Here is a 72089-nt window from a genome sequence, read left to right on the forward strand (position 1 = left end):
TGTGATAGATGTCTACCTCTAGAACAAGTCCCATTGACTCACCTAATAATAATGAAGAGTCAAATGTAAATTGGAATGATTCGTGGACTGATTCACAAGTTCCCGAAGAGGAACCGGAAGAAGAGTCGGAACCGGAAGAAGAATCGGAACCGGAAGAAGAATCGGAACCGGAAGAAGAAATAGAACCGGTGGGGGAAATAATAAAACGGTTAAGTAAAAGAGAATCCTCAACCAACCGACCAAGGTTAATTATGGTCAATGGTGTTTCCGCCAAGGAAGCAAAATATTGGGAGGATTACCAATTCTCCGATGAATCGGATTCCGACGAGAATTCCGATGATGTTATAGAAATTACCCCAACTGAATTTAAAAAGGCAAAAGAAAATAATAAGGGAAAGGGCATAAAAATAGAGAAATCTAATTCCAACCCCGATGAACTTTATATGTATCGTCAACCCCCGAAGTCCTTAAGTTGTAACAATGACCCGGGAACCTCTAAACCACCTGGTTTTTCTAAACCAATGTGGATAACGACGGCTCGTATTAGGGGAACATCATATATCCCTAGAAACTTGGCAAAACGAACCAAAACCGAAGAAGAAGAAACGAGCGAGTCGGAATAAGATAGTTGTATTCGTGTGGTGTAATATATGTAATATAGTGTGCTTATGCTTTATGATATATGTAAAAATTGTTGTATTAATAAGTATTTTTTTTATGAATCTAACTCTTGTCTATTTTACAGTTTAAAAACACAAAATGGATAGACAACCCAATATTTTAAGAGACCTACCCGGAGACATGATTGATGAAATCTTGTCTAGAGTCGGTCAGAATTCCTCGGCACAACTATTTAAGGCGAGATCAGGTTGTAAGACATTCGAAGAACGTTCCAAGAATGTCTTGGTTTATAAGAGACTTTCGTTTGAAAGATGGGGGATATCACATTGGGAAACCCATAAGTTACGATGTGTTTACTTTGGCGTATATATTGCGGGGAACCCAAATGCTATTTTACGCAACGGGTTAAGAAATTATTTTGACTCAATATATCCGAATATTGGACTTCGTGATTTAGAAAAAGCGGCTAACATGCAACATAAAGAAGCATGTTATGCTTACGGATTAGTAATGTTCGCTTCTCACCAAAGTGAGAACAAGAACATCGGGCTACAACTATTAAACAAAACGTTTCCACAAGTGACGGAGTCGGTAATTGGGGTAAGAAATGAGGTTTTTAGATTGTTACGGGACTGTTGGACATTACGTAACCCTCGTCCCTTTGACGACGCTACAACACGCTGTCTTATCAACGGCCATAACGGTTATGTTCCACAAGACCAAGGATGGGAAGTAGTCCTAGTAAAACCAGAATGCATGACTTGTTTCTGGACGTATGAATTACGTGTCTTTATTGCCTTTGCTGAACGACTTGTGTACTAGCTAGAATTATCTTCACAACTATCTTGTATCAAAGTTATTGTGTGCTATATTTCATGCTTTATGTAAAATAAGCGGTATTGTAAGTTTGTAAAATATTGTATAAAAGTTTGAACGCGAAATATTATTATAATCAGTTTTTCATATAAAATTGTAGTAGTTGAATTGTATATTAGCTACTAAGTATGAACTTAACGGGTAGGTACTACCCGAATTTAAACTTATAAAACGCTAATATGAAGAAAAAGCTTTTATAAATGAGTTCATATTATGCTACGAAATACTATTAACTACTCTTAATATTCTGTATGATTAACTTGTTCCATTGGACTATTTTGAAGGAAATGGCACCGACTACTCGACACACCGTGAATATGAATGAAGAGGAATTCCGTACTTTTCTAGCTTCAAACATAGCCGCAGTACAGGCTGCGCTACATACCAACAATAACCTTGGATCTAGCAGTACAGGAAATCGTGTAGGATGCACCTACAAAGAATTCACTGCCTGCAAACCTTTGGAATTTGATGGAACCGAAGGACCGATCGGATTGAAACGGTGGACCGAGAAGGTCGAATCGGTGTTTGCCATAAGTAAGTGTACTGAAGAGGACAAAGTGAAGTACGCTACGCATACCTTCACAGGTTCTGCGTTAACATGGTGGAATACCTATCTAGAGCAAGTGGGACAAGACGATGCGTACGCACTACCGTGGTCAGTATTCAAGCACTTGATGAACGAGAAGTACCGTCCCAGAACCGAGGTCAATAAGCTCAAGACAGAACTTAGAGGGTTACGAACCCAAGGATTTGATATTACCACGTACGAAAGACGATTCACAGAATTGTGCCTATTGTGTCCGGGAGCATTCGAAGATGAGGAAGAGAAGATCGACGCGTTTGTGAAAGGATTACCGGAAAGAATCCAAGAAGATATAAGTTCACACGAGCCCGCCTCCATACAACAGGCATGTAGAATGGCTCACAAACTAGTGAACCAGATTGAAGAAAGAATTAAAGAACAGACTGCTGAAGAGGCTAATGTGAAGCAAGTCAAAAGAAAGTGGGAGGAAAATGGTGATAAGAATCACCAATACAACAACAACAGCAATTACAACAATAATCGCAACAATTATCCCAACAATCGCAACATCAATCGCAACTACAATAAACGGCCCAACAGCAACAACAACAACAATAACAACAGCAACTACAACAATCATCCCAACAACAATAATAACCGCAACAACAACAACAATCAGAAGCAGCTATGCCAAAGGTGTGAAAAGTATCACTCGGGGTTCTGCACCAAATTTTGCAACAAGTGTAAAAGAAACGGCCATAGCGCGGTGAAGTGTGAGGTCTATGGACCAGGGGTTAATAGAACGAAAGGAACAAATGGTGTCGGAACGAGTAATGGCGGAGCAAGTAGTGTCGGAGCAAGTTATGCCAATGTAGTTTGTTATAAATGTGGAAAACCAGGCCACATTATTAGAAATTGCCCGAACCAGGAGAACACGAATGGACAAGGCCGCGGAAGAGTTTTCAATATTAATGCGGCAGAGGCACAGGAAGACCCGGAGCTTGTTACGGGTACGTTTCTTATTGACAATAAATCTGCTTACGTTTTATTTGATTCGGGTGCGGATAGAAGCTATATGAGTAGAGATTTTTGTGCTAAATTAAGTTGTCCATTGACGCCTTTGGATAGTAAATTTTTACTCGAATTAGCAAATGGTAAATTAATTTCAGCAGATAATATATGTCGGAATCGAGAAATTAAACTGGTTAGCGAAACATTTAAGATTGACTTGATACCAGTAGAGTTAGGGAGTTTTGATGTGATAATCGGTATGGACTGGTTGAAAGAAGTGAAAGCAGAGATCGTTTGTTACAAAAATGCAATTCGCATTATACGAGAAAAAGGAAAACCCTTAATGGTGTACGGAGAAAAGGGCAACACGAAGCTACATCTTATTAGTAATTTGAAGGCACAAAAACTAATAAGAAAAGGTTGCTATGCTGTTCTAGCACACGTCGAGAAAGTACAAACTGAAGAAAAGAGCATCAATGATGTTCCCATTGCAAAAGAATTTCCCGATGTATTTCCGAAAGAATTACCGGGATTACCCCCACATCGATCCGTTGAATTTCAAAAAGATCTTGTACTAGGAGCTGCACCAATAGCTCGTGCTCCTTACAGACTCGCACCCAGCGAGATGAAAGAACTGCAAAGCCAATTACAAGAACTTTTAGAGCGTGGTTTCATTCGACCAAGCACATCACCGTGGGGAGCTCCTGTTTTGTTTGTCAAGAAGAAAGATGGTGCATTCAGGTTGTGTATCGACTACCGAGAGTTGAACAAACTTACCATCAAGAACCGCTACCCACTACCAAGAATTGACGACTTATTTGATCAACTACAAGGCTCGTCTGTTTATTCAAAGATTGACTTACGTTCCGGGTATCATCAAATGCGGGTGAAAGAAGATGATATTCCAAAGACTGCTTTCAGAACACGTTACGGTCATTACGAGTTTATGGTCATGCCGTTTGGTTTAACTAATGCACCAGCTGTGTTCATGGACCTTATGAACCGAGTGTGTGGACCATACCTTGACAAGTTTGTCATTGTTTTCATTGATGACATACTTATTTACTCAAAGAATGACCAAGAACACGGTGAACATTTGAGAAAGGTGTTAGAAGTATTGAGGAAGGAAGAATTGTACGCTAAGTTTTCAAAGTGTGCATTTTGGTTGGAAGAAGTTCAATTCCTCGGTCACATAGTGAACAAAGAAGGTATTAAGGTGGATCCGGCAAAGATAGAAACTGTTGAAAAGTGGGAAACCCCGAAAACTCCGAAACACATACGCCAGTTTTTAGGACTAGCTGGTTACTACAGAAGGTTCATCCAAGACTTTTCCAGAATAGCAAAACCCTTGACTGCATTAACGTATAAAGGGAAGAAATTTGAATGGAAGGATGAACAAGAGAAAGCGTTTCAGTTATTGAAGAAAAAGCTAACTACGGCACCTATATTGTCATTGCCTGAAGGGAATGATGATTTTGTGATTTATTGTGACGCATCAAAGCAAGGTCTCGGTTGTGTATTAATGCAACGAACGAAGGTGATTGCTTATGCCTCTAGACAATTGAAGATTCACGAGCAAAATTATACGACGCATGAATTGGAATTAGGCACGGTTATTTTTGCATTAAAGACTTGGAGGCACTACTTATATGGGGTTAAAAGTATTATATATACCGACCACAAAAGTCTTCAACACATATTTAATCAGAAACAACTGAATATGAGGCAGCGTAGGTGGATTGAATTATTGAATGATTACGACTTTGAGATTCGTTACCACCCGGGGAAGGCAAATGTGGTAGCCGATGCCTTGAGCAGGAAGGACAGAGAACCCATTCGAGTAAAATCTATGAATATAATGATTCATAATAACCTTACTACTCAAATAAAGGAGGCGCAACAAGGAGTTTTAAAAGAGGGAAATTTAAAGGATGAAATACCCAAAGGATCGGAGAAGCATCTTAATATTCGGGAAGACGGAACCCGGTATAGGGCTGAAAGGATTTGGGTACCAAAATTTGGAGATACGAGAGAAATGGTACTTAGAGAAGCTCATAAAACCAGATACTCAATACATCCTGGAACGGGGAAGATGTACAAGGATCTCAAGAAACATTTTTGGTGGCCGGGTATGAAAGCCGATGTTGCTAAATATGTGGGAGAATGTTTGACATGTTCTAAGGTCAAAGCTGAGCATCAGAAACCATCAGGTCTACTTCAACAACCCGAAATCCCGGAATGGAAATGGGAAAACATTACCATGGATTTTATCACTAAATTGCCAAGGACTGCAAGTGGTTTTGATACTATTTGGGTAATAGTTGATCGTCTCACCAAATCAGCACACTTCCTGCCAATAAGAGAAGATGACAAGATGGAGAAGTTAGCACGACTGTATTTGAAGGAAGTCGTCTCCAGACATGGAATACCAATCTCTATTATCTCTGATAGGGATGGCAGATTTATTTCAAGATTCTGGCAGACATTACAGCAAGCATTAGGAACTCGTCTAGACATGAGTACTGCCTATCATCCACAAACTGATGGGCAGAGTGAAAGGACGATACAAACGCTTGAAGACATGCTACGAGCATGTGTTATTGATTTCGGAAACAGTTGGGATCGACATCTACCATTAGCAGAATTTTCCTACAACAACAGCTACCATTCAAGCATTGAGATGGCGCAGTTTGAAGCACTTTATGGTAGAAAGTGCAGGTCTCCGATTTGTTGGAGTGAAGTGGGGGATAGACAGATTACGGGTCCGGAGATTATACAAGAAACTACCGAGAAGATCATCCAAATTCAACGACGGTTGAAAACCGCCCAAAGTCGACAAAAGAGCTACGCTGACATTAAAAGAAAAGATATAGAATTTGAAATTGGAGAGATGGTCATGCTTAAAGGTGCACCTTGGAAAGGCGTTGTTCGATTTGGTAAACGAGGGAAATTAAATCCAAGGTATATTGGACCATTCAAGATTATTGATCGTGTCGGACCAGTAGCTTACCGACTTGAGTTACCTCAACAACTCGCGGCTGTACATAACACTTTCCACGTCTCGAATTTGAAGAAATGTTTTGCTAAAGAAGATCTCACTATTCCGTTAGATGAAATCCAAATCAACGAAAAACTCCAATTCATCGAAGAACCCGTCGAAATAATGGATCGTGAGGTTAAAAGACTTAAGCAAAACAAGATACCAATTGTTAAGGTTCGATGGAATGCTCGTAGAGGACCCGAGTTCACCTGGGAGCGTGAAGATCAGATGAAGAAGAAATACCCGCATCTATTTCCAGAAGATTCGTCAACACCTTCAACAGCTTAAAATTTCGGGACGAAATTTATTTAACGGGTAGGTACTGTAGTGACCCGAACTTTTCCATGTTTATATATATTAATTGAGATTGATATTTACATGATTAAATGTTTCCAACATGTTAAGCAATCAAACTTGTTAAGACTTGATTAATTGAAATAGGTTTCATATAGACAATTGACCACCCAAGTTGACCGGTGATTCACGAACGTTAAAACTTGTAAAAACTATATGATGACATATATATGGTTATATATATAGTTAACATTATATTATGATAATTAAACATATCATTAAGTATATTAACAATGAACTACATATGTAAAAACAAGACTACTAACTTAATAATTTTGAAACGAGACATATATGTAACGATTATCGTTGTAACGACATTTAATGTATATATATCATATTAAGAGATATTCGTACATCATAATATCATGATAATATAATAATTTAAAATCTCTTTTGATATTATAAACATTGGGTTAACAACATTTAACAAGATCGTTAACCTAAAGGTTTCAAAACAACATTTACATGTAACGACTAACGATGACTTAACGACTCAGTTAAAATGTATATACATGTAGTGTTTTAATATGTATTTATACACTTTTGAAAGACTTCAATACACTTATCAAAATACTTCTACTTAACAAAAATGCTTACAATTACATCCTCGTTCAGTTTCATCAACAATTCTACTCGTATGCACCCGTATTCGTACTCGTACAATACACAGCTTTTAGATGTATGTACTATTGGTATATACACTCCAATGATCAGCTCTTAGCAGCCCATGTGAGTCACCTAACACATGTGGGAACCATCATTTGGCAACTAGCATGAAATATCTAATAAAATTACAAAAATATGAGTAATCATTCATGACTTATTTACATGAAAACAAAATTACATATCCTTTATATCTAATCCATACACCAACGACCAAAAACACCTACAAACACTTTCATTCTTCAATTTTCTTCATCTAATTGATCTCTCTCAAGTTCTATCTTCAAGTTCTAAGTGTTCTTCATAAATTCCAAAAGTTCTAGTTTCATAAAATCAAGAATACTTTCAAGTTTGCTAGCTCACTTCCAATCTTGTAAGGTGATCATCCAACCTCAAGAAATCTTTGTTTCTTACAGTAGGTTATCATTCTAATACAAGGTAATAATCATATTCAAACTTTGGTTCAATTTCTATAACTATAACAATCTTATTTCAAGTGATGATCTTACTTGAACTTATTTTCGTGTCATGATTCTGCTTCAAGAACTTCGAGCCATCCAAGGATCCATTGAAGCTAGATCCATTTTTCTCTTTTCCAGTAGGTTTATCCAAGGAAATTAAGGTAGTAATGATGTTCATAACATCATTCGATTCATACATATAAAGCTATCTTATTCGAAGGTTTAAACTTGTAATCACTAGAACATAGTTTAGTTAATTCTAAACTTGTTCGCAAACAAAAGTTAATCCTTCTAACTTGACTTTTAAAATCAACTAAACACATGTTCTATATCTATATGATATGCTAACTTAATGATTTAAAAACTGGAAAGACGAAAAACACCGTAAAACCGGATTTACGCCGTCGTAGTAACACCGCGGGCTGTTTTGGGTTAGTTAATTAAAAACTATGATAAACTTTGATTTAAAAGTTGTTATTCTGAGAAAATGATTTTTATTATGAACATGAAACTATATCCAAAAATTATGGTTAAACTCAAAGTGGAAGTATGTTTTCTAAAATGGTCATCTAGACGTCGTTCTTTCGACTGAAATGACTACCTTTACAAAAACGACTTGTAACTTATTTTTCCGACTATAAAACTATACTTTTTCTGTTTAGATTCATAAAATAGAGTTCAATATGAAACCATAGCAATTTGATTCACTCAAAACGGATTTAAAATGAAGAAGTTATGGGTAAAACAAGATTGGATAATTTTTCTCATTTTAGCTACGTGAAAATTGGTAACAAATCTATTCCAACCATAACTTAATCAACTTGTATTGTATATTATGTAATCTTGAGATACCATAGACACGTATACAATGTTTCGACCTATCATGTCGACACATCTATATATATTTCGGAACAACCATAGACACTCTATATGTGAATGTTGGAGTTAGCTATACAGGGTTGAGGTTGATTCCAAAATATATATAGTTTGAGTTGTGATCAATACTGAGATACGTATACACTGGGTCGTGGATTGATTCAAGATAATATTTATCGATTTATTTCTGTACATCTAACTGTGGACAACTAGTTGTAGGTTACTAACAAGGACAGCTGACTTAATAAACTTAAAACATCAAAATATATTAAAAGTGTTGTAAATATATTTTGAACATACTTTGATATATATGTATATATTGTTATAGGTTCGTGAATCAACCAGTGGCCAAGTCTTACTTCCCGACGAAGTAAAAATCTGTGAAAGTGAGTTATAGTCCCACTTTTAAAATCTAAATGATTTTTGGGATGAGAATACATGCAGGTTTTATAAATGATTTACAAAATAGACACAAGTATGTGAAACTACATTCTATGGTTGAATTATCGAAATCGAATATGCCCCTTTTTATTAAGTCTGGTAATCTAAGAATTAGGGAACAGACACCCTAATTGACGCGAATCCTAAAGATAGATCAATTGGGCTTAACAAACCCCATCCAAAGTACCGGATGCTTTAGTACTTCGAAATTTATATCATATCCGAAGGGTGTCCCGGAATGATGGGGATATTCTTATATATGCATCTTGTTAATGTCGGTTACCAGGTGTTCACCATATGAATGATTTTTATCTCTATGTATGGGATGTGTATTGAAATATGAAATCTTGTGGTCTATTGTTACGATTTGATATATATAGGTTAAACCTATAACTCACCAACATTTTTGTTGACGTTTTAAGCATGTTTATTCTCAGGTAATTATTAAGAGCTTCCACTATCGCATACTTAAATAAGGACGAGATTTGGAGTCCATGCTTGTATGATATTGTGTAAAAACTGCATTCAAGAAACTTATTTTGTTGTAACATATTTGTATTGTAAACCATTATGTAATGGTCGTGTGTAAACAGGATATTTTAGATTATCATTATTTGATAATCTACGTAAAGCTTTTTAAACCTTTATTGATGAAATAAAGGTTATGGTTTGTTTTAAAATGAATGCAGTCTTTGAAAAACGTCTCATATAGAGGTCAAAACCTCGCAACGAAATCAATTAATATGGAACGTTTTTAATCAATAAGAACGGGACATTTCACATAAAAGGATGAAAATAATGAAGAAAACAATATTTACTGCAAAGCATCCTTAAATACTCAGGGGTGATGGTTCCATTCATATCCTGTACACTTGTTCTATTGGCCATGGTAGGGATATAAACTAAAACAACTATTGATTAACCATGGACGCTATAGAAGAATTGAACGACGGTCGATGTAACATCCCGCATTTTTCCGTTAATTTATTTTAACGCCGTCTTTTTTTTTTAGATAATAACTTCGTTATCTAAATTCATATCTTCCGTTGACTAGTGTTTTAATACTTTTCCGTTATTTAATTGTAACATCTCTCGTTACCCTAGCGTATTTAAAATATTTCGTTTGGTTAATTCACGCACCCGCTTTAAACTTGAGGGACCGAAGTTGCCAAGTGGGCAAACTAGTTGACTAGGTCAACTAGTCAACCCACTCTTTCCACCATTCATTCGATTTTCACCTCCTCATCTTCTTTTCTCTCTAGTCAGCAAGAACACAATTTTACCATCTTCAAAGATTCATCATCCATTTCAAATCTAGCAATCAAACATCAAAACAAATTACATATTTGTGATCCTTGCATCATCCTCTTCATTTTGGTACCAACTTCATCTCGTTTGGGTAATATTTCTAAAGCTCTAGATTTCTCAAATTTATTTTATAGACTTGAAATGGTGTTAGTTAGTGTCTATGGCTCGAGTCTAACATGAATATGTGATTTATTTGCTCGATCTTGTTATTTTGTATAAACTAGCATGAACTTGAAATGGGTTTGTTAAATCCTTGGTTTTGGTTGATTAAATGTTGTTTAAATGTTAAAGTTCATGTATTAATTGTGTTACTAGCATCATTAGCTTCAATTTGATGTGTAGGTTGACTTGGAAAGACTTCATTAACATGATTGTTGATTTTGTGAATTTTAGTTAGGGTTTGATAGACTTAAAAATGAACTTTTGATACTTTGAATGCCATGAAATGTTGTTAGTAAGTGTTTAGTTGCAATGTATGTTTAATTACCTTCGAAACAGCATATCATATGTGTAACTTGGATTCCCGAATCACCATTTGCATTTTTGGAGCTTGAAACGTTAAATAATGATCATTCGACGAGGTTTTCTTTTTGTTAATGATGAATTTGATTGATGACATGTGTTTGGTTGTATTCCTCATTAAATTACCTTTCCAACTATATAAGATACGTGTTTTAAATGTTTACGGTTCATTAGTTATGGTTGTTTGAAGTTGGATTCGTGCATTAATCAAAACTGCCCAGATTTGCTGAACAGACACCCTGAGCGACGCTCCAGGGGCCCTGAGCGGCGCTACGATATCGGCTGTCCAAAATTTCACTTTTTCGTTTAATTTTAACTATGCTACGCACCTCCAATTAACATGAAACTTGGCCAACATGCTTATATATGATTAAAAATCTCAGAAAAATAGTTCGAGACCTGACCCGAACGTGTTAACTTTTTCGTTGACTTTGACTTGGACCAAAAGTTGACTTTTATTCGAACTTAACCAATACTTTGTTTAATTGTTATAACCTTTCGTTACACTTATATCTTGACAACGTGATTCACATGCTACATAATCGAGTCGTAACGAGCCATAGGACTAATTGAACACATTTCGCTCGACCTTGTGTCGTTACCGGTTAATTGATACAACTTACTTGTTTAGGTCAAGACTAAGCAACTTTCATGCACACGTTTACTTTGTGAAGTACCTTTATACTCGTGCACCCGAGGTGAGATCATAGTCCCACCTTTTCGATAACTTTTATACTTTTAAATCGTGGGCTGAGAAACATATACATTTTATACATTTTATACTTTCATACTTTTATACTTTGAACACAAATACGAAAGCAAAGATACATACGAGTTAGAACAAAAATCCTCAAGTCCAATTATCATTAGTTACACTTGTAGGGTGTAAGCGAGAACTTATGTTGTGTGGCCATACGGGTTTGACGAACCCTCATTCGGATGAATGAAACGTATTTTTGGGATATAGTGTAGGTTCTAACACTATTATGCAGAGGTAAGATTCAGTTAAGCTTTGGTAATTGGGTGCTTGTGATACAAACAACATCTTTTGAGATGTATACGCTTGATAATCGATTTATACTAAATCTTGTGGTTCAAAACATACTTTATACATACACCTATGATTTCACCAACGTTTTTCGTTGACAGTTTTCTATATGTTTCTCAGGTTCATACTTGGCTACTTGATACATGCTTCCGCATACTTTGATTACTTACTTGGGGTCAAGCATACATGCATACGCTAGTGATAGCACCTTTGGATTCAAACTTAAAGCATACATACTTACGCTATTTATAGCAATCGTGATTTTTCAACTTATATTATGTCGCAAGTTATTTCATTTATACTTTATAACTTTTGTAAACTTACATGTTGTCGAACCGTTTGGTTTACTTAAAACTTTGCAAGTCATATACGTTTCAAATGAATGCGACATAATTTTGGTTAAACGCGTCTCATTTAGGGACTATGACCACGTAACGGGAACTAAGTTAACGGCGCCGTCAATGAAGATTTTGGCGGATCGTTACAGATGGTATCAGAGCATTGGTTGTAGGGATCTAGGATGTGCATTAGTGTGTCTGATAGAGTCGTTAGGACGCATTAGTGAATCTAGACTACAACCGGATAGTTAGCCATTGCATTCTGACATACATTTGCTATAGATAGCACTTACTTGACTACTTGTGCATATATACTTGAATCTTCTTAGGTGAACTCCTTAATAGTACTAAATTTTCGTCATGCGAACTCGTACTCTGTCACTTTCTGGTAACACACGTAAATTCGAGATTCATACGCGTAAAGATGACGACGACTTCACCAGTTACACTAGATCGGGGACTTTGTCTCCCGGGTTGTTATTCACCACCGTCCCAGCTTACTATCCACGAGTACTATAAAGTTCCACCACTATGGCAAACATTAGCCACTACCGATGTTACACCGGTGTTCTTCACTATCTACCACTTCTTGTTACTACCACCATTACTCTAGGTGGGTATCGTCATCACTACTTATCACTACGGTTGCATACTACTCGTTATCATAATTCATTACTCTTTTCGTGCCTAAAGACATTATTGTTAGACTTGAACCGCATTGACGTGAACAATCATTTATACAGTTCCCTCGGGAAACGCTTCTTCAGAGTTGCACTAATTCTTTCGACTTAATACGAGTCACGTTAGAGATGCCATTCACGATTACACGAACTTGATACTATAGAGTGATATGGGAATGGAAGTATGAGTTAGCATAATATAATGACACTCGATCAACGTAGTTATATTATGGTAACTCATACCAAAGTTCTAATGACTCGTGATGGTGATTGGACTCGATCAACCTAATCACCATCATGTGCCATGTACATGACTTTATTTTTCCTTGTTGCCATCCAAAAACTTCGAGAATATTGATAACAACCATACCAGGGACACATCTTGATATTTTCAAATCCTATTTATGCTCTTGAACGAATGACCAATTCTTTCAACTTCAAAACATATGTTACACTTGTATACTATCTCGTCTTTGCACACTTTTATCGACGAACTACGAAATGCTTGATACGCTCACATAGAGGCGGAAACTTCCCTCGCATTACGCTCGTACTTCCGTGTAAGGAAATCCTTTATCTAAATTCTCAATGGAGAGAGAGAGACTCTTCACGTAATACTAGTATTCGCCACGAGGGTGAATAGTCCTAACAAATGTTTTTCGGAAACCAATAAGAAACTTGTTCTAATAAACGCCTTTCAAAAATCGACAAGATGGGGAAAGACTTGTATGACTATACGTTATAGGAAATTCTATCTCGAAACGGTGTGCCATTTTCATTTATTTCAGATTGAGATACTCGTTTCACTTCTAAATTTCGGAGTGCCTTACAAGAAGCCTTGCGAACACGTTTAAATATGAGTACCGCGTATCATCCACAAACCGACAGTAAATGTACGATTCAAATCTTGGAAAAACATATCACGAACTTGTATTGTTGCCTTTAATTGATTCCTCTAACAACGATAGTTATTGATGTGTTCTAGAGGGTGTGTATGAAATGGCTATCAGTTTTATATTTATTTACTACAGGAAATCACCTAAATTAAACTAAAACACAAAAGGCAAGTATACATATCGTGTAATAATATAGCTAAGGTAAAGTCCGGGAGGTCGATCCGTGGACACTATTATTGGGTGTCTTACTAGGTCAAATTAGTTAATTAAGTAGTTAAACTAGATTTAGTAATATATAGTAATTATAGGTAACTTTGGGGGGATTTACCGTTTAATGACCGGTTTGTCGATTTTATATTTTTAAGCGTAAAGATAAATGACAATAATTAAAGTGCGTAAAATAAATAAATGACGATAAATAAAATAACAATAAATAAAATTGCGATAGAATATGAAATAAAAGGATTATGCTTATTTAAACTTCCGTAATCATGATGTTTGACGTTTGATTTTAATTAATTGTTACCCCGGGTTAATTGTCCTTTGTCCTGATTTATTTGATACCTATCTGGTTTTTGTCCATAATAGTCCATCGGTCATAAATATAAAGTGCGAGTGTCCTCGTCAAATTACCCTTATACCCGAAGTCAAATATTCCCACTAATTAAGGATTTAAACTGTGACACGGTTATCACTTCTATCAACAATTACACCAGTTATCACTGTATGTAAACCACCCCTGTTTTGATTAGATATGAATATTAATTTACCCACTTGATCAGTTTGAATAATCAATTACCCAACCCGAATAATTAATTAAATGATTATAATAGATTCCATATGAACGTCACTAAATAGGACAACCATAATCATTATTAATTATTAGGTTAATTAATTTGAAGATAGGTTCGACAGACTCCAATGAGTTGTCACTCAATTAGACAATACCCCCCATCTATTAATAGTCAATAGTCCAATTTCCACAAGTGTCGGTCTTTTGTCAAACCTTAATTATGGTCCAAAGTTCAATAACCCCGTCTTAATATTTAGTCAAACATCACGATTACTTCGACTTAAATAAGCATAATAATAACTTAGTTACGAGACATTAATTTAAAAAGGAAGAACATAACTTACAATGATTATTTATAGCGTAGCGTTACACGGACAGAGTTTCGATTTAAAACCCGTAAAACATTCTTACAATAACCCAATTATTATTAAACTTAAATTATAATTATAATTATAAAATATATATATATATATATATATATATATATATATATATATATATATATATATATATATATATATATATATATATCGTATATGATATGAGAAAGGAAAAGAAAAAGGTGTCATTTCTTCATTACTCTGTGCCTTGCTTTTATAGGCAAATGATTGATACTGTTGTAGGTGGAATGTTAGCTGGCTACCATTCAAAGTTGAATCAATAATATCTCGTTGCGAATTATTGATTTGAATTTTTCACTTATGACCCTTTAACTATGCTCAATTAACAACTTTTTATTATTTATTATTATTCTTATTATGAATTATTTAAATATTATATTATATTCTTGTGCATAGTTAACTTGTACTTTCAGCTCCGTTGCATCGATCGTTAAAAGTTGGTTCATGTCTCGGTTCCGGATTTTCGAACGCCTTTTCGTATAATTTAATATCTTGTACTTTGCGTTTTGCTGCTTGTACTTTTGTAATTTTTAGACGTTTCTCATCAATAATTTAAACCACTTGGATTGTATCTTGTACATTTGAGCTTTTTGGTCATTTGCGTCTTCAAATCTTCGTATTCGCCTTTTGTCTTCGCACTTATTTATTTAAACGAATATTACTTGAAAATAGAACAATTGCAACTGAAAACTTTACATATTGGAAAGATATTGCGCCTGAATATATGTTCATTTGTAGCACTATCAAATATCCCCACACTTGAACGTTGCTTGTCCTCAAGCAATATGGAACTTGAAATAAAATCACACTAGAATCACTTCTTTATTCTTCACACTTTATACATAAGTGATTTTGATATGGCGGTATAAACAATGATAGTAACGATGTAGTTTACAGTCCCACATGACTTATAAAAATTTAGATCCTTTAAGGAAATAGGATCTTTATAAAAACATTTGATCTTTTGAAAATTCCATCTAGCTTTTACCCTAGATAAGTTTTCAGGAATAACCCTTCACCGGTGTTTGCAAATTGTTTTTGTGGGTGTGGTGGGTTTCGGATTTGAAAATTTTAGCTCAAAACTTATGGTTTTGCGTCACCCACTTGCTAACCTTGTATTGGGAAAGCAACACGTCCAGTTTACTTGCTCCGTATATTACATTTCGGTAAACTACCGTCCGGTTGTAAAGGAAAGCGTTGAACAAGCAACTGTTGAGGCAATGTCTCGTGACATGCTTTTAATTATGGTCTATATCGTGTCGGATGCAATTAGTATCCTTGGGTAGGAGCAATAGTAAAGATCATCCTATAGTTTTTCGGTCTGGCACAAGGTCCTGTCTTTGACCATGCTATACAACCACCGTTCTTATGGTTGACACCCAATTTGGTTCAGGTGACCTAATGAATTCTCAGGATTTTACGTTCAATGGTAATGAACGCATTGAAAATAGGTTTTCAGAAAACAAATCGGTTTATAATTTTATCAAAATATTTTCTCGTACAACCTCGAGTTTAGATATCATCGAATTCCATGAGTTTATAATTCTCAATCTTTAAGGTCAATCTCAAGGATTGAGTAATATCAGGCTTAAAAGCTGATTTTTAATCTTTTAGGAGATTATCCTTTTTGGGGGTCTGATTCATTAGTCTTATTAAGCTAATTTGCACGGCGCCCTCCCCATTTTACAAGACAGATCCTCTCATGGTTAGGATAAGTCTGACCACATGGCGACCCTGTTTGATGCTGAGGTCCGTGGATTTCCTGCTGATTTTAGAGATGACTTTTCTAGATTTTTCGTCAACCTACAGCTGGTCTGGACGATAACTTCTTGACCTAAATCAAGAAGCGCGTGTCTTTTTTGGAAGACTTTACTTCCTTTTAATGATGGAATTGATTCATCGTGTAGATCCATCTTTTCTTCCATTTATATTACAATTTACCGGGTAAAATAGTTAATTTAGTCCAAAACAAAAGCACCTGCAATAACTTTACAGAAACATGTGATATACAGTTTTTAATTGAATAACTTGGTATATTCTCCCCACACTTGGCTTTTATTTATTTATTTTTTCTTTGCCTTTTTATTTTCCTCTATTCCATTTTAAATGAATTCTAACATTTTGGGTTGTTTCTCCATTTATGTTCTCTCCGAGGTAACAATAATTTCGGCATTAACACCTAGTTTTACCGTTCATAAATATGTATAAACATGATTTTGAATTCATTTAGTTGAAAATTTTTCAAATTTTCACAAAATTTGGCAATTAAACTAAGTGTAAACCCGAGAGAATTTATAACCCTTCCCCACACTTGAGATCATGCAATGCCCTCATTTGCATGAAATCAGACTATAATTATAAATTCATGAGGGTGATTAGTGTAGAAAAGTAATTAAAAACACTGAGTTTGCAAGCATATTATTTTACATCACATTTGATATTTTGCGTCTTGTCGTCAAAATTAGTAGCTTTTCTTGAACTTAATGTCAGTCTTTGAAAATACGTTGTTTTACCCTGTTTTGTACATAAGATAAACTACAAACATATATATAATATATATGTATTTTTTTTAATAAAAACCTTTATTTATTAAAACAATTTGAATAATTTTATTTTTAAAAAATTTTGTTTCCTTTTACTTTAGGTAGTTTCGGTATGTTTACCTAGTCCGTCCCTCGACAAAATTTAAAATTTTTCATTTTTAAAGTGATTGTTTTAAAAGCAAAGATTTTTGGGTTTTTTAATTTTTTTGGTATACTTTAGATCAATAAAATTAAAAAGAATGATAACAAAATTTTTCGCCCCGCCCTCGGGTAAAGCAATTTCGGTTCCATGACCTAGTCTTCAACTTACGATGAATTTTAGAAATCATTTTTTAAACTTAATGAAATAAAGTAAATTTTGTCTTTAAATTCACACAAAACTTAAATTTAAAAAAGCATATTAATTTTCTACAAAACAAAAATTCAGAATGAGGGGAGAAAACTAGTTCTTTAGTGTCTGCTAGTGGAAAAGACCAATCAGATTCCATTCTCGAAACTACACGAGAATAGAACAACTAACCCTAGACAGCATTATTTCTTAGAACATTTGAATCTCCCCACACTTAGGTAGCTGTGGTGTCGAATTTGTGATTAACTTCATTGTCAATTTCTCTTAGACCATAATCAACTTGCATATCTATGACTTTTGCTTTAAGCCATTGGTCGGATTCCTGTGTAATATCCTCAAATTCAACTAGTTTCGCCTTTTCTTTAGGCGAAAGATTGGATACTAATTGGTTACATAACTTAAAGTTCCCCTTGGTTTTAGCATCGCGAATCCGTTTAATAAGTTTCTTCATTGAACTATTAATAACGGGATCATTTAATTTCGTATCAACAACGGGGTTCTTTGTTATCAGGTCATCATTAGGTGTTACTTCATTTTCCCCACATTTAGGTGTTTTATTATTGCTAAGCACTACCGTTGGAGTTGGTAAAACAACATGGTTCTTACCAATCATTTTTGCTGGTTCAACAGTATTGGTTGGTGAAGATTTAGACTTTCGAATCACAAAGGTGATCGATTTTTCATCATTACTAAGTGTCATTCTACCCTTTCTTACATCAAATAACGCCCCGGTGGACGCTAAGAATGGTCGACCTAAAATTAGAGGAATGTTTGGGTCCTCTTCTATGTCAATGACAATAATTTCGACTAGAAAGGTTAAATTACCCACTTGAACGGGTAGGTTGTCAGCAATTCCAACTGGGTGCCTAATGGTTTGATCAAAGAGTCGAACACTCATTTTCATTGGACTTAACTCACCTACTCCTAATCTCTTATATAATGAAAGAGGCATAATACTCACTCTTACACCTAAATCTGCTAGTGCATCATACATGACACAATCACTAAGTAGACAAGGAACAATAAATTCACCCGGATCACCCAACCTGGGTGGAGGTTTTGGTGGAACTGTCTTCACCGGGTTTATCTTTAAGGTTTTTGTTTCTTGTACCTTCTTATTCTTCTTCTTCTTTCCAGAGGTATCACAAACTTTATTACCTATTACTTGCTCATACTCAACTCCTTTTCTTGGAAACCGGATGGGTGGTCTGTATGGTGCCACCACTGGCTTTACATACTCGGGTGGTGGTGGTGTTGTAACTTCTTCATTGTAACTCACATCTAAAACCTTCCCATCTTCTGATGCTGGTTTTTTAGAATTCGTTGACACCATATTAACATTCTCATTCCGAGGATTTACTTCTGTATTACTCGGTAGCTTTCCTTGTTCCCTCTCACTCATCATGCTAGCAAGAGTTCCTACATGTTTTTCTAGATTCAAAATGGAAGCTTGTTAAGTTCTTAATGACTGATCAAACCTCTCATTCGTTTGGGTTTGAGATGTAATAAATTGTGTTTGAGATTCCATTAACTTTGCCATCATTTCTTCTAGATTTGGCTTTTTCTCTTCGGTTTGTTGTGGTGGTTTATACAAGCTAGGTCTTTGTTGATTGAAAGTGTTGTTTTGAGATGGTTGGTTATTCGGACCTTGTTGGTTATACGAGTTATTGTTTGGCCCATTTGGATTGTAAAGAATGTTTTGATTTCGATTGAAGTTTGACCTTGGCGGTTGATAATTATTCTGATAATTATTTCCCGGCCTTTGGTTCATGTAGGAAACATTCTCTCGTTGTTCCATCGTTTGCTCAATGTGACAATCTTTCGTTAAGTGTGGTCCACCGCATTGCTCACAACTGATTCGTATTGCGTGAATATCTTTATTCATCTTTTCCATTCGTCTCTTGAAAGCATCTATTTTTGCGGAAACGGAATCAAAGTCATGGCTAAAATCGGCTCGAGCCGCTTTAGATGAACGAAAGATATCTTTTTCTTGGTGCCACTCATGTGAATAGGAGGCTGTGTTATCAATGATTTTGTGAGCTTTGGTTGCGGTTTTTTTCATAATGGAACCACCAGCTGTTATGTCGATGTCTTTTCGTGTAGCAATATCGCATCCTTGGTAGAATATTTGTACTATTTGATAAGTATCTAAACCGTGATGAGGACATCCTCTCAACAACTTTCCAAATCTTGTCCACACCTCATATAGAGTTTCATTTGGCTTTTGTGTGAACGTAACAATTTCTCCTTGAAGTCTCACGGCTTTAGATGCCGGAAAGAATTGTTTAAGAAAATTTTCAACTAAGACATCCCATGTGTCAATCGCCCATTTAGGTAACGATTCTAACCAATCTTTGGCTTCTCCCTTTAAAGTCCAGGGAAATAACATGAGATGGATCTGTTCATCCTCAACTTGTCTGATTTTGAATAGAGTACATATCCTATTAAAGGTTCGAAGATGTTCGTTTGGATCTTCTTTTGGCGTACCACTATATTGACATTGATTAGTTACCATGTGTAGGATTTGTCCTTTGATTTCATAATCTGGCGCATTAACATCTGGCTTAATAATGGCGTGACCTTGGCCCGTGCGTGTGGCTCTCATTCGGTCTTTCATACTTAGAGGTTCTGTTACTTCCATAATTGAATTTGTTGAATCTGAATCACTAGAGGATTCTGATTTAATGGTTTCTCCTCGACAATCTCTGGTTGTATGATTTGTGATTCAGGAGGAATGATTAGTGAATCAGGATCTTGGAATTTTCCCTCCGGATTCTCAAATGTGAGATTGGGTTCAAAAATTAGATTATCGGAAATTTGAATTGGAGTACTTGGTCGACTAGATGACGATTCTAAAGAAAAATCAACGGCGTCAATATTGGATAGATGTCTTGATCGAGTTACAGGTGGTGAACGTATGAAAGGTGGTGAACGTTTTGCTCGGTGCATTTACTGAATATCCTATTAGTTATAAAAGATAAAAATTATATAAGTTATCAAATTAAAAGACTTTTCTGATTTTGCCCACGTTTCGAATAGCCAATAGATGCAGCAGGTAGCCAGGACCCTTTAAATCGGAAGCCCACAACTCGCTACTAACAAATCCAACTATTACTACGATCAGAAAATTTGGATGTCTATCAATTCAATCGCTTAAAATAATTTTTCGTCGAAATTTTGAAATAAAAATCTATGTCCTAAAAACTAGAGCGTCGAGAAATAAGAAAGAAAAAGAACGCGTCGAAAAATGTCGAAAAATGTCGAAAAATAAAAGGTCGAAAAATAAGAAAATTGTAGCGCGTCGAAAATTTAAAAGGGATTCTAAACGAAAAACGGGAATTACTTAAAAGGATACTAAAATTTTAACACGGCGTCGCAAAATTTTAAGGCACCTAAATCTTAGTCTAAAGAAAAAGCACTTAAGGGATTTTACGGCAAAGCCTAAAAATCTAAAAGTATAAAAATAACTATGGCAAAACTAAACTTAATACTAAAAGTTGTGACTAGAGTCTAAAAATTTAAAGGTAATAAAACTTAATTTTTTTTTTTAATTTTATAGACAAAATCTTAAAAATATATTTTTTTAAATAAATTTTTTTTAATTTTTTTTACGAAATTAATAATTTTTTTATTTTTTTAAATTATTATTTTATTTTTATTTTTCTTGTTTTATTTTTTTTTTAAATTTTTTTTAAAATTTTTTTTATTTTATTTTTATTTTGTTAAAAAACGAGATTTTTTTTCTTATAATTTTTTTTAAATTTTATTTTATTTTATTTTATTTTTATTTTTCGATTTTTTTTATTTTTTTAATTTTTTTTAACTTAAAAAAAAGTCCAAAAGCAAAAACTATTTAATTATTTTTTTAATTCATTTACTATTCATTGAATAGTAAATGAAACGAAATTAATTAATTTACTATTCACATGAAAGCGACATGATAGAAATTATTAATTATAAGTTACATAATATACCCCTGAAATATTTAATAAATACGACTTTTTAAAATTTACGATTCAAATTTGATTCAAAATTATTATTATATTATTATATTTTATTTCAATATTATTATATTATTATATTTATTAAATTATTATATTTAAATTAATATATCTTTAATCAGTCAAAAACTAAAAAAAAAAAACTTAAATACCCCGTGAAGACACAAAAAGTGTCCCCGGCAGCGGCGCCAAAAACTTGATGTGTTCTAGAGGGTGTGTATGAAACGGCTATCAGTTTTATATTTATTTACTACAGGAAATCACCTAAATTAAACTAAAACACAAAAGGCAAGTATACTTATCGTGTAATAATATAGCTAAGGTAAAGTCCGGGAGGTCGATCCGTGGACACTATTATTGGGTGTCTTACTAGGTCAAATTAGTTAATTAAGTAGTTAAACTAGATTTAGTAATATATAGTAATTATAGGGAACTTTGGGGGGATTTACCTTTTAATGACTGGTTTGTCGATTTTATATTTTAAGCGTAAAGATAAATGACAATAATTAAAGTGCTTAAAATAAATAAATGACGATAAATAAAATAACAATAAATAAAATTGCGATAGAATATGAAATAAAAGGATTATGCTTATTTAAACTTCCGTAATCATGATGTTTGACGTTTGATTTTAATTAATTGTTACCCAGGTTAATTGTCCTTTGTCCTGGTTTATTTGATACCTATATGGTTTTTATCCATAATAGTCCATCGGTCATAAATATAAAGTGCGAGTGTCCTCGTCAAATTACCCTTATACCCGAAGTCAAATATTCCCACTAATTAAGGATTTAAACTGTGACGCACTTATCACTTCTGTCAACAATTACACCAGTTATCACTGTATGTAATCCACCCCTGTTTTGATTAGATATGAATATTAATTTACCCATTTGATCAGTTTGAATAATCAATTACCCAACCCGAATAATTAATTAAATGATTATAATAGATTCCATATGAACGTCACTAAATAGGACAACCATAATCATTATTAATTATTAGGTTAATTAATTTGAAGATAGGTTCGACAGACTCCAATGAGTTGTCACTCAATTAGACAATACCCCCCATCTATTAATAGTCAATAGTCCAATTTCCACAGGTGTCGATCTTTTGCCCAAACCTTAATTATGGTCCAAAGTTCAATAACTCCGTCTTAATATTTAGTCAAACATCACGATTACTTCGACTTAAATAAGCATAATAATAACTTAGTTACGAGACATTAATTTAAAAAGGAAGAACATAACTTACAATGATTATTTATAGCGTAGCGTTACACGGACAGAGTTTCGATTTAAAACATTCTTACAATAACCCAGTTATTATTAAACTTAAATTAAAATTATAATTATAATTATAAAATATAATATATATATATATATATATATATATATATATATATATATATATATATATATATATATATATATATATATATATATATATATATATATATATATATATATATATATATCGTATATGATATGAGAAAGGAAAAGAAAAAGGTGTCATTTCTTCATTACTCCGTGCCTTGCTTTTATAGGCAAATGATTGATACTGTTGTAGGTGGAATGTTAGCTGGCTACCATTCAAAGTTGAATCAATAATATCTCGTTGCGAATTATTGATTTGAAATTTTCACTTATGACCCTTTAACTATGCTCAATTAACAACTTTTTATTATTTATTATTATTCTTATTATGAATTATTTAAATATTATATTATATTCTTGTGCATAGTTGACTTGTACTTTCAGCTCCGTTGCGTCGAGCGTTGAAAGTTGGTTCATGTCTCGGTTCCGGATTTTCGAACGCCTTTTCGTATAATTTAATATCTTGTACTTTGCGTTTTGCGGCTTGTACTTTTGTAATTTTTAGACGTTTGTCATCAATAATTTGAACCACTTGGATTGTATCTTGTACATTTGAGCTTTTTGGTCATTTGCGTCTTCAAATCTTCGTTTTCGCCTTTTGTCTTCGCACTTATTTATTTAAACGAATATTACTTGAAAATAGAACAATTGCAACTAAAAACTTTACATATTGGAAAGATATTGCGCCTGAATATATGTTCATTTATAGCACTATCAGTTATTATTCGAGTATTAACGCCGCACCTTTTCGAAACTTCATGTGGCCGCAAATGTCGTTCTCTTAAATTGTTGGGCCGAAGTAAGCGACAATCAAACCACCGGACCCGAACTCATTCATGAAATAACCTTTAAGATCGTTCAAACCCAAGAAAGGCTCAAGACGGCCTGTAGTCGCCAAAGGAGCTATGCCAATGTTAGATGTAAACCTTTTAAATTCCAAGTGAGTAGCCGCATAACGTTAAAAGTTACACCTTGAAAAGGTGTAATCCGTTTTGAGAAACGTAGAAAGCTAAATCCGCAATATTTTGATCCTTTGAAAATCTTGGAGCGTATGGGACCCGTTGCTTACCGTTTCGAACTCCCAACTCGATCGAATTCAGTTCATCCTACATTTCACGTATCAAACTAAGAGAAGCATCTTGTGAGACAACAACTTGTTATCCTTTTCGATGAGCTTACTATCGATGACAAACTCCACTTCCTAGGAGGACCAGTTGAAATTATGGATCGTGAAATCAAACTTTAAAACAACGTAAAATTCCGACGGTCAAAGTTCGTTGAAATACCCAAGGGAGTACCCTCACTCGTTCGTAGAATTTGCAACGCAAGGTCTCGAGGAAGAATCAACAACTACTACTTTCAACTAAATTTCGAGACGAAATTTCTTTTAAGGTGTAGGTAATGTAACATCCCGCATTTTTCCGTTAATTTATTTTAATGCCTTCTTTTTTTTAGATAATACCTTCGTTATCTAAATTCGTATCTTCCGTTGACTAGCGTTTTAATACTTTTTCGTTATTTAATTGTAACATCTCTCATTACCCTAACGTATTTAAAATATTTTGTTTGGTTAATTCACGCACCCGCTTTAAACTTGAGGGACTGAAGTTGCCAAGTGGGCAAACTAGTTAACTAGGTCAACTAGTCAACCCACTCTTTCCACCATTCATTCCATTTTCACCTCCTCATCTTCTTTTCTCTCTAGTCACCAAGAACACACTTTTAGCATCTTCAAAGATTCATCATCCATTTCAAATCTAGCAATCAAACATCAAAATAAATTACATATTTGTGATCCTTGCATTATCCTCTTCATTTTGGTACCAACTTCATCTCATTTGGGTAACATTTCTAAAACTCTAGATTTCTCAAATTTATTTTATAGACTTGAAATGGTGTTAGTTAGTGTCTATGACTCGAGTCTAACATGAATATGTGATTTATTTGCTCTATCTTGTTATTTTGCATAAACTAGCATGAACTTTAAATGGGTTTGTTAAATCCTTGATTTTGGTTGATTAAATGTTGTTTAAATGTTAAAGTTCATGTATTAATTGTGTTACAAGCATCATTAGCTTCAATTTGATGTGTAGGTTGACTTGGAAAGACTTCATTAACATGATTGTTGATTTTGTTGATTTTGTGAATTTTGGTTAGTGTTTGATAGACTTAAAAATGAACTTTTGATGCTTTGAATGCCATGAAATGTTGTTAGTAAGTGTTTAGTTGCAATGTATGTTTAATTACCTTCGAAACGGCATATCATATATGTAAATTGGATTCCCGAATCACCATTTGCATTTTTGGAGCTTGAAACGTTAAATAATGATCATTCGATGAGGTTTTCTTTTTGTTAATGATGAATTTGATTGATGACATGTGTTTGGTTGTATTCCTCATTAAATTACCTTTCCAACGATATAAGATACGTGTTTTAAATGTTTACGGTTCATTAGTTATGGTTGTTTGAAGTTGGATTCGTGCATTAATCAAAACTGCCCAGATGAAATGTCCCGTTCTTATTGATTAAAAACGTTTCATATTAATTGATTTCGTTGCGAGGTTTTGACCTCTATATGATCACAACTCAAACTATATATATTTTGGAATCAACCTCAACCCTGTATAGGTAAATCCAACATTAACATATAGAGTGTCTATGGTTGTTCCGAAATATATATAGATTTGTCGACATGATAGGTCGAAAAATTGTATACGTGTCTATGGTATCTCAAGATGACATAATATACAATACAAGTTGATTAATTTATGATTGGAATAGATTTGTTACCAATTTTCACGTAGCTAAAATGAGAAAAATTATCCAATCTTGTTTTACCCATAACTTCTTCATTTTAAATCCGTTTTGAGTGAATCAAATTGCTATGGTTTCATATTGAACTCTATTTTATGAATCTAAAGAGAAAAAGTATAGGTTTATAGTCAGAAAAATAAGTTACAAGTCGTTTTTGTAAAGGTAGTCATTTCAGTCGAAAGAACGACGTCTAGATGACCATTTTAGAAAACATACTTCCACTTTGAGTTTAACCATAAGTTTTGGATATAGTTTCATGTTCATAATAAAAATAAATTTCTCAGAATAACAACTTTTAAATCAAAGTTTATCATAGTTTTTAATTAACTAACCCAAAACAGCCCGCGGTGTTACTACGACGGCGTAAATCCGGTTTTACGGTGTTTTTCGTGTTTCCAGGTTTTAAATCATTAAGTTAGCATATCATATAGATATAGAATATGTGTTTAGTTGATTTTAAAAGTCAAGTTAAAAGGATTAACTTTTGTTTGCGAACAAGTTTAGAATTAACTAAACTATGTTCTAGTGATTACAAGTTTAAACCTTCGAATAAGATAGCTTTATATGTATGAATCGAATGATGTTATGAACATCATTACTACCTTAAGTTCCTTGGATAAACCTACTGGAAAAGAGAAAAATGGATCTAGCTTCAACGGATCCTTGGATGGCTCGAAGTTCTTGAAGCAGAATCATGACACGAAAACAAGTTCAAGTAAGATCATCACTTGAAATAAGATTGTTATAGTTATAGAAATTGAACCAAAGTTTGAATATGATTATTACCTTGTATTAGAATGATAACCTACTGTAAGAAAACTGTAAGAAACAATGATTTCTTGAGGTTGGATGATCACCTTACAAGATTGGAAGTGAGGTAGCAAACTTGAAAGTATTCTTGATTTTATGTAACTAGAACTTGTAGAATATATGAAGAACACTTAGAACTTGAAGATAGAACTTGAGAGAGATCAATTATATGAAGAAAATTGAAGAATGAAAGTGTCTGTAGGTGTTTTTGGTCGTTGGTGTATGGATTAGATATAAAGGATATGTAATTTTGTTTTCATGTAAATAAGTCATGAATGATTACTCATATTTTTGTAATTTTATGAGATATTTCATGCTAGTTGCCAAATGATGGTTCCCACATGTGTTAGTGACTCACATGGGCTGCTAAGAGCTGATCATTGGAGTGCATATACCAATAGTACATACATCTAAAAGCTGTGTATTGTACGAGTACGAATACGGGTGTATACGAGTAGAATTGTTGATGAAACTGAATGAGGATGTAATTGTAAGCATTTTTGTTAAGTAGAAGTATTTTGATAAGTGTATTGAAGTCTTTCAAAAGTGTATAAATACATATTAAAACACTACATGTATATACATTTTAACTGAGTCGTTAAGTCATCGTTAGTCGTTACATGTAAGTGTTGTTTTGAAACCTTTAGGTTAATGATCTTGTTAAATGTTGTTAACCCAATGTTTATAATATCAAATGAGATTTTAAATTATTATATTATCATGATATTATCATGTATGAATATCTCTTAATATGATATATATATATATATATATATATATATATATATATATATATATATATATATATACATTAAATGTCTTTACAACGATAATCGTTACATATATGTCTCGTTTAAAAATCATTTAGTTAGTAGTCTTGTTTTTACATATGTAGTTCATTGTTAATATACTTAATGATATGTTTACTTATCATAGTATCATGTTAACTATATATATATCCATATATATATCATCATATAGTTTTTACAAGTTTTAACGTTCGTGAATCACTGGTCAACTTGGGTGGTCAATTGTCTATATGAAACATATTTCAATTAATCAAGTCTTAACAAGTTTGATTGATAACATGTTGGAAACATTTAATCATGTAAATATCAATCTCAATTAATATATATAAACATGGAAAAGTTCGGGTCACTACAGTACCTACCCGTTAAATAAATTTCGTCCCGAAATTTTAAGCTGTTGAAGGTGTTGACGAATCTTCTGGAAATAGATGCGGGTATTTCTTCTTCATCTGATCTTCACGCTCCCAGGTGAACTCGGGTCCTCTACGAGCATTCCATCGAACCTTAATAATTGGTATCTTGTTTTGCTTAAGTCTTTTAACCTCACGATCCATTATTTCGACGGGTTCTTCGGTGAATTGAAGTTTTTCGTTGATTTGGATTTCATCTAACGGAATAGTGAGATCTTCTTTAGCAAAACATTTCTTCAAATTTGAGACGTGGAAAGTGTTATGTACAGCCGCGAGTTGTTGAGGTAACTCAAGTCGGTAAGCTACTGGTCCGACACGATCAATAATCTTGAATGGTCCAATATACCTTGGATTTAATTTCCCTCGTTTACCAAATCGAACAACGCCTTTCCAAGGTGCAACTTTAAGCATGACCATCTCTCCAATTTCAAATTCTATATCTTTTCTTTTAATGTCAGCGTAGCTCTTTTGTCGACTTTGGGCGGTTTTTAACCGTTGTTGAATTTGGATGATCTTCTCGGTAGTTTCTTGTATAATCTCCGGACCCGTAATCTGTCTATCCCCCACTTCACTCCAACAAATCGGAGACCTGCACTTTCTACCATAAAGTGCTTCAAACGGCGCCATCTCAATGCTTGAATGGTAGCTGTTGTTGTAGGAAAATTCTGCTAACGGTAGATGTCGATCCCAACTGTTTCCGAAATCAATAACACATGCTCGTAGCATGTCTTCAAGCATTTGTATCGTCCTTTCGCTCTGCCCATCAGTTTGTGGATGATAGGCAGTACTCATGTCTAGACGAGTTCCTATTGCTTGCTGTAATGTCTGCCAGAATCTTGAAATAAATCTGCCATCCCTATCAGAGATAATAGAGATTGGTTTTCCATGTCTGGAGACGACTTCCTTCAAATACAGTCGTGCTAACTTCTCCATCTTGTCATCTTCTCTTATTGGCAGGAAGTGTGCTGATTTGGTGAGACGATCAACTATTACCCAAATAGTATCAAAACCACTTGCAGTCCTTGGCAATTTAGTGGTGAAATCCATGGTAATGTTTTCCCATTTCCATTCCGGGATTTCGGGTTGTTGAAGTAGACCTGATGGTTTCTGATGCTCAGCTTTGACCTTAGAACACGTCAAACATTCTCCTACGTATTTAGAAACATCGGCTTTCATACCCGGCCACCAAAAATGTTTCTTGAGATCCTTGTACATCTTCCCCGTTCCAGGATGTATTGAGTATCTGGTTTTATGAGCTTCTCTAAGTACCATTTCTCTCATATCTCCAAATTTTGGTACCCAAATCCTTTCAGCCCTATACCGGGTTCCGTCTTCCCGAATATTAAGATGCTTCTCCGATCCTTTGGGTATTTCATCCTTTAAATTTCCCTCTTTTAAAACTCCTTGTTGCGCCTCCTTTATTTGAGTAGTAAGGTTATTATGAATCATTATATTCATAGATTTTACTCGAATGGGTTCTCTGTCCTTCCTGCTCAAGGCATCGGCTACCACATTTGCCTTCCCCGGGTGGTAACGAATCTCAAAGTCGTAATCATTCAATAATTCAATCCACCTACGCTGCCTCATATTCAGTTGTTTCTGATTAAATATGTGTTGAAGACTTTTGTGGTCGGTATATATAATACTTTTGACCCCATATAAGTAGTGCCTCCAAGTCTTTAATGCAAAAACAACCGCGCCTAATTCCAAATCATGCATCGTATAATTTTGTTCGTGAATCTTCAATTGTCTAGACGCATAAGCAATCACCTTCATTCGTTGCATTAATACATAACCGAGACCTTGCTTTGATGCGTCACAATAAATCACAAAATCATCATTCCCTTCAGGCAATGACAATATAGGTGCCGTAGTTAGCTTTTTCTTCAATAACTGAAATGCTTTCTCTTGTTCATCATTCCATTCAAATTTCTTCCCTTTATGCGTTGATGCAATCAAGGGTTTTGCTATTCTGGAAAAGTCTTGGATGAACCTTCTGTAGTAACCAGCTAGTCCTAAAAACTGGCGTATGTGTTTTGGAGTTTTCGGGGTTTCCCACTTTTCAACAGTTTCTATCTTTGCTGGATCCACCTTAATACCTTCTTTGTTCACTATATGACCGAGGAATTGAACATCTTCCAACCAAAATGCACTCTTTGAAAAACTTAGCGTACAATTCTTCCTTCCTCAATACTTCTAACACCTTTCTCAAATGTTCACCGTGTTCTTGGTCATTCTTTGAGTAAATAAGTATGTCATCAATGAAAACAATGACAAACTTGTCAAGGTATGGTCCACACACTCGGTTCATAAGGTCCATGAACACAGCTGGTGCATTAGTTAAACCAAACGGCATGACCATAAACTCGTAATGACCGTAACGTGTTCTGAAAGCAGTCTTTAGAATATCATCTTCTTTCACCCGCATTTGATGATACCCGGAACGTAAGTCAATCTTTGAATAAACAGACGAGCCTTGTAGTTGATCAAATAAGTCGTCGATTCTCGGTAGTGGGTAGTGGTTCTTGATGGTAAGTTTGTTCAACTCTCGGTAGTCGATACACAACCTGAATGTACCATCTTTCTTCTTGACAAACAAAACAGGAGCTCCCCACGGTGATGTGCTTGGTCGAATGAAACCACGCTCTAAAAGTTCTTGTAATTGGTTTTGCAGTTCTTTCATCTCGCTGGGTGCGAGTCTGTAAGGAGCACGAGCTATTGGTGCAGCTCCTGGTACAAGATCTATTTGAAATTCAACGGATCGATGTGGGGGTAATCCCGGTAATTCTTTCGGAAATACATCGGGAAATTCTTTTGCAATGGGAACATCATTGATGCTCTTTTCTTCAGTTTGTACTTTCTCGACGTGTGCTAGAACAGCATAGCAACCTTTTCTTATTAGTTTTTGTGCCTTCAAATTACTAATAAGATGTAGCTTCGTGTTGCCCTTTTCTCCGTACACCATTGAGGGTTTTCCTTTTTCTCGTATAATGCGAATTGCATTTTTGTAACAAACTATCTCTGCTTTCACTTCTTTCAACAGTCCATACCGATTATCACATCAAAACTCCCTAACTCTACTGGTATCAGATCAATCTTAAATGTTTCGCTAACCAGTTTAATTTCTCGATTCCGACATATATTATCTGCTGAAATTAATTTACCATTTGCTAATTCGAGTAAAAATTTACTATCCAAAGGCATCAATGGACAACTTAATTTAGCATAAAAATCTCTACTCATATAGCTTCTATCCGTACCCGAATCAAATAAAACGTAAGCAGATTTATTGTCAATAAGAAACGTACCCGTAACAAGCTCCGGGTCTTCCTGTGCCTCTACCGCATTAATATTGAAAACTCTTCCGCGGCCTTGTCCATTCGTGTTCTCCTGGTTCGGGCAATTTCTAATAATGTGGCCCGGTTTTCCACATTTATAACAAACTACATTGGCATAACTTGCTCCGACACTACTTGCTCCGCCATTACTCGTTCCAACACCATTTGTTCCTTTCGTTCTATTAACCCCTGGTCCGTTGACCTCACACTTCGCCGCGCTATGACCATTTCTTTTACACTTGTTGCAAAATTTGGTGCAGAACCCCGAGTGATACTTTTCACACCTTTGGCATAGCTGCTTCTGATTGTTGTTGTTGTTGTTGCGGTTATTATTATTGTTGGGATGATTGTTGTAGTTGTTGTTGTTGTTGTTGTTGTTGTTGTTGTTGTTGTTGTTGTTGTTGTTGTTATTGTTGTTGTTGTTGTTGTTGTTGTTGTTGTTGTTGTTGTTGTTGTTGTTGTTGTTGTTGTTGTTGTTGTTGTTGTTGTTGTTGTTGTTGTTGTTGTTGTTGTTGTTGTTGTTGTTGTTGTTGTTGTTGTTGTTGTTGTTGTTGTTGTTGTTGTTGTTGTTGTTGTTGTTGTTGTTGTTGTTGTTGTTGTTGTTGTTGTTGTTGTTGTTGTTGTTGTTGTTGTTGTTGTTGTTGGGCCGTTTGTTGTAGTTGCGATTGATGTTGCGATTGTTGGGATAATTGTTGCGATTATTGTTGTAATTGCTGTTGTTGTTGTATTGGTGATTCTTATCACCATTTTCCTCCCACTTTCTTTTGACTTGCTTCACATTGGCCTCTTCAGCAGTCTGTTCTTTAATTCTTTCTTCAATCTGGTTCACTAGTTTGTGAGCCATTCTACATGCCTGTTGTATGGAGGCTGGCTCATGTGAACTTATATCTTCTTGGATTCTTTCCGGTAATCCTTTCACAAATGCGTCGATCTTCTCTTCCTCATCTTCGAATGCTCCCAGACACAATAGGCACCATTCTGTGAATCGTCTTTCGTACGTGGTAATATCAAATCCTTGGGTTCGTAACCCTCTAAGTTCTGTCTTGAGCTTATTGACCTCGGTTCTGGGACGGTACTTCTCGTTCATCAAGTGCTTGAATGCTGACCACGGTAGTGCGTACGCATCGTCTTGTCCCACTTGCTCCAGATAGGTATTCCACCATGTTAATGCAGAACCTGTGAAGGTATACGTAGCGTACTTCACTTTGTCCTCTTCAGTACACTTACTTATGGCAAACACCGATTCGACCTTCTCGGTCCACCGTTTCAATCCGATCGGTCCTTCGGTTCCATCAAATTCCAAAGGTTTGCAGGCAGTGAATTCTTTGTAGGTGCATCCTACACGATTTCCTGTACTGCTAGATCCAAGGTTATTGTTGGTATGTAGCGCAGCCTGTACTGTGGCTATGTTTAAAGCTAGAAAAGTACGGAATTCCTCTTCATTCATATTCACGGTGTGTCGAGTAGTCGGTGCCATTTCCTTCAAAATAGTCAAATGGAACAAGTTAATCATACAGAATATTAAGAGTAGTTAATAGTATTTCGTAGCATAATATGAACTCATTTATAAAAGCTTTTTCTTCATATTAGCGTTTTATAAGTTTAAATTCGGGTAGTACCTACCCGTTAAGTTCATACTTAGTAGCTAATATACAATTCAACTACTACAATTCTATATGAAAAACTGATTATAATAATATTTCGCGTTCAAACTTTTACACAATATTTTACAAACTTACAATACCGCTTATTTTACATATAGCATGAAATATAGCACACAATAAATTTGATACAAGATGGTTGTGAAGATAATTCTAGCTAGTACACAAGTCGTTCAGCAAAGGCAATAAAGACACGTAATTCATATGTCCAGAAACCAGTCATGCATTCTGGTTTTACAAGGATTACTTCCCATCCTTGGTCTTGTGGAACATAACCGTTATGGCCGTTGATAAGACAGCGTGTTGTAACGTCGTCAAAGGGACAAGGGTTACGTAATGTCCAATAGTCCCGTAACAATCTAAAAACCTCATTTCTTACCCCAATTACCGACTCCGTCACTTGTGGGAACGTTTTGTTTAATAGTTGTAGCCCGATGTTCTTGTTCTCACTTTGGTGAGAAGCGAACATTACTAATCCATAAGCATAACATGCTTCTTTATGTTGCATGTTAGCCGCTTTTTCTAAATCACGAAGTCCAATATTCGGATATATTGAGTCAAAATAACTTCTTAACCCATTGCGTAAAATAGCATTTGGGTTCCCCGCAATATATGCGTCAAAGTAAACACATCGTAACTTATGGATTTCCCAATGTGATATCCCCCATCTTTTGAACGAAAGCCTTTTATAAACCAAGGCATTCTTGGAACGTTCTTCGAATGTCTTACAAACTGATCTCGCCTTAAATAGTTGTGCCGAAGAATTCTGACCGACTCTAGACAAGATTTCATCAATCATGTCTCCGGGTAGGTCTCTTAAAATATTGGGTTGTCTATCCATTTTGTGTTTTTATACTGTAAAATAGACAAGAGTTAGATTCATAAAAAAAATACTTATTAATACAAGCAATTTTTACATATATCATAAAGCATAAGCACACTATATTACATATATTACACCACACGAATACAACTATCTTATTCCGACTCGCTTGTTTCTTCTTCTTCGGTTTTGGTTCGTTTTGCCAAATTTCTAGGGATATATGATGTTCCCCTAATACGAGCCATCGTTTTCCACATTGGTTTAGAAAAACCTGGTGGTTTAGAGGTTCCCAGGTCATTGTTACAACTTAAGGACTTCGGGGGTTGACGATACATATAAAGTTCATCGGGGTTGGAATTAGATTTCTCTATTTTTATGCCCTTTCCCTTATTATTTTCTTTTGCCTTTTTAAATTCAGTTGGGGTAATTTCTATAACATCATCGGAATTCTCGTCGGAATCCGATTCATCGGAGAATTGGTAATCCTCCAAATATTTTGCTTCCTTGGCAGAAACACCATTGACCATAATTAACCTTGGTTGATTGGTTGAGGATTTTCTTTTACTTAACCGTTTTATTATTTCCCCCACCGGTTCTATTTCTTCATCCGGTTCCGATTCTTCTTCAAGTTCCGATTCTTCTTCCGGTTCCGACTCTTCTTCCAATTCTTCTTCGGGAACTTGTGACTCAGTCCACGAATCATTCCAATTTACATTTGACTCTTCATTATTATTAGGTGAGTCAATGGGACTTGTTCTAGAGGTAGACATCTATCACATAATATCAAACGCGTTAAGAGATTAATATATCACATAATACTCACATGTTAAAAATATATAGTTTCCAACAAAATTTGTTAAGCAATCATTTTTCAAGTAAACACGGTCGAAGTCCAGACTCACTAATGCATCCTAACAAACTCGATAAGACACACTAATGCAAAATTCTGGTTCTCTAAGACCAACGCTCGGATACCAACTGAAATGTCCCGTTCTTATTGATTAAAACGTTTCATATTAATTGATTTCGTTGCGAGGTTTTGACCTCTATATGAGACGTTTTTCAAAGATTGCATTCATTTTAAAACAAACCATAACCTTTATTTCATCAATAAAGGTTTAAAAAGCTTTACGTAGATTATCAAATAATGATAATCTAAAATATCCTGTTTACACACGACCATTACATAATGGTTTACAATACAAATATGTTACAACAAAATAAGTTTCTTGAATGCAGTTTTTACACAATATCATACAAGCATGGACTCCAAATCTCGTCCTTATTTAAGTATGCTACAGCGGAAGCTCTTAATAATCACCTGAGAATAAACATGCTTAAAACATCAACAAAAATGTTGGTGAGTTATAGGTTTAACCTATATATATCAAATCATAATAATAGACCACAAGATTTCATATTTCAATACACATCCCATACATAGAGATAAAAGTCATTCATATGGTGAACACCTGGTAACCGACATTAACAAGATGCATATATAAGAATATCCCCATCATTCTAGGACACCCTTCGGATATGATATAAATTTCGAAGTACTAAAGCATCCGGTACTTTGGATGGGGTTTGTTAGGCCCAATAGATCTATCTTTAGGATTCGCGTCAATTAGGGTGTCTGTTCCCTAATTCTTAGATTACCAGACTTAATAAAAAGGGGCATATTCGATTTCGATAATTCAACCATAGAATGTAGTTTCACGTACTTGTGTCTATTTTGTAAATCATTTATAAAACCTGCATGTATTCTCATCCCAAAAATATTAGATTTTAAAAGTGGGACTATAACTCACTTTCACAGATTTTTACTTCGCCGAGAAGTAAGACTTGGCCACTGGTTGATTCACGAACCTATAACAATATATACATATATATCAAAGTATGTTCAAAATATATTTATAACACTTTAATATATTTTGATGTTTTAAGTTTATTAAGTCAGCTGTCCTCGTTAGTAACCTACAACTAGTTGTCCACAGTTAGATGTACAGAAATAAATCGATAAATATTATCTTGAATCAATCCATGACCCAGTGTATTCGTATCTCAGTATTGATCACAACTCAAACTATATATATTTTGGAATAAACCTCAACCCTGTATAGCTAACTCCAACATTCACATATAGAGTGTCTATGGTTGTTCCGAAATATATATAGATGTGTCGACATGATAGGTCGAAACATTGTATACGTGTCTATGGTATCTCAAGATGACATAATATACAATACAAGTTGATTAAGTTATGGTTGGAATAGATTTGTTACCAATTTTCACGTAGCTAAAATGAGAAAAATTATCCAATCTTGTTTTACCCATAACTTCTTCATTTTAAATCCGTTTTGAGTGAATCAAATTGTTATGGTTTCATATTGAACTCTATTTTATGAATCTAAACAGAAAAAGTATAGGTTTATAGTCAGAAAAATAAGTTACAAGTCATTTTTGTAAAGGTAGTCATTTCAGTCGAAAGAACGACGTCTAGATGACCATTTTAGAAAACATACTTCCACTTTGAGTTTAACCATAATTTTTGGATATAGTTTCATGTTCATAATAAAAATCATTTTCTCAGAATAACAACTTTTAAATCAAAGTTTATCATAGTTTTTAATTAACTAACCCAAAACAGCCCGCGGTGTTACTACGACGGCGTAAATCCGGTTTTACGGTGTTTTTCGTGTTTCCAGGTTTTAAATCATTAAGTTAGCATATCATATAGATATAGAACATGTGTTTAGTTGATTTTAAAAGCCAAGTTAAAAGGATTAACTTTTGTTTGCGAACAAGTTTAGAATTAACTAAACTATGTTCTAGTGATTACAAGTTTAAACCTTCGAATAAGATAGCTTTATATGTATGAATCGAATGATGTTATGAACATCATTACTACCTTAAGTTCCTTGAATAAACCTAATGGAAAAGAGAAAAATGGATCTAGCTTCAAAGGATCCTTGGATGGCTCGAAGTTCTTGAAGCAGAATCATGACACGAAAACAAGTTCAACTAAGATCATCACTTGAAATAAGATTGTTATAGTTATAGAAATTGAACCAAAGTTTGAATATGATTATTACCTTGTATTAGAATGATAACCTACTGTAAGAAAACTGTAAGAAACAATGATTTCTTGAGGTTGGATGATCACCTTACAAGATTGGAAGTGAGCTAGCAAACTTGAAAGTATTCTTGATTTTATGTAACTAGAACTTGTAGAATATATGAAGAACACTTAGAACTTGAAGATAGAACTTGAGAGAGATCAATTAGATGAAGAAAATTGAAGAATGAAAGTGTTTGTAGGTGTTTTTGGTCGTTGGTGTATGGATTAGATATAAAGGATATGTAATTTTGTTTTCATGTAAATAAGTCATGAATGTTTACTCATATTTTTGTAATTTTATGAGATATTTCATGCTAGTTGCCAAATGATGGTTCCCACATGTGTTAGGTGACTCACATGGGCTGCTAAGAGCTGATCATTGGAGTGTATATACCAATAGTACATACATCTAAAAGCTGTGTATTGTACGAGTACGAATACTGGTGCATACGAGTAGAATTGTTGATGAAACTGAACGAGGATGTAATTGTAAGCATTTTTGTTAAGTAGAAGTATTTTGATAAGTGTATTGAAGTCTTTCAAAAGTGTATAAATACATATTAAAACACTGCATGTATATACATTTTAACTGAGTCGTTAAGTCATCGTTAGTCGTTACATGTAAGTGTTGTTTTGAAACCTTTAGGTTAATGATCTTGTTAAATGTTGTTAACCCAATGTTTATAATATCAAATGAGATTTTAAATTATTATATTATAATGATATTATCATGTATGAATATCTCTTAATATGATATATATATATACATTAAATGTCTTTACAACGATAATCGTTACATATATGTCTCGTTTAAAAATCATTAAGTTAGTAGTCTTGTTTTTACATATGTAGTTCATTGTTAATATACTTAATGATATGTTTACTTATCAGAGTATCATGTTAACTATATATATATATATCCATATATATATATCATCATATAGTTTTTACAAGTTTTAACGTTCGTGAATCACCGGTCAACTTGGGTGGTCAATTGTCTATATGAAACATATTTCAATTAATCAAGTCTTAACAAGTTTGATTGCTTAACATGTTGGAAACATTTAATCATGTAAATATCAATCTCAATTAATATATATAAACATGGAAAAGTTCAGGTCACTACACCAGATTTGCTGAACATACACCCTGAGCGGCGCTCCAGGGGCCCTGAGCGGCGCTCCGATATCAGCTGTCTAAAATTTCACTTTTTCGTTTAATTCTAACTATGCTACGCACCTCCGATTAACATAAAACTTGGCCAACATGCTTATATATGATTAAAAACCTCAGAAAAATAGTTCGAGACCCGACCCGAACGTGTTGACTTTTTCATTGACTTTGACTTGGACCAAAAGTTGATTTTTATTCTAACTTAACCAATACTTTGTTTAATCATTATAACCTTTCGTTACACTTATATCTTGCATGAAACTTGACAATGTGATTCACATGCTACATAATCGAGTCATAACGAGCCATAGGACTAATTGAACACATTTCGCCCGACCTTGTATCGTAACCGGTTAAATGATACAACTTACTTTTTTAGGTCAAGACTAAGCAACTTTCATGCACATGTTTACTTTGTGAAGTACATTTATACTCGTGCACCCGAGGTGAGATCATAGTCCCACCTTTTCGATAACTTTTATACTTTTAAATCGTGGGCTGAGAAACATATACATTTTATACATTTTATACTTTCATACTTTTATACTTTGAACACAAATACGAAAGCAAAGATACAAACGGGTTAGAACAAAAAGCCTCAAGTCCAATTATCATTAGTTACACTTGTAGGGTGTAAGCGAGAACTTATGTTGTGTGGCCATACGGGTTTGACGAACCCTCATTCGGATGAATGAAACGTATTTTCGGGATATAGTGTAGGTTCTAACACTATTATGCAGAGGTAAGATTCAGTTAAGCTTTGGTAATTGGGTGCTCGTGATACAAACAACATCTTTTGAGATGTATACGCTTGATAATCGATTTATACTAAATCTTGTGGTTCAAAACATACTTTATACATACACCTGTGATTTCACCAACGTTTTTCGTTGACAGTTTTCTATATGTTTCTCAAGTTCATACTAGGCTACTTGATACATGCTTCCGCATGCTTTGATTACTTGCTTGGGGTCAACCATACATGCATACGCTAGTGATAGAACCTTTGGATTCAAACTTAAAGCATACATACTTACGCTATTTATAGAAATCGTGATTTTTCAACTTATATTATGTCGCAAGTTATTTCATTTATACTTTATAACTTTTGTAAACTTACATGTTGTCGAACCGTTTGGTTTACTTAAAACTTTGCATGTCATATACGTTTCAAATGAATGCGACATAATTTTGGTCAAACGCGTCTCATTTAGGGACTATGACCACGTAACGGGACCTAAGTTAATAGCGCCGTCAATGACGATTTTGGCGGGTCGTAACAGATTGTATCAGAGCGTTGGTTGTAAGGATCTAGGATGTGCATTAGTGTGTCTGACAGAGTCGTTAGGACGCATTAGTGAATCTAGACTACAACCGGATAGTTAGCCATTGCTTTCTGACATACATTTGCTATATATAGCACTTATTTGACTACTTGTGCATATATACTTGAATCTTCTTAGGTGAACTCCTTAATGGTACCAAATTTTCCTCATGCGAACTCGTACTCTGTCACTTTCTGGTAACACACGTTAATTCAAGATTCATACGCGTAAGGATGATGACGACTTCAACAGTTACACTAGATCGGGGACTTTGTCTCCCGAGTTGTTATTCACCACCTTCCTAGATTACTATCCTCGAGTACTATAAAGTTCCACCACTATGGTAAACATTAGCCACTACCGATGTTACACCGATGTTCTTCACTATCTACCACTTTTTGTTACTACCACCATTACTCTAGGTGGGTATCGTCATCACTACTTATCACTACAGTTGCATACTACTCGTTATCATAATTCGTTACTCTTTTCGTGCCTAAAGACATCATTGTTAGACTTGAACCGCATTGACGTGAACAATCATTTATACACTTCCCTCGGGAAACGCTTTTTCGGAGTTGCACTAATTCTTTCGACTTAATACGAGTCACGTTAGAGATGCCATTACACCTTGTTCATTTTAAATCTTCACGATTACACGAACTTGATTCTATGGAGTGATGTGGGAATGGAAGTATGAGTTAGCATAATATAACGACACTCGATCAACGTAGTTATATTATGGTAAGTCATACCAAAGTTCTAATGACTCGTGATGGTGATTGGACTCGATCAACCTAATCACCATCATGTGCCATGTACATGACTTTATTTTTCTTTGTTGCCATCCAAAAACTTCGAGAATATTGATAACAACCATACCAGGGACACATCTTGATATTTCCAAATCCTATTTATGCTCTTGAACGAATGACCAATTCTTTCAACTTCAAAACATATGTTACACGTGTATACTATCTCGTCTTTGTACAATTTTATCGACGAACTACAAAATGCTTGATATGCTCACATCGAGGTGGAAACTTCCCTCGCATTACACTCGTACTTCTGTGTAAGGAAATCCTTTATCTAAATTCTCAATGGAGAGAGAGAGAGAGACTCTTCACGTTATACTAGTATTCGCCACGAGGGTGAATAGTCCTAACAAACGTTTTTCGGAAACTAATAAGAAACTTGTTCTAACAAACGCCTTTCAAAAATCGACAAGATGGGGAAAGACTTGTACGACTATACGTTATAGGAAATTCTATCTCGACATGGTGTGCCATTTTCATTTATTTCAGATTGAGATACTTGTTTCACTTCTAAATTTTGGAGTGCCTTACAAGAAGCCTTGCTAACACGTTTTAACATGAGTACCGCGTATCATCCAAAAACCGACGGACCAAGTAAACGTATGATTCAAATCTTGGAAAAACATATCACGAACTTGTATTGTTGCCTTTAATTGATTCCTCTCACAACGATAGTTATCATTCGAGTATTAACGCCGCACCTTTTTGAAACTTTATGTGGCCGCAAATGTCGTTCTCTTAAATTGTTGGGTCGAAGTAAGCGACAATCAAACCACCGGACCCGAACTCATTCATAAAATAACCGTTAAGATCATTCAAACCCAAGAAAGGCTCAAGACGGCCCGTAGTCGCCAAAGGAGCTATGCCAATGTTAGACATAAACCTTTCAAATTCCAAGTGAGTAGCCGCATAACGTTAAAAGTCGCACCTTGAAAAGGTGTAATCCGTTTTGAGAAACGTAGAAAGCTAAATCCGCAATATTTTGATCCTTTGAAAATCTTGGAGCGCATGGGACCCGTTGCTTACCGTTTCGAACTCCCAACTCGATCGAATTCCGTTTATCCTACATTCCACGTATCAAACTTAAAGAAGCATCTTGTGAAACAAGAACTTGTTATCCTTTTCGACGAGCTTACTATCGATGACAAACTCCACTTCCTAGGAGGACCGGTTGAAATTATGGATCGTGAAATCAAACTTTAAATCAACGTAAAATTCAGACTGTCAAAGTTAGTTGAAATACCCAAGGGAGTACCCTCACTCGCTCTTAGAATTTGCAACGCAAGGTCTCGAGGAAGAATCAACAACTACTACTTTCAACTAAATTTTGGGACGAAATTTCTTTTAAGGTGTAGGTAATGTAACATCCCGCATTTTTTCGTTAATTTATTTTAACGCCGTCTTTTTTTTAGATAATACCTTCGATATCTAAATTCGTATCTTCCGTTGAGTAGCGTTTTAATACTTTTCCATTATTTAATTGTAACATCTCTCGTTACCCTAGCATATTTAAAATATTTCGTTTGGTTAATTCACGCACCCGCTTTAAACTTGAGGGACCGATGTTGCCAAGTGGGCAAACTACTTGACTAGGTCAACTAGTCAACCCACTCTTTCCACCATTCATTCCATTTTCACCTCCTCATCTTCTTTTCTCTCTAGTTGTAGTGACCCGAACTTTTCCATGTTTATATATATTAATTGAGATTGATATTTACATGATTAAATGTTTCCAACATGTTAAGCAATCAAACTTGTTAAGACTTGATTAATTGAAATAGGTTTCATATAGACAATTGACCACCCAAGTTGACCGGTGATTCACGAACGTTAAAACTTGTAAAAACTATATGATGACATATATATGGTTATATATATAGTTAACATGATATTATGATAAGTAAACATATCATTAAGTATATTAACAATGAACTACATATGTAAAAACAAGACTACTAACTTAATGATTTTGAAACGAGACATATATGTAACGATTATCGTTGTAACTACATTTAATGTATATATATCATATTAAGAGATATTCGTACATCATAATATCATGATAATATAATAATTTAAAATCTCTTTTGATATTATAAACATTGGGTTAACAACATTTAACAAGATCGTTAACCTAAAGGTTTCAAAACAACATTTACATGTAACGACTAACGATGACTTAACGACTCAGTTAAAATGTATATACATGTAGTGTTTTAATATGTATTCATACACTTTTGAAAGACTTCAAGACACTTATCAAAATACTTCTACTTAACAAAAATGCTTACAATTACATCCTCGTTCAGTTTCATCAACAATTCTACTCGTATGCACCCGTATTCGTACTCGTACAATACACAACTTTTAGATGTATGTACTATTGTTATATACACTCCAATGATCAGCTCTTAGCAGCCCATGTGAGTCACCTAACACATGTGGGAACCATCATTTGGCAACTAGCATGAAATATCTCATAAAATTACAAAAATATGAGTAATCATTCATGACTTATTTACATGAAAACAAAATTACATATCCTTTATATCTAATCCATACACCAACGACCAAAAACACCTACAAACACTTTCATTCTTCAATTTTATTCATCTAATTGATCTCTCTCAAGTTCTATCTTCAAGTTCTAAGTGTTCTTCATATATTTTACAAGTTCTAGTTACATAAAATCAAGAATACTTTCAAGTTTGCTAGCTCACTTCCAATCTTGTAAGGTGATCATCCAACCTCAAGAAATCTTTGTTTCTTACAGTAGGTTATCATTCTAATACAAGGTAATAATCATATTCAAACTTTGGTTCAATTTCTATAACTATAACAATCTTATTTCAAGTAATGATCTTACTTGAACTTGTTTTCGTGTCATGATTCTGCTTCAAGAACTTCGAGCCATCCAAGGATCCGTTGAAGCTAGATCCATTTTTCTCTTTTCCAGTAGGTTTATCCAAGGAACTTAAGGTAGTAATGATGTTCATAACATCATTCGATTCATACATATAAAGCTATCTTATTCGAAGGTTTAAACTTGTAATCACTAGAACATAGTTTAGTTACTTCTAAACTTGTTCGCAAACAAAAGTTAATCCTTCTAACTTGACTTTTAAAATCAACTAAACACATGTTCTATATCTATATGATATGCTAACTTAATGATTTAAAACCTGGAAACACGAAAAACACCGTAAAACCGGATTTACGCCGTCGTAGTAACACCGCGGGCTGTTTTGGGTTAGTTAATTAAAAACTATGATAAACTTTGATTTAAAAGTTGTTATTCTGAGAAAATGATTTTTATTATGAACATGAAACTATATCCAAAAATTATGGTTAAACTCAAAGTGGAAGTATGTTTTCTAAAATGGTCATCTAGACGTCGTTCTTTCGACTGAAATGACTACCTTTACAAAAACGACTTGTAACTTATTTTTCCGACTATAAACCTATACTTTTTCTATTTAGATTCATAAAATAGAGTTCAATATGAAACCATAGCAATTTGATTCACTCAAAACGGATTTAAAATGAAGAAGTTATGGGTAAAACAAGATTGGATAATTTTTCTCATTTTAGCTACGTGAAAATTGGTAACAAATCTATTCCAACCATAACTTAATCAACTTGTATTGTATATTATGTAATCTTGAGATACCATAGACACGTATACAATGTTTCGACCTATCATGTCGACACATCTATATATATTTCGGAACAACCATAGACACTCTATATGTGAATGTTGGAGTTAGCTATACAGGGTTGAGGTTGATTCCAAAATATATATAGTTTGAGTTGTGATCAATACTGAGATACGTATACACTGGGTCGTGGATTGATTCAAGATAATATTTATCGATTTATTTCTGTACATCTAACTGTGGACAACTAGTTGTAGGTTACTAACGAGGACAGCTGACTTAATAAACTTAAAACATCAAAATATATTAAAAGTGTTGTAAATATATTTTGAACATACTTTGATATATATGTATATATTGTTATAGGTTCGTGAATCAACCAGTGGCCAAGTCTTACTTCCCGACGAAGTAAAAATCTGTGAAAGTGAGTTATAGTCCCACTTTTAAAATCTAATATTTTTGGGATGAGAATACATGCAGGTTTTATAAATGATTTACAAAATAGACACAAGTACGTGAAACTACATTCTATGGTTGAATTATCGAAATCGAATATGCCCCTTTTTATTAAGTCTGGTAATCTATGAATTAGGGAACAGACACCCTAATTGACGCGAATCCTAAAGATAGATCTATTGGGCCTAACAAACCCCATCCAAAGTACCGGATGCTTTAGTACTTCGAAATTTATATCATATCCGAAGGGTGTCCCGGAATGATGGGGATATTCTTATATATGCATCTTGTTAATGTCGGTTACCAGGTGTTCACCATATGAATGATTTTTATCTCTATGTATGGGATGTGTATTGAAATATGAAATCTTGTGGTCTATTATTATGATTTGATATATATAGGTTAAACCTATAACTCACCAACATTTTTGTTGACGTTTTAAGCATGTTTATTCTCAGGTGATTATTAAGAGCTTCCGCTGTCGCATACTTAAATAAGGACGAGATTTGGAGTCCATGCTTGTATGATATTGTGTAAAAACTGCATTCAAGAAACTTATTTTGTTGTAACATATTTGTATTGTAAACCATTATGTAATGGTCGTGTGTAAACAGGATATTTTAGATTATCATTATTTGATAATCTACGTAAAGCTTTTTAAACCTTTATTGATGAAATAAAGGTTATGGTTTGTTTTAAAATGAATGCAGTCTTTGAAAAACGTCTCATATAGAGGTCAAAACCTCGCAACGAAATCAATTAATATGGAACGTTTTTAATCAATAAGAACGGGACATTTCAGTTGGTATCCGAGCGTTGGTCTTAGAGAACCAGAAAATTTGCATTAGTGTGTCTTATCGAGTTTGTTAGGATGCATTAGTGAGTCTGGACTTCGACCGTGTTTTCTTTAAAAATGATTGCTTAACATTTTTGTTGGAAACTATATATTTTTAACATATGAATATTATGTGATATATTAATCTCTTAACGTGTTTGATATTATGTGATAGATGTCTACCTCTAGAACAAGTCCCATTGACTCACCTAATAATAATGAAGAGTTAAATGTAAATTGGAATGATTCGTGGACTGATTCACAAGTTCCCGAAGAGGAACCGGAAGAGGAGTCAGAACCGGAAGAAGAATCGGAACCGGAAGAAGAATCGGAACCGGAAGAAGAAATGGAACCGGTGGGGGAAATAATAAAACGGTTAAGTAAAAGAGAATCCTCAACCAACCGACCAAGGTTAATTATGGTCAATGGTGTTTCCGCCAAGGAAGCAAAATATTGGGAGGATTACCAATTCTCCGATGAATCGGATTCCGACGAGAATTCCGATGATGTTATAGAAATTACCCCAACTGAATTTAAAAAGGCAAAAGAAAATAATAAGGGAAAGGGCATAAAAATAGAGAAATCTAATTCCAACCCCGATGAACTTTATATGTATTGTCAACCCCCGAAGTCCTTAAGTTGTAACAATGACCCGGGAACCTCTAAACCACCAGGTTTTTCTAAACCAATGTGGAAAACGACGGCTCGTATTAGGGGAACATCATATATCCCTAGAAACTTGGCAAAACGAACCAAAACCGAAGAAGAAGAAACAAGCGAGTCGGAATAAGATAGTTGTATTCGTGTGGTGTAATATATGTAATATAGTATGCCTATGCTTTATGATATATGTAAAAATTGCTTGTATTAATAAGTATTTTTTTTATGAATCTAACTCTTGTCTATTTTACAGTATAAAAACACAAAATGGATAGACAACCCAATATTTTAAGAGACCTACCCGGAGACATGATTGATGAAATCTTGTCTAGAGTCGGTCAGAATTCTTCAGCACAACTATTTAAGGCGAGATCAGTTTGTAAGACATTCGAAGAATGTTCCAAGAATGTCTTGATTTATAAGAGACTTTCGTTTGAAAGATGGGGGATATCACATTGGGAAACCCATAAGTTACGATGTGTTTACTTTGACGCATATATTGCGGGGAACCCAAATGCTATTTTACGCAACGGGTTAAGAAATTATTTTGACTCAATATATCCGAATATTGGACTTCGTGATTTAGAAAAAGCGGCTAACATGCAACATAAAGAAGCATGTTATGCTTACGGATTAGTAATGTTTGCTTCTCACCAAAGTGAGAACAAGAACATCGGGCTACAACTATTAAACAAAACGTTCCCACAAGTGACGGAGTCGGTAATTGGAGTAAGAAATGAGGTTTTTAGATTGTTACGGGACTGTTGGACATTACGTAACCCTCGTCCCTTTGACGACGTTACAACACGCTGTCTTATCAACGGCCATAACGGTTATGTTGCACAAGACCAAGGATGGGAAGTAGTCCTAGTAAAACCAGAATGCATGACTTGTTTCTGGACGTATGAATTACGTGTCTTTATTGCCTTTGCTGAACGACTTGTGTACTAGCTAGAATTATCTTCACAACTATCTTGTATCAAAGTTATTGTGTGCTATATTTCATGCTTTATGTAAAATAAGCGGTATTGTAAGTTTGTAAAATATTGTATAAAAGTTTGAACGCGAAATATTATTATAATCAGTTTTTCATATAGAATTGTAGTAGTTGAATTGTATATTAGCTACTAAGTATGAACTTAACGGGTAGGTACTACCCGAATTTAAACTTATAAAACGCTAATATGAAGAAAAAGCTTTTATAAATGAGTTCATATTATGCTACGAAATACTATTAACTACTCTTAATATTCTGTATGATTAACTTGTTCCATTTGACTATTTTGAAGGAAATGGCACCGACTACTCGACACACCGTGAATATGAATGAAGAGGAATTCCGTACTTTTCTAGCTTCAAACATAGCCGCAGTACAGGCTGCGCTACATACCAACAATAACCTTGGATCTAGCAGTACAGGAAATCGTGTAGGATGCACCTACAAAGAATTCACTGCCTGCAAACCTTTGGAATTTGATGGAACCGAAGGACCGATCGGATTGAAACGGTGGACCGAGAAGGTCGAATCGGTGTTTGCCATAAGTAAGTGTACTGAAGAGGACAAAGTGAAGTACGCTACGCATACCTTCACAGGTTCTGCGTTAACATGGTGGAATACCTATCTAGAGCAAGTGGGACAAGACGATGCGTACGCACTACCGTGGTCAGCATTCAAGCACTTGATGAACGAGAAGTACCGTCCCAGAACCGAGGTCAATAAGCTCAAGACAGAACTTAGAGGGTTACGAACCCAAGGATTTGATATTACCACGTACGAAAGACGATTCACAGAATTGTGCCTATTGTGTCCGGGAGCATTCGAAGATGAGGAAGAGAAGATCGACGCGTTTGTGAAAGGATTACCGGAAAGAATCCAAGAAGATATAAGTTCACACGAGCCCGCCTCCATACAACAGGCATGTAGAATGGCTCACAAACTAGTGAACCAGATTGAAGTAAGAATTAAAGAACAGACTGCTGAAGAGGCCAATGTGAAGCAAGTCAAAAGAAAGTGGGAGGAAAACGGTGATAAGAATCACCAATACAACAACAACAGCAATTACAACAATAATCGCAACAATTATCCCAACAATCGCAACATCAATCGCAACTACAACAAACGGCCCAACAACAACAACAACAACAACAACAACAACAGCAACTACAACAATCATCCCAACAACAATAATAACCGCAACAAAAACAACAATCAGAAGCAGCTATGCCAAAGGTGTGAAAAGAATCACTCGGGGTTCTGCACCAAATTTTGCAACAAGTGTAAAAGAAATGGTCATAGCGTGGCGAAGTGTGAGGTCTATGGACCAGGGGTTAATAGAACGAAAGGAACAAATGGTGTCGGAACGAGTAATGGCAGAGCAAGTAGTGTCGGAGCAAGTTATGCCAATGTAGTTTGTTATAAATGTGGAAAACCGGGCCACATTATTAGAAATTGCCCGAACCAGGAGAACACGAATGGACAAGGCCGCGGAAGAGTTTTCAATATTAATGCGGCAGAGGCACAGGAAGACCCGGAGCTTGTTACGGGTACGTTTCTTATTGACAATAAATCTGCTTACGTTTTATTTGATTCGGGTGCGGATAGAAACTATATGAGTAGAGATTTTTGTGCTAAGTTAAGTTGTCCATTGACGCCTTTGGATAGTAAATTTTTACTCGAATTAGCAAATGGTAAATTAATTTCAGCAGATAATATATGTCGGAATCGAGAAATTAAACTGGTTAGCGAAACATTTAAGATTGATTTGATACCAGTAGAGTTAGGGAGTTTTGATGTGATAATCGGTATGGACTGGTTGAAGGAAGTGAAAGCAGAGATCATCTGTTAAAAAAATGCAATTCGCATTATACGAGAAAAAGGAAAACCCTTAATGGTGTACGGAGAAAAGGGCAACACGAAGCTACATCTTATTAGTAATTTGAAGGCACAAAAACTAATAAGAAAAGGTTGCTATGCTGTTCTAGCACACGTCGAGAAAGTACAAACTGAAGAAAAGAGCATCAATGATGTTCCCATTGCAAAAGAATTTCCCGATGTATTTCCGAAAGAATTACCGGGATTACCCCCACATCGATCCGTTGAATTTCAAATAGATCTTGTACCAGGAGCTGCACCAATAGCTCGTGCTCCTTACAGACTCGCACCCAGCGAGATGAAAGAACTGCAAAGCCAATTACAAGAACTTTTAGAGCGTGGTTTCATTTGACCAAGCACATCACCGTGGGGAGCTCCTGTTTTGTTTGTCAAGAAGAAAGATGGTACATTCAGGTTGTGTATCGACTACCGAGAGTTGAACAAACTTACCATCAAGAACCGCTACCTACTACCGAGAATCGACGACTTATTTGATCAACTACAAGGCTCGTCTGTTTATTCAAAGATTGACTTACGTTCCGGGTATCATCAAATGCGGGTGAAAGAAGATGATATTCCAAAGACTGCTTTCAGAACACGTTACGGTCATTACGAGTTTATGGTCATGCCATTTGGTTTAACTAATGCACCAGCTGTGTTAATGGACCTTATGAACCGAGTGTGTGGACCATACCTTGACAAGTTTGTCATTGTTTTCATTGATGACATACTTATTTACTCAAAGAATGACCAAGAACACGGTGAACATTTGAGAAAGGTGTTAGAAGTATTGAGGAAGGAAGAATTGTACGCTAAGTTTTCAAAGTGTGCATTTTGGTTGGAAGAATTTCAATTCCTCGGTCACATAGTGAACAAAGAAGGTATTAAGGTGGATCCGGCAAAGATAGAAACTGTTGAAAAGTGGGAAACCCCGAAAACTCCGAAACACATACGCCAGTTTTTAGGACTAGCTGGTTACTACAGAAGGTTCATCCAAGACTTTTCCAGAATAGCAAAACCCTTGACTGCATTAACGCATAAAGGGAAGAAATTTGAATGGAGTGATGAACAAGAGAAAGCGTTTCAGTTATTGAAGAAAAAGCTAACTACGGCACCTATATTGTCATTGCCTGAAGGGAATGATGATTTTGTGATTTATTGTGATGCATCAAAGCAAGGTCTCGGTTGTGTATTAATGCAACGAACGAAGGTGATTGCTTATGCGTCTAGACAATTGAAGATTCACGAACAAAATTATACGACGCATGATTTGGAATTAGGCGCGGTTGTTTTTGCATTAAAGACTTGGAGGCACTACTTATATGGGGTCAAAAGTATTATATATACCGACCACAAAAGTCTTCAACACATATTTAATCAGAAACAACTGAATATGAGGCAGCGTAGGTGGATTGAATTATTGAATGATTACGACTTTGAGATTCGTTACCACCCGGGGAAGGCAAATGTGGTAGCCGATGCCTTGAGCAGGAAGGACAGAGAACCCATTCGAGTAAAATCTATGAATATAATGATTCATAATAACCTTACTACTCAAATAAAGGAGGCGCAACAAGGAGTTTTAAAAGAGGGAAATTTAAAGGATGAAATACCCAAAGGATCAGAGAAGCATCTTAATATTCGGGAAGACGGAACCCGGTATAGGGCTGAAAGGATTTGGGTACCAAAATTTGGAGATATGAGAGAAATGGTACTTAGAGAAGCTCATAAAACCAGATACTCAATACATCCTGGAACGGGGAAGATGTACAAGGATCTCAAGAAACATTTTTGGTGGCCGGGTATGAAAGCCGATGTTGCTAAATACGTAGGAGAATGTTTGACGTGTTCTAAGGTCAAAGCTGAGCATCAAAAACCATCAGGTCTACTTCAACAACCCGAAATCCCAGAATGGAAATGGGAAAACATTACCATGGATTTCATCACTAAATTGCCAAGGACTGCAAGTGGTTTTGATACTATTTGGGTAATAGTTGATCGTCTCACCAAATCGGCACACTTCCTACCAATAAGAGAAGATGACAAGATGGAGAAGTTAGCACGACTGTATTTGAAGGAAGTTGTCTCCAGACATGGAATACCAATATCTATTATCTCTGATAGGGCTGGCAGATTTATTTCAAGATTATGGCAGACATTACAGCAAGCATTAGGAACTCGTCTAGACATGAGTACTGCCTATCATCCACAAACTGATGGGCAGAGTGAAAGGACGATACAAACGCTTGAAGACATGCTACGAGCATGTGTTATTGATTTCGGAAACAGTTGGGATCGACATCTACCGTTAGCAGAATTTTCCTACAACAACAGTTACCATTCAAGCATTGAGATGGCGCCGTTTGAAGCACTTTATGGTAGAAAGTGCAGGTCTCCGATTTGTTGGAGTGAAGTGGGGGATAGACAGATTACGGGTCCGGAGATTATACAAGAAACTACCGAGAAGATCATCCAAATTCAACAACGGTTGAAAACCGCCCAAAGTCGACAAAAGGGCTACGCTGACATTAAAAGAAAAGATATAGAATTTGAAATTGGAGAGATGGTCATGCTTAAAGTTGCACCTTGGAAAGGCGTTGTTCGATTTGGTAAACGAGGGAAATTAAATCCAAGGTATATTGGACCATTCAAGATTATTGATCGTGTCGGACCAGTAGCTTACCGACTAGAGTTACCTCAACAACTCGCGGTTGTACATAACACTTTCCACGTCTCGAATTTGAAGAAATGTTTTGCTAAAGAAGATCTCACTATTCCGTTAGATGAAATCCAAATCAACGAAAAACTTCAATTCATCGAAGAACCCGTCGAAATAATGGATCGTGAGGTTAAAAGACTTAAGCAAAACAAGATACCAATTTTTAAGGTTCGATGGAATGCTCGTAGAGGACCCGAGTTCACCTGGGAGCGTGAAGATCAGATGAAGAAGAAATACCCGCATCTATTTCCAGAAGATTCGTCAACACCTTCAACAGCTTAAAATTTCGGGACGAAATTTATTTAACGGGTAGGTACTGTAGTGACCCGAACTTTTCCATGTTTATATATATTAATTGAGATTGATATTTACATGATTAAATGTTTCCAACATGTTAAGCAATCAAACTTGTTAAGACTTGATTAATTGAAATAGGTTTCATATAGACAATTGACCACCCAAGTTGACCGGTGATTCACGAACGTTAAAACTTGTAAAAACTATATGATGACATATATATGGTTATATATATAGTTAACATGATATTATGATAAGTAAACATATCATTAAGTATATTAACAATGAACTACATATGTAAAAACAAGACTACTAACTTAATGATTTTGAAACGAGACATATATGTAACGATTATCGTTGTAACTACATTTAATGTATATATATCATATTAAGAGATATTCGTACATCATAATATCATGATAATATAATAATTTAAAATCTCTTTTGATATTATAAACATTGGGTTAACAACATTTAACAAGATCGTTAACCTAAAGGTTTCAAAACAACATTTACATGTAACGACTAACGATGACTTAACGACTCAGTTAAAATGTATATACATGTAGTGTTTTAATATGTATTCATACACTTTTGAAAGACTTCAAGACACTTATCAAAATACTTCTACTTAACAAAAATGCTTACAATTACATCCTCGTTCAGTTTCATCAACAATTCTACTCGTATGCACCCGTATTCGTACTCGTACAATACACAACTTTTAGATGTATGTACTATTGGTATATATGAAATGTCCCGTTCTTATTGATTAAAAACGTTCCATATTAATTGATTTCGTTGCGAGGTTTTGACCTCTATATGAGACGTTTTTCAAAGACTGCATTCATTTTTAAAATAAACCATAACCTTTATTTCATAAATAAAGGTTTAAAAAGCTTTACGTAGATTATCAAATAATGATAATCTAAAATATCCTGTTTACACACGACCATTACATAATGGTTTACAATACAAATATGTTACATCGAAATCAGTTTCTTGAATGCAGTTTTTACACAATATCATACAAACATGGACTCCAAATCTTGTCCTTATTTTAGTATGCAACAGCGGAAGCTCTTAATATTCACCTGAGAATAAACATGCTTTAAACGTCAACAAAAATGTTGGTGAGTTATAGGTTTAACCTATATATATCAAATCGTAACAATAGACCACAAGATTTCATATTTCAATACACATCCCATACATAGAGATAAAAATCATTCATATGGTGAACACCTGGTAACCGACAATAACAAGATGCATATATAAGAATATCCCCATCATTCCGGGACACCCTTCGGATATGATATAAATTTCGAAGTACTAAAGCATCCGGTACTTTGGATGGGGTTTGTTAGGCCCAATAGATCTATCTTTAGGATTCGTGTCAATTAGGGTGTCTGTTCCCTAATTCTTAGATTACCAGACTTAATAAAAAGGGGCATATTCGATTTCGATAATTCAACCATAGAATGTAGTTTCACGTACTTGTGTCTATTTTGTAAATCATTTATAAAACCTGCATGTATTCTCATCCCAAAAATATTAGATTTTAAAAGTGGGACTATAACTCACTTTCACAGATTTTTACTTCGTCGGGAAGTAAGACTTGGCCACTGTTGATTCACGAACCTATAACAATATATACATATATATTAAAGTATGTTCAAAATATATTTACAACACTTTTAATATATTTTGATGTTTTAAGTTTATTAAGTCAGCTGTCCTCGTTAGTAACCTATAACTAGTTGTCCACAGTTAGATGTACAGAAATAAATCGATAAATATTATCTTGAATCAATCCACGACCCAGTGTATACGTATCTCAGTATTGATCACAACTCAAACTATATATATTTTGGAATCAACCTCAACCCTGTATAGCTAACTCCAACATTCACATATAGGGTGTCTATGGTTGTTCCGAAATATATATAGATGTGTCGACATGATAGGTCGAAACATTGTATACGTGTCTATGGTATCTCAAGATTACATAATATACAATACAAGTTTATTAAGTTATGGTTGGAATAGATTTGTTACCAATTTTCACGTAGCTAAAATGAGAAAAATTATCCAATCTTGTTTTACCCATAACTTCTTCATTTTAAATCCGTTTTGAGTGAATCAAATTGCTATGATTTCATATTGAACTCTATTTTATGAATCTAAACAGAAAAAGTATAGGTTTATAGTCGGAAAAATAAGTTACAAGTCGTTTTTGTAAAGGTAGTCATTTCAGTCGAAAGAACGACGTCTAGATGACCATTTTAGAAAACATACTTCCACTTTGAGTTTAACCATAATTTTTGGATATAGTTTCATGTTCATAATAAAAATCATTTTCTCAGAATAACAACTTTTAAATCAAAGTTTATCATAGTTTTTAATTAACTAACCCAAAACAGCCCGCGGTGTTACTACGACGGCGTAAATCCGGTTTTACGGTGTTTTTCGTGTTTCCAGGTTTTAAATCATTAAGTTAGCATATAATATAGATATAGAACATGTGTTTAGTTGATTTTAAAAGTCAAGTTAGAAGGATTAACTTTTGTTTGCGAACAAGTTTAGAATTAACTAAACTATGTTCTAGTGATTACAAGTTTAAACCTTCGAATAAGATAGCTTTATATGTATGAATCGAATGATGTTATGAACATCATTACTACCTTAATTTCCTTGGATAAACCTACTGGAAAAGAGAAAAATGGATCTTGCTTCAATGGATCCTTGGATGGCTCGAAGTTCTTGAAGCAGAATCATGACACGAAAACAAGTTCAAGTAAGATCATCACTTGAAATAAGATTGTTATAGTTATAGAAATTGAACCAAAGTTTGAATATGATTATTACCTTTTATTAGAATGATAACCTACTGTAAGAAACAAAGATTTCTTGAGGTTGGATGATCACCTTACAAGATTGGAAGTGAGCTAGCAAACTTGAAAGTATTCTTGATTTTATGAAACTAGAACTTTTGGAATTTATGAAGAACACTTAGAACTTGAAGATAGAACTTGAGAGAGATCAATTAGATGAAGAAAATTGAAGAATGAAAGTGTTTGTAGGTGTTTTTGGTCGTTGGTGTATGGATTAGATATAAAGGATATGTAATTTTGTTTTCATGTAAATAAGTCATGAATGATTACTCATATTTTTGTAATTTTATGAGATATTTCATGCTAGTTGCCAAATGATGGTTCCCACATGTGTTAGGTGACTCACATGGGCTGCTAAGAGCTGATCATTGGAGTGTATATACCAATAGTACATACATCTAAAAGCTGTGTATTGTACGAGTACGAATACGGGTGCATACGAGTAGAATTGTTGATGAAACTGAACGAGGATGTAATTGTAAGCATTTTTGTTAAGTAGAAGTATTTTGATAAGTGTATTGAAGTCTTTCAAAAGTGTATAAATACATATTAAAACACTACATGTATATACATTTTAACTGAGTCGTTAAGTCATCGTTAGTCGTTACATGTAAGTGTTGTTTTGAAACCTTTAGGTTAACGATCTTGTTAAATGTTGTTAACTCAATGTTTATAATATCAAATGAGATTTTAAATTATTATATTATCATGATATTATCATGTATGAATATCTCTTAATATGATATATATACATTAAATGTCTTTACAACGATAATCGTTACATATATGTCTCGTTTAAAAATCATTAAGTTAGTAGTCTTGTTTTTACATATGTAGTTCATTGTTAATATACTTTATGATATGTTTTCTTATCATAGTATCATGTTAACTATATATATATATCCATATATATGTCATCATATAGTTTTTACAAGTTTTAACGTTCGTGAATCACCGATCAACTTGGGTGGTCAATTGTCTATATGAAACATATTTCAATTAATCAAGTCTTAACAAGTTTGATTGTTTAACATGTTGGAAACATTTAATCATGTAAATATCAATCTCAATTAATATATATAAACATGGAAAAGTTCGGGTCACTACAGTACCTACCCGTTAAATAAATTTCGTCCCGAAATTTTAAGCTGTTGAAGGTGTTGACGAATCTTCTGGAAATAGATGCGGGTATTTCTTCTTCATCTGATCTTCATGCTCCCAGGTGAACTCGGGTTCTCTACGAGAATTCCATCGAACCTTAACAATTGGTATCTTGTTTTGCTTAAGTCTTTTAACCTCACGATCCATTATTTCGACGGGTTCTTCGATGAATTGAAGTTTTTCGTTGATTTGGATTTCATCTAACGGAATAGTGAGATCTTCTTTAGCAAAACATTTCTTTAAATTTGAGACGTGGAAAGTGTTATGTACAGCCGTGAGTTGTTGAGGTAACTCTAGTCGGTAAGCTACTGGTCCGACACGATCAATAATCTTGAATGGTCCAATATACCTTGGATTTAATTTCCCTCGTTTACCAAATCGAACAACGCCTTTCCAAGGTGCAACTTTAAGCATGACCATCTCTCCAATTTCAAATTCTATATCTTTTCTTTTAATGTCAGCGTAGCTCTTTTGTCGACTTTGGGCGGTTTTCAACCGTTGTTGAATTTGGATGATCTTCTCGGTAGTTTCTTGTATAATCTCCGGACCCGTAATCTGTCTATCCCCCACTTCACTCCAACAAATCGGAGACCTGCACTTTCTACCATAAAGTGCTTCAAACGGCGCCATCTCAATGCTTGAATGGTAGCTGTTGTTGTAGGAAAATTCTGCTAACGGTAGATGTCGATCCCAACTGTTTCCGAAATCAATAACACATGCTCGTAGCATGTCTTCAAGCGTTTGTATCGTCCTTTCGCTCTGCCCATCAGTTTGTGGATGATAGGCAGTACTCATGTCTAGACGAGTTCCTAATGCTTGCTGTAATGTCTGCCAGAATCTTGAAATAAATCTGCCATCCCTATCAGAGATAATAGAGATTGGTATTCCATGTCTGGAGACGACTTCCTTCAAATACAGTCGTGCTAACTTATCCATCTTGTCATCTTCTCTTATTGGTAGGAAGTGTGCTGATTTGGTGAGACGATCAACTATTACCCAAATAGTATCAAAACCACTTGCAGTCCTTGGCAATTTAGTGATGAAATCCATGGTAATGTTTTCCCATTTCCATTCCGGGATTTCGGGTTGTTGAAGTAGACCTGATGGTTTCTGATGCTCAGCTTTGACCTTAGAACACGTCAAACATTCTTCTACGTATTTAGCAACATCGGCTTTCATACCCGGCCACCAAAAATGTTTCTTGAGATCCTTGTACATCTTCCCCGTTCCAGGATGTATTGAGTATCTGGTTTTATGAGCTTCTCTAAGTACCATTTCTCTCATATCTCCAAATTTTGGTACCCAAATCCTTTCAGCCCTATACCGGGTTCCGTCTTCCCGAATATTAAGATGCTTCTCCGATCCTTTGGGTATTTCATCCTTTAAATTTCCCTCTTTTAAAACTCCTTGTTGCGCCTCCTTTATTTGAGTAGTAATGTTATTATGAATCATTATATTCATAGATTTTACTCGAATGGGTTCTCTGTCCTTCCTGCTCAAGGCATCGGCTACCACATTTGCCTTCCCCGGGTGGTAACGAATCTCAAAGTCGTAATCATTCAATAATTCAATCCACCTACGCTGCCTCATATTCAGTTGTTTCTGATTAAATATGTGTTGAAGACTTTTGTGGTCGGTATATATAATACTTTTGACCCCATATAAGTAGTGCCTCCAAGTCTTTAATGCAAAAACAACCGCGCCTAATTCCAAATCATGCGTCGTATAATTTTGTTCGTGAATCTTCAATTGTCTAGACGCATAAGCAATCACCTTCGTTCGTTGCATTAATACACAACCGAGACCTTGCTTTGATGCATCACAATAAATCACAAAATCATCATTCCCTTCAGGCAATGACAATATAGGTGCCGTAGTTAGCTTTTTCTTCAATAACTGAAACGCTTTCTCTTGTTCATCATTCCATTCAAATTTCCTCCCTTTATGCGTTAATGCAGTCAAGGGTTTTGCTATTCTGGAAAAGTCTTGGATGAACCTTCTGTAGTAACCAGCTAGTCCTAAAAACTGGCGTATGTGTTTCGGAGTTTTCGGGGTTTCCCACTTTTCAACAGTTTCTATCTTTGCCGGATCCACCTTAATACCTTCGTTGTTCACTATGTGACCGAGGAATTGAACTTCTTCCAACCAAAATGCACACTTTGAAAACTTAGCGTACAATTCTTCCTTCCTCAATACTTCTAACACCTTTCTCAAATGTTCACCGTGTTCTTGGTCATTCTTTGAGTAAATAAGTATGTCATCAATGAAAACAATGACAAACTTGTCAAGGTATGGTCCACACACTCGGTTCATAAGGTCCATGAACACAGCTGGTGCATTAGTTAAACCAAACGGCATGACCATAAACTCGTAATGACCGTAACGTGTTCTGAAAGTAGTCTTTGGAATATCATCTTCTTTCACCCGCATTTGATGATACCCGGAACGTAAGTCAATCTTTGAATAAACAGACGAGCCTTGTAGTTGATCAAATAAGTCGTCGATTCTCGGTAGTGGGTAGCGGTTCTTGATGGTAAGTTTGTTCAACTCTCGGTAGTCGATACACAACCTGAATGTACCATCTTTCTTCTTGACAAACAAAACAGGAGCTCCCCACGGTGATGTGCTTGGTCGAATGAAACCACGCTCTAAAAGTTCTTGTAATTGGCTTTGCAGTTCTTTCATCTCGCTGGGTGCGAGTCTGTAAGGAGCACGAGCTATTGGTGCAGCTCCTGGTACAAGATCTATTTGAAATTCAACGGATCGATGTGGGGGTAATCCCGGTAATTCTTTCGGAAATACATCGGGAAATTCTTTTGCAATGGGAACATCATTGATGCTCTTTTCTTCAGTTTGTACTTTCTCGACGTGTGCTAGAACAGCATAGCAACCTTTTCTTATTAGTTTTTGTGCCTTCAAATTACTAATAAGATGTAGCTTCGTGTTGCCCTTTTCTCCGTACACCATTAAGGGTTTTCCTTTTTCTCGTATAATGCGAATTGCATTTTTGTAACAAACGATCTCCGCTTTCACTTCTTTCAACCAGTCCATACCGATTATCACATCAAAACTCCCTAACTCTACTGGTATCAAATCAATCTTAAATGTTTCGCTAACCAGTTTAATTTCTCGATTCCGACATATATTATCTGCTGAAATTAATTTACCATTTGCTAATTCGAGTAAAAATTTACTATCCAAAGGCGTCAATGGACAACTTAATTTAGCACAAAAATCTCTACTCATATAGCTTCTATCCGCACCCGAATCAAATAAAACGTAAGCAGATTTATTGTCAATAAGAAACGTACCCGTAACAAGCTCCGGGTCTTCCTGTGCCTCTATCGCATTAATATTGAAAACTCTTCCACGGCCTTGTCCATTCGTGTTCTCCTGGTTCGGGCAATTTCTAATAATGTGGCCTGGTTTTCCACATTTATAACAAACTACATTGGCATAACTTGCTCCGACACTACTTGCTCTGCCATTACTCGTTCCGACACCATTTGTTCCTTTCGTTCTATTAGCCCCTGGTCCGTAGACCTCACACTTCGCCGCGCTATGACCATTTCTTTTACACTTGTTGCAAAATTTGGTGCAGAACCCCGAGTGATTCTTTTCACACCTTTGGCATAGCTGCTTCTGATTGTTGTTGTTGTTGCGGTTATTATTGTTGTTGGGATGATTGTTGTAGTTGCTGTTGTTGTTGTTGTTGTTGTTGTTGGGCCGTTTGTTGTAGTTGCGATTGATGTTGCGATTGTTGGGATAATTGTTGCGATTATTGTTGTAATTACTGTTGTTGTTGTATTGGTGATTCTTATCACCGTTTTCCTCCCACTTTCTTTTGACTTGCTTCACATTGGCCTCTTCAGCAATCTGTTCTTTAATTCTTTCTTCAATCTGGTTCACTAGTTTGTGAGCCATTCTACATGCCTGTTGTATGGAGGCGGGCTCGTGTGAACTTATATCTTCTTGGATTCTTTCCGGTAATCCTTTCACAAACGCGTCGATCTTCTCTTCCTCATCTTCGAATGCTCCCGGACACAATAGGCACAATTCTGTGAATCGTCTTTCGTACGTGGTAATATCAAATCCTTGGGTTCGTAACCCTCTAAGTTCTGTCTTGAGCTTATTGACCTCGGTTCTGGGACGGTACTTCTCGTTCATCAAGTGCTTGAATGCTGACCACGGTAGTGCGTACGCATCATCTTGTCCCACTTGCTCTAGATAGGTATTCCACCATGTTAACGCAGAACCTGTGAAGGTATGCGTAGCGTACTTCACTTTGTCCTCTTCAGTACACTTACTTATGGCAAACACCGATTCAACCTTCTCGGTCCACCGTTTCAATCCGATCGGTCCTTCGGTTCCATCAAATTCCAAAGGTTTGCAGGCAGTGAATTCTTTGTAGGTGCATCCTACACGATTTCCTGTACTGCTAGATCCAAGGTTATTGTTGGTATGTAGCGCAGCCTGTACTGCGGCTATGTTTGAAGCTAGAAAAGTACGGAATTCCTCTTCATTCATATTCACGGTGTGTCGAGTAGTCGGTGCCATTTCCTTCAAAATAGTTAAATGGAACAAGTTAATCATACAGAATATTAAGAGTAGTTAATAGTATTTCGTAGCATAATATGAACTCATTTATAAAAGCTTTTTCTTCATATTAGCGTTTTATAAGTTTAAATTCGGGTAGTACCTACCCGTTAAGTTCATACTTAGTAGCTAATATACAATTCAACTACTACAATTCTATATGAAAAACTGATTGTAATAATATTTCGCGTTCAAACTTTTATACAATATTTTACAAACTTACAATACCGCTTATTTTACATAAAGCATGAAATATAGCACACAATAACTTTGATACAAGATAGTTGTGAAGACAATTCTAGCTAGTACACAAGTCGTTCGGCAAAGGCAATAAAGACACGTAATTCATACGTCCAGAAACAAGTCATGCATTCTGGTTTTACTAGGACTACTTCCCATCCTTGGTCTTGTGCAACATAACCGTTATGGCCGTTGATAAGACAGCGTGTTGTAACGTCATCAAAAGGATGAGGGTTACGTAATGTCCAACAGTCCCGTAATAATCTAAAAACCTCATTTCTTACCCTAATTACCGACTCCGTCACTTGTGGAAACGTTTTGTTTAATAGTTGTAGCCCGATGTTCTTGTTCTCACTTTGGTGAGAAGCGAACATTACTAATCCGTAAGCATAACATGCTTCTTTATGTTGCATGTTAGCCGCTTTTTCTAAATCACGAAGTCCAATATTCGGATATATTGAGTCAAAATAATTTCTTAACCCGTTGCGTAAAATAGCATTTGGGTTCCCCGCAATATATGCGTCAAAGTAAACACATCGTAACTTATGGGTTTCCCAATGTGATATCCCCCATCTTTCAAACGAAAGTCTCTTATAAACCAAGACATTCTTGGAACGTTCTTCGAATGTCTTACAAACTGATCTCGCCTTAAATAATTGTGCTGAAGAATTCTGGCCGACTCTAGACAAGATTTCATCAATCATGTCTCCGGGTAGGTCTCTTAAAATATTGGGTTGTCTATCCATTTTGTGTTTTTAAACTGTAAAATAGACAAGAGTTAGTTTCATAAAAAAATACTTATTAATACAAGCAATTTTTACATATATCATAAAGCATAAGAACACTATATTACATATATTACACCACACGAATACAACTATCTTATTCCGACTCGCTCGTTTCTTCTTCTTCGGTTTTGGTTCGTTTTGCCAAGTTTCTAGGGATATATGATGTTCCCCTAATACGAGCCGTCGTTGTCCACATTGGTTTAGAAAAACCTGGTGGTTTAGAGGTTCCCGGGTCATTGTTACAACTTAAGGACTTCGGGGGTTGACGATACATATAAAGTTCATCGGGGTTGGAATTAGATTTCTCTATTTTTATGCCCTTTCCCTTATTATTTTCTTTTGCCTTTTTAAATTCAGTTGGGGTAATTTCTATAACATCATCGGAATTCTCGTCGGAATCCGATTCATCGGAGAATTGGTAATCCTCCCAATATTTTGCTTCCTTGGCGGAAACACCATTGACCATAATTAACTTTGGTCGGTTGGTTGAGGATTTTATTTTACTTAACCGTTTTATTATTTCCCCCACCGGTTCTATTTCTTCATCCGGTTCCGATTCTTCTTCCGGTTCCGATTCTTCTTCCGGTTCCGACTCTTCTTCCGGTTCCTCTTCGGGAACTTGTGAATCAGTCCACAAATCATTCCAATTTACATTTGACTCTTCATTATTATTAGGTGAGTCAATGGGACTTGTTCTAGAGGTAGACATCTATCACATAATATCAAACACGTTAAGAGATTAATATATCACATAATATTCATATGTTAAAAATATATAGTTTCCAACAAAAATGTTAAGCAATCATTTTTAAAGAAAACACGGTCGAAGTCCAGACTCACTAATGCATCCTAACAAACTCGATAAGACACACTAATGCAAATTTTCTGGTTCTCTAAGACCAACGCTCGGATACCAACTGAAATGTCCCGTTCTTATTGATTAAAAACGTTCCATATTAATTGATTTCGTTGCGAGGTTTTGACCTCTATATGAGACGTTTTTCAAAGACTGCATTCATTTTTAAAACAAACCATAACCTTTATTTCATAAATAAAGGTTTAAAAAGCTTTACGTAGATTATCAAATAATGATAATCTAAAATATCCTGTTTACACACGACCATTACATAATGGTTTACAATACAAATATGTTACATCGAAATCAGTTTCTTGAATGCAGTTTTTACACAATATCATACAAACATGGACTCCAAATCTTGTCCTTATTTTAGTATGCAACAGCGGAAGCTCTTAATATTCACCTGAGAATAAACATGCTTTAAACGTCAACAAAAATGTTGGTGAGTTATAGGTTTAACCTATATATATCAAATCGTAACAATAGACCACAAGATTTCATATTTCAATACACATCCCATACATAGAGATAAAAATCATTCATATGGTGAACACCTGGTAACCGACAATAACAAGATGCATATATAAGAATATCCCCATCATTCCGGGACACCCTTCGGATATGATATAAATTTCGAAGTACTAAAGCATCCGGTACTTTGGATGGGGTTTGTTAGGCCCAATAGATCTATCTTTAGGATTCGTGTCAATTAGGGTGTCTGTTCCCTAATTCTTAGATTACCAGACTTAATAAAAAGGGGCATATTCGATTTCGATAATTCAACCATAGAATGTAGTTTCACGTACTTGTGTCTAATTTGTAAATCATTTATAAAACCTGCATGTATTCTCATCCCAAAAATATTAGATTTTAAAAGTGGGACTATAACTCACTTTCACAGATTTTTACTTCGTCGGGAAGTAAGACTTGGCCACTGTTGATTCACGAACCTATAACAATATATACATATATATTAAAGTATGTTCAAATTATATTTACAACACTTTTAATATATTTTGATGTTTTAAGTTTATTAAGTCAGCTGTCCTCGTTAGTAACCTATAACTAGTTGTCCACAGTTAGATGTACAGAAATAAATCGATAAATATTATCTTGAATCAATCCACGACCCAGTGTATACGTATCTCAGTATTGATCACAACTCAAACTATATATATTTTGGAATCAACCTCAACCCTGTATAGCTAACTCCAACATTCACATATAGAGTGTCTATGGTTGTTCCGAAATATATATAGATGTGTCGACATGATAGGTCGAAACATTGTATACGTGTCTATGGTATCTCAAGATTACATAATATACAATACAAGTTGATTAAGTTATGGTTGGAATAGATTTGTTACCAATTTTCACGTAGCTAAAATGAGAAAAATTATCCAATCTTGTTTTACCCATAACTTCTTCATTTTAAATCCGTTTTGAGTGAATCAAATTGCTATGATTTCATATTGAACTCTATTTTATGAATCTAAACAGAAAAAGTATAGGTTTATAGTCGGAAAAATAAGTTACAAGTCGTTTTTGTAAAGGTAGTCATTTCAGTCGAAAGAACGACGTCTAGATGACCATTTTAGAAAACATACTTCCACTTTGAGTTTAACCATAATTTTTGGATATAGTTTCATGTTCATAATAAAAATCATTTTCTCAGAATAACAACTTTTAAATCAAAGTTTATCATAGTTTTTAATTAACTAACCCAAAACAGCCCGCGGTGTTACTACGACGGCGTAAATCCGGTTTTACGGTGTTTTTCGTGTTTCCAGGTTTTAAATCATTAAGTTAGCATATCATATAGATATAGAACATGTGTTTAGTTGATTTTAAAAGTCAAGTTAGAAGGATTAACTTTTGTTTGCGAACAAGTTTAGAATTAACTAAACTATGTTCTAGTGATTACAAGTTTAAACCTTCGAATAAGATAGCTTTATATGTATGAATCGAATGATGTTATGAACATCATTACTACCTTAATTTCCTTGGATAAACCTACTGGAAAAGAGAAAAATGGATCTAGCTTCAATGGATCCTTGGATGGCTCGAAGTTCTTGAAGCAGAATCATGACACGAAAACAAGTTCAAGTAAGATCATCACTTGAAATAAGATTGTTATAGTTATAGAAATTGAACCAAAGTTTGAATATGATTATTACCTTGTATTAGAATGATAACCTACTGTAAGAAACAAAGATTTCTTGAGGTTGGATGATCACCTTACAAGATTGGAAGTGAGCTAGCAAACTTGAAAGTATTCTTGATTTTATGAAACTAGAACTTTTGGAATTTATGAAGAACACTTAGAACTTGAAGATAGAACTTGAGAGAGATCAATTAGATGAAGAAAATTGAAGAATGAAAGTGTTTGTAGGTGTTTTTGGTCGTTGGTGTATGGATTAGATATAAAGGATATGTAATTTTGTTTTCATGTAAATAAGTCATGAATGATTACTCATATTTTTGTAATTTTATGAGATATTTCATGCTAGTTGCCAAATGATGGTTCCCACATGTGTTAGGTGACTCACATGGGCTGCTAAGAGCTGATCATTGGAGTGTATATACCAATAGTACATACATCTAAAAGCTGTGTATTGTACGAGTACGAATACGGGTGCATACGAGTAGAATTGTTGATGAAACTGAACGAGGATGTAATTGTAAGCATTTTTGTTAAGTAGAAGTATTTTGATAAGTGTATTGAAGTCTTTCAAAAGTGTATAAATACATATTAAAACACTACATGTATATACATTTTAACTGAGTCGTTAAGTCATCGTTAGTCGTTACATGTAAGTGTTGTTTTGAAACCTTTAGGTTAACGATCTTGTTAAATGTTGTTAACTCAATGTTTATAATATCAAATGAGATTTTAAATTATTATATTATCATGATATTATCATGTATGAATATCTCTTAATATGATATATATACATTAAATGTCTTTACAACGATAATCGTTACATATATGTCTCGTTTAAAAATCATTAAGTTAGTAGTCTTGTTTTTACATATGTAGTTCATTGTTAATATACTTTATGATATGTTTTCTTATCATAGTATCATGTTAACTATATATATATATCCATATATATGTCATCATATAGTTTTTACAAGTTTTAACGTTCGTGAATCACCGATCAACTTGGGTGGTCAATTGTCTATATGAAACATATTTCAATTAATCAAGTCTTAACAAGTTTGATTGCTTAACATGTTGGAAACATTTAATCATGTAAATATCAATCTCAATTAATATATATAAACATGGAAAAGTTCGGGTCACTACAATATACACTCCAATGATCAGCTCTTAGCAGCCCATGTGAGTCACCTAACACATGTGGGAACCATCATTTGGCAACTAGCATGAAATATCTCATAAAATTACAAAAATATGAGTAATCATTCATGACTTATTTACATGAAAACAAAATTACATATCCTTTATATCTAATCCATACACCAAAGACCAAAAACACCTACAAACACTTTCATTCTTCAATTTTCTTCATCTAATTGATCTCTCTCAAGTTCTATCTTCAAGTTCTAAGTGTTCTTCATATATTTTACAAGTTCTAGTTACATAAAATCAAGAATACTTTCAAGTTTGCTAGCTCACTTCCAATCTTGTAAGGTGATCATCCAACCTCAAGAAATCTTTGTTTCTTACAGTAGGTTATCATTCTAATACAAGGTAATAATCATATTCAAACTTTGGTTCAATTTCTATAACTATAACAATCTTATTTCAAGTAATGATCTTACTTGAACTTGTTTTCGTGTCATGATTCTGCTTCAAGAACTTCGAGCCATCCAAGGATCCGTTGAAGCTAGATCCATTTTTCTCTTTTCCAGTAGGTTTATCCAAGGAACTTAAGGTAGTAATGATGTTCATAACATCATTCGATTCATACATATAAAGCTATCTTATTCGAAGGTTTAAACTTGTAATCACTAGAACATAGTTTAGTTACTTCTAAACTTGTTCGCAAACAAAAGTTAATCCTTCTAACTTGACTTTTAAAATCAACTAAACACATGTTCTATATCTATATGATATGCTAACTTAATGATTTAAAACCTGGAAATACGAAAAACACCCTAAAACCGGATTTACGCCGTCGTAGTGACACCGCGGGCTGTTTTGGGTTAGTTAATTAAAAACTATGATAAACTTTGATTTAAAAGTTGTTATTCTGAGAAAATGATTTTTATTATGAACATGAAACTATATCCAAAAATTATGGTTAAACTCAAAGTGGAAGTATGTTTTCTAAAATGGTCATCTAGACGTCGTTCTTTCGACTGAAATGACTACCTTTACAAAAACGACTTGTAACTTATTTTTCTGACTATAAACCTATACTTTTTCTGTTTAGATTCATAAAATAGAGTTCAATATGAAACCATAGCAATTTGATTCACTCAAAACGGATTTAAAATGAAGAAGTTATGGGTAAAACAAGATTGGATAATTTTTCTCATTTTAGCTACGTGAAAATTGGTAACAAATCTATTCCAACCATAACTTAATCAACTTGTATTGTATATTATGTAATCTTGAGATACCATAGACACGTATACAATGTTTCGACCTATCATGTCGACACATCTATATATATTTCGGAACAACCATAGACACTCTATATGTGAATGTTGGAGTTAGCTATACAGGGTTGAGGTTGATTCCAAAATATATATAGTTTGAGTTGTGATCAATACTGAGATACGTATACACTGGGTCGTGGATTGATTCAAGATAATATTTATCGATTTATTTCTGTACATCTAACTGTGGACAACTAGTTGTAGGTTACTAACGAGGACAGCTGACTTAATAAACTTAAAACATCAAAATATATTAAAAGTGTTGTAAATATATTTTGAACATACTTTGATATATATGTATATATTGTTATAGGTTCGTGAATCAACCAGTGGCCAAGTCTTACTTCCCGACGAAGTAAAAATCTGTGAAAGTGAGTTATAGTCGCACTTTTAAAATCTAATATTTTTGGGATGAGAATACATGCAGGTTTTATAAATGATTTACAAAATAGACACAAGTATGTGAAACTACATTCTATGGATGAATTATCGAAATCGAATATGCCCCTTTTTATTAAGTCTGGTAATCTATGAATTAGGGAACAGACACCCTAATTGACGCGAATCCTAAAGATAGATCTATTGGGCCTAACAAACCCCATCCAAAGTACCGGATGCTTTAGTACTTCGAAATTTATATCATATCCGAAGGGTGTCCCGGAATGATGGGGATATTCTTATATATGCATCTTGTTAATGTTGGTTACCAGGTGTTCACCATATGAATGATTTTTATCTCTATGTATGGGATGTGTATTGAAATATGAAATCTTGTGGTCTATTATTATGATTTGATATATATAGGTTAAACCTATAACTCACCAACATTTTTGTTGACGTTTTAAGCATGTTTATTCTCAGGTGATTATTAAGAGCTTCCGCTGTCACATACTTAAATAAGGACGAGATTTGGAGTCCATGCCTGTATGATATTGTGTAAAAACTGCATTCAAGAAACTTATTTTGTTGTAACATATTTGTATTGTAAACCATTATGTAATGGTCGTGTGTAAACAGGATATTTTAGATTATCATTATTTGATAATCTACGTAAAGCTTTTTAAACCTTTATTGATGAAATAAAGGTTATGGTTTGTTTTAAAATGAATGCAGTCTTTGAAAAACGTCTCATATAGAGGTCAAAACCTCGCAACGAAATCAATTAATATGGAACGTTTTTAATCAATAAGAACGGGACATTTCACTAGTTACCAAGAACACACTTTTACCATCTTCAAAGATTCATCATCCATTTCAAATCTAGCAATCAAACATCAAAATAAATTACATATTTGTGATCTTTGCATCATCCTCTTCATTTTGGTACCAACTTCATCTCATTTGGGTAATATTTCTAAAACTCTAGATTTCTCAAATTCATTTTATAGACTTGAAATGGTGTTAGTTAGTGTCTATGGCTCGAGTCTAACATGAATATGTGATTTATTTGCTCGATCTTGTTATTTTGTATAAACTAGCATGAACTTGAAATGGGTTTGTTAAATCCTTGATTTTGGTTGATTAAATGTTGTTTAAATGTTAAAGTTCATGTATTAATTGTGTTACTAGCATCATTAGCTTTAATTTAATGTGTAGGTTGACTTGGAAAGACTTCATTAACATGATTGTTGATTTTGTGAATTTTGGTTAGGGTTTGATAGACTTAAAAATGAACTTTTGATGCTTTTAATGCCATGAAATGTAGTTAGTAAGTTTTTAGTTTCAATGTATGTTTAATTACCTTCGAAACGGCATATCATATGTGTAAATTGGATTCCCGAATCACCATTTGCATTTTTAGAATTTGAAACGTTAAATAATGGTCATTCGACGAGGTTTTCTTTTTGTTAATGATGATTTTGATTGATGACATGTGTTTGGTTGTATTCCTCGTTAAATTTAATTTCCAAAGATATAAGATACGTGTTTTAAATGTTTACGGTTCATTAGTTATGGTTGTTTGAAGTTGGATTCGTGCATTAATCAAAACTGCCCAGATTTGCTGAACAGACACCCTGAGCGGCGCTCCAGGGGCCCTGAGCGGCGCTCCGATATCAGCTGTCCAAAATTTCACTTTTTCGTTTAATTCTAACTATGCTACGCACCTTCGATTAACATAAAACTTGGCCAACATGCTTATATATGATTAAAAACCTCAGAAAAATAGTTCGAGACCCGACCCGAATGTGTTGACTTTTTCGTTGACTTTGACTTGGACCAAAAGTTGATTTTTATTCTAACTTAACCAATACTTTGTTTAATCATTATAACCTTTCGTTACACTTATATCTTGCATGAAACTTGACAATGTGATTCACATGCTACATAATCGAGTCGTAACGAGCCATAGGACTAATTGAACACATTTCGCCCGACCTTGTATCGTAACCGGTTAAATGATACAACTTACTTGTTTAGGTCAAGACTAAGCAACTTTCATGCACACGTTTACTTTGTGAAGTACATTTATACTCGTGCACCCGAGGTGAGATCATAGTCCCACCTTTTCGATAACTTTTATACTTTTAAATCGTGGGCTGAGAAACATATACATTTTATACTTTCATACTTTTATACTTTGAACACAAATACGAAAGCAAAGATACATATGGGTTAGAACAAAAATCCTCAAGTCCAATTATCATTAGTTACACTTGTAGGGTATAAGCGAGAACTTATGTTGTGTGGCCATACGGGTTTGACGAACCCTCATTCGGATGAATGAAACGTATTTTTGGGATATAGTGTAGGTTCTAACACTATTATGCAGAGGTATGATTCAGTTAAGCTTTGGTAATTGGGTGCTCGTGATACAAACAGCATCTTTTGAGATGTATAAGCTTGATAATCGATTTATACTAAATCTTGTGGTTCAAAACATACTTTATACATACACCTATGATTTCACCAACGTTTTTTGTTGACAGTTTTCTATATGTTTCTCAGGTTCATACTTGGCTACTTGATACATGCTTCCGCATACTTTGATTACTTGCTTGGGGTCAAGCATACATGCATACGCTAGTGATAGCACCTTTGGATTCAAACTTACAGCATACATACTTACGCTATTTATAGCAATCGTGATTTTTCAACTTATATTATGTCGCAAGTTATTTCATTTATACTTTATAATTTTTGTAAACTTACATGTTGTCGAACCGTTTGGTTTACTTAAAAATTTGCAAGTCATATACGTTTTAAATGAATGCGACATAATTTTGGTCAAACGCGTCTCATTTAGGGACTATGACCACGTAACGAGACCTAAGTTAACGGCGCCGTCAATGACGATTTTGGCGGGTCGTTACAGTCAAAACTACTATACAAGCCTGAATGCATAACAAATGCTTTAAAGATTATAGGAGCTCAATAGAAAATATTGAAACAATTCTTAGAGTATTTATAGGCAAGGGAATAAGAAACGAGCCGAACCATGAGCCTAAATCCGGAGCGTACACCTATAGGGCATAAATCAATGTATGAGGTTAACGGTTCATTTGACAGCCTGGCATAGGAAACTGAAAGCTTGCACACGTGTAAAACAGTCAAATCCATGTCAGAAAATATTAAATGCATGTCAACGCAGAGGAAAAAGGTGCAGACCTATAAGGCTAGAATGATCATTTAGGTCCGACAGCACAGTCTCATGCAAGTTAGCACTATCGCACTAAGGGGACTTAATGATACGACTATCGGATACAGTATTCGCTAAAGGCAAAACACGTTGAATAAACCTTCTACAGATGGTAATCGCTAACCGACTAACGGATGATGACATCATCTACAAAACCAATAAGAAGACCAATTTCATCAAGTAGTTGGGAACCAGTCCACGGTGTATACTACCCTGCTGTGTTTACACGTAAGCCCGTTACAAGGAAGTGTTACACGTAAGCCCTGCATATGGCAGTGCTCACATGTTATTGATGTGACATGTAAAACCGACATATCAGCCCAAAGAGGCTTGAGCCTAATTCCCATTGTTGTTTAGCCTAGTATAGAATGACACGTTAACATGGTCAGATAAATGACAACACAACCCTAGTGCTTGCCTATAAATATGGTATTGTCATTCTCAAGAATAACATCAGTCATATCACAATCAATCAGATATCACAGTCATTTATTAAGAGATGATATTTTCTCTCTCTAATGTACTCTCTCACTATTCGATTCAGTATTCACTCGGTCGAGTTCATAACCAACTCGAAACCTCATAGGTTTACTGAGAGCCACCCTTTAGAGATCCTCATCAATAACAGAGTTATTTATGGTAACCGAAACGAATAGCGAACAATCAATCACTAAAGATTCCCCCATTCTTCACACTAAAGTAATAACTAATCATTGCTTTCTTAGCCGGTAATCGAAATAGGCTGATCATTTTTCATTCAAACTTGAATTATATAAGTTTAATCATAAGCAGAATCTAAATAGATTTTAGTTAGATTCAAACTCAATTAGAACAATTAATGTCTGTAGCTCAAATTTCATTATTCAAAACGACTCGTATCATAAACAACATAGGTTGATCTTGCTGTTTCATAATAATCACAAAGTAACTATGGGAAACGTGCCCAACGTCTTTCCAGCCGAACTTTTTCAAAATTAGTTTTCCACCACCACCTACCTACACTCTCCACCACCTAATACAACCACCTTCTTTATCCTCAACACTTTTAATTTCTCATCCCCCCAATCTTAATCTTCCTCACTCTCCCTTTCCTTTTACCAAAACTCCTTTACTCTCCAAAACTACTTTTCAGGCTACTGAGACTTCGACCATAAAGGTTTTTCAAGCAGTCAATCATCATTCCATTTCAACCTTGTTAACTACATCTACCTCATTATGCCTCCAATTTGGGTGATGCAGATCAGTTACAAAGGTCTAAACCTACTGTCAGTTTTTCTGGCACCGGAGTCACGACGGCGACCGCAACTTCGGTGGGTCATGACTTTGAAGCTTCTTCCATTTTCATCGAGAGACTGGATAAATCGGTCTCAAGGCATATGATTGTCCACCTTTGAAAAGATTGGTCCTTTATTGGAAATTAAGTTTTGGCAAAGTAGAAGTTATTGTTTCGTCTCTTTTGCAAATGTTTCTCATCGAGAGACTGGATAAATCGGTCTCAAGGCATATGTTTCTCATTCTCATGAAACCGATTGGGTATCGTCCATACGACAAGCATGTAGC

The sequence above is a fragment of the Rutidosis leptorrhynchoides genome, chromosome 4 (assembly GCF_046630445.1).
Source record: "Rutidosis leptorrhynchoides isolate AG116_Rl617_1_P2 chromosome 4, CSIRO_AGI_Rlap_v1, whole genome shotgun sequence".
NCBI lineage: Eukaryota > Viridiplantae > Streptophyta > Magnoliopsida > Asterales > Asteraceae > Rutidosis > Rutidosis leptorrhynchoides.